General features: G+C 43.3%; 1 protein-coding gene across 1 annotated transcript; it reads right to left on the bottom strand.

Annotated features, from left to right (window-relative positions):
• Positions 1 to 18,202: 18,202 nt before the first annotated feature.
• Positions 18,203 to 61,275, bottom strand: LOC309543383 (photoreceptor outer segment membrane glycoprotein 2-like). The gene is made up of 4 exons (XM_082242857.1): positions 61,154 to 61,275; positions 26,699 to 27,307; positions 22,352 to 22,598; positions 18,203 to 18,488 (listed from the first exon to the last, which is right to left on the bottom strand). The coding sequence occupies exons 2-4, from the start codon at positions 27,277 to 27,279 to the stop codon at positions 18,222 to 18,224; spliced, it is 1,095 nt and encodes a 364-aa protein (XP_082098983.1). The 5' UTR covers positions 27,280 to 27,307; positions 61,154 to 61,275; the 3' UTR covers positions 18,203 to 18,221.
• Between the last annotated feature and the right edge of the window lie 10,814 nt (positions 61,276 to 72,089).

Genomic DNA, 72,089 nt, shown 5'->3' with positions numbered 1-72,089 from the left:
AGTCCGGCCAATCTGGTTCTGCGGCCCACAACAGTGCGGCCTGAAGGGGCGCCCTCACCCAATTCACAGGAAATCGTTCGATCTGGCTACTAGATCGAGTTTCTCTCTCGGCCGGAGAGCAGATTTTTTCCCTCAAGTCTTCTCTTATCCCCGGAGCGTTTGCGGGACCTGCATCTAGCGGTGCAGGACCTGAGGGCTCAGGGAGTGGTGGTCCCGGTGCCTCATCGGGACAGATTTCGAGGGTTCTGTTCCAATCTGCTCACCGTGCCCAGGAAGGAGGGCTAGGTGCGTCCGATTCTGGACTTGAAGGCGCTGAACCGCTTTGTGCGGGTGCGCAAGTTCTGCATGGCATCCCTGCGGTCGGTGGTGGCTGCCCTGGTTCCGGGGGAGTTCATGGCTTCCATCGACTTGAAGGATGCGTATCTTCACATCCCGATTTTCGAGGGTCACCAGAGGTACCTTCGATTCGCCATAGCGGAAGATCATTACCAATTTGTGGCGTTGCCTTTTGGTCTCGCCTCGGCTTCGAGGGTGTTCACCAAAGTGCTGGCACCGGTTCTGGCTTTGTTGAGGGCCCAGGGCATTTCGGTTCTGGGGTATCTGGACGATATTCTGGTTCGGTCTGCGACCAGCCAGAGTCTGGAGAAGGATCTGTCCATCACGTTGCAGACTCTGCAGGAGTTTGGTTGGACGATCAATTTTCCAAAGTCGACATTGTGCCCATCGGTTCGGTTTTCTTACCTGGGTATGATTCTGGACTCTGTCCAGGCGAAGGTCTTCCTGCCGGAAGAAAAACTCGCAGCTCTTCAGGAGGCAGTCAGGTCCCTCAGGGACGTTCCATCTTCGTCCATTAGGACGTGCATGCGGTGTCTGGGATTGATGGTCTCGGCTTTCGAGGCGATTCCCTTCGCCCAGTTTCACACACGGGATCTCCAAGCGGAGATATTGTCCAAGTGGGATGGGCGTCCGCAGTCTCTGGATCTCCAGATGTCATTGAGTTCTCGGACCAGAAGGGCTCTTCTGTGGTGGCTTCAATCCCCCTCTGTATCGGGGGGCGAGTCTTTTCGTCCCCTTTCGTGGACGGTGATCACCACGGACGCCAGCCTGTCGGGCTGGGGTGGTGTTCTGGGCGTTCTGTCCGCCCAGGGTGTTTGGTCGACGGAGGAATCCTCCCTTCCGATCAACGTTCTGGAACTGCGAGCGATACTCCTCTGTCTTCGTCGTTGGACGGACAATCTTCACGGCTACCCGGTTCGGGTGCAGACGGACAATGCCACGGCGGTGGCTTACATCAATCACCAAGGGGGCACCAGGAGTGCCCGGGCGGCTCGAGACGTGGCCGCGATTCTGTCTTGGGCCGAGACGCATGTCCCGGCAATATCGGCAGTTCACATTCCGGGGGAGGAAGTTTGGCAGGCGGATTATCTGAGCCGCCAGACCTTGGACCAGGGGGAATGGTCCCTTCACCCGGCTGTCTTCCAGATGTTGTGCGCGAGGTGGGGTCTTCCGGAGGTAGACCTGTTCGCGTCTCGTCTGAACAACAAAGTACCACGGTTCATGGCAAGGACGCGCGATCCTCGGGCAGACGCGTCGGACGCGTTGGTTGCCCCGTGGCATCAGCACCAACTGATGTATGCGTTCCCACCGATTCAATTGCTGTCCAGGTTCCTTCGCGGAACCGACCACGGTGATTCTTGTGGCACCGGACTGGCCTCGCCGGTCCTGGTACGCAGACCTCGTATATCTGGCAATCGACGCCCCGTGGCGTCTGCCTCTTCGAGAAGATCTTCTGTCGCAAGGACCGATCTTCCATCCTGCTTTACAGTCGCTGGTCTTGACGGCCTGGCTGTTAAATCCGAGGTCCTGAAGAACAGGGGTCTTTCCCCTGAGTTCATTCACACCTTAATAAATGCGAGGAAGTCTTCCTCGGGGAAGGTTTATTACCGTACTTGGAAGGCGTATTTTGCCTGGTGCGAATCCAGGGGTTTCTCTCCTGACACTTATTCGGTGTCTAGGGTGTTGCCCTTCCTTCAGACGGGTGTTGACCAGCGTCTGGCGCTGGCCACGATCAAGGGTCAGGTGTCTGCTTTGGCCGTTCTTTTTCAACGGCCTGTGGCATCTGATTCTTTGGTTGGCACTTTTGTGCGGGGGGTACGTCATCTGATCCCTCCTAGGAGGGACCCTCTTCCCCCTTGGGACTTGAATCTAGTTCTATCAGTATTGCAGCGTGCTCCTTTTGAAAGGTTCAGGGAGATCTCGCTGTCTTTGTTATCCAAGAAGGTCGCCTTTTTGGTGGCTATCACCTCGACTCGTCGAGTGTCGGGGCTGGCAGCCTTGTCCTGCAAGTCTCCGTGTCTGGTTGTGCATTTGGACAAGGTGGTCTTGCGACCTAACCCTTCTTTTCTTCCAAAAAGGGTTTCGGACTTTCATCTCAATGTGGACATTATCAAACCTTCGCTTTGCGCGAAGCCAAAGCTTCCGACGGAGGTGTTGCTTCACTCCTTGGATGTTGTCCGGGCGATTAGAGTCTATCTCAAATCGACTGAGTCTTCTCGCGAGTCGGATGCCTTGTTTGTCCTTCCGGGAGGTCCTCGGAAGGGCATGGCGGCGTCGGCTTCTACAATCGCCAAATGGATCTGACGGACCATTGATCAGGCCTATGCTTTGAGGGGGAAAGTTCCCCCTGTACCTGTGAAGGCGCACTCTACCAGATCTCTGAGTACGTCTTGGGCCTGTCGTCATGGGGCCTCTGTGGCCCAGGTGTGTGAGGCGGTGACTTGTCGACTGTACACACTTTCACGATATTCTACAGAGTAGATGTTCAGGCATCGGCTGATGCTTCCTTTGGCCGCAAGGTTCTTAGTGCGGCAGTTTCCTAGAGCCCTTGTTACGGGTTCTTTGGCTTTTTGGGATTTTTGTTTTTTCCCTGGGTTTTCTTGCTCCTGTTGAGCGAGTGTTTTGTTCTTATGCCCAACTGGTTTCCTTCCTTTGGTAAGGTTCCTTTCTCTGATGGGGAGACGGCGTTGCCTTGGGCGCGGCTGAGTTCTTCCCACCCCTCATATTTACACTGCTTTGGGACATCCCCATTGGTGATGAATATGAAGTGGGCGGCGACTGTCGGAGGACGTAAGAGAAAACGGAATTTTTGTAAAATCTTACCTGTAAAATTCCTTTCTCTGAGTCCTCCGACAGTCGCCGCCCCCGCCCCTCTTTTGGGGTTTTGATGTACTCTCTACTGCTATTCCACTGAAACTGAGTTGGATACAGGAAGTGGAGGGTTATGTACTGAGGGGACCACCCCCTGGGGGTGGGATATGTTAAAAGTCTTTGTACTAACATATTCTATTGCCTAGCTACTCCTACGGAATAAAGGACATAACCCCATTGGTGATGAATATGAAGTGGGCGGCGACTGTCGGAGGACTCAGAGAAAGGAATTTTACAGGTAAGATTTTACAAAAATTCCGTTTTACCCTTGTAAGACCTGCTACGCCTGCAAGCATACTACGGGTAATAGAAAAAAAGAAGAATTTTGTTCCACTGTCACAGGAAGATCCTATAAAATTAAAGATTTTATATCCTCCAGGACAGAAGGGGCTGTATACATGTTGGAATGTCCGTGCAAATTCCAATATGTAGGACGCACAAAGAGACCCCTATGGAAGCGATTGAGAGAACATACCCAAAACATCAAAAAAGGATTTCCCAAGCACAGTGTTTCTAAACACTTCGCTGAAAATCATAATAAAGATCCTAAGCTTCTGAAATTTTGGGGGATTGAGAAATATAAAGCTCATTGGAGGGGTAGCAACAAGATCAGAACCCTTAGTCAAGCTGAATCTAGATGGATATTTGAGATTCAGAGTTTTATCCCGCTAGGTCTCAACGTTGAATTTGATTTAAATTGTTTTATCTCCGATTTTTAATTATACCTTCCTTTTTTTAATAATACCTTCCTTGTTTACATCTCATACTTATGACCATTTCTTACATTGTTTACACATATTTTTATCTTGAAGATATTAGCATTTTAGATATATTTTATTGATATTTTTATCATTTTATTCAGCATTTTTCCATTTTATCTATAATATGTATTTTACTGGTGTTTTATCCATTTTATATACACTGTTCCCCTGCTGATATTTATTCATCATGAATTATCCATTGGCCATTCGCTCCTACTGCACCTAGTAAGATTTTATACATAGTAATTGGATATACAAGTGTCAAATTCTGGCATTAAGTATTAGATTCGATCGAATATTGTCCTCCAATGAGGCATTTACATGGTTAATTTGATCGGATGGAGTGTCAAGATCGGCTCTGAAATAAACAAATGCATTTAACTTATAGCTTTTATTTAATGACGATTTGAACAAGTGTTGGAGATCGGCAGTGCAATGGTGAATAACATCCAGCTGAAGGTTCCTATGGTAACCACTATACATCGGCAGTGAGTCACCCACGCTCCCATCCCTTGATAAAGTCACGTGCGTAGTGACGCTGGGCGACGTCACTTCCGTGTTTACGGTCGTAACCGGAAGTCCTACAGTGTACCGCTCTCAGCGGAGTTTTGCTTGTATCTGTTCTTTTGAGTGTAAGTGCACTACTTTTTGTTTCATTTAAACCTTTTGGAAGTTACTGCACCATGAGCGTCTTGTTTTACATCCCCATGAGGCTAGATTGGTGCCTGTGACATACGTCTACACAGCGGAGGACCCACATTTTGACGGATATTTGAGGAGATTTGCTACCGCTCGCTACAGGGATCCCACCATCCATCCATCCTGAGAGAGTGCTTACAGAGCCTTGTTTGGATCACACATACGCACTCTTTTGTGTGTGTTGAGGTAAGCGGCCATTACACACCACACAACTATCGATATTGGAGCGATATAAAGTTGTTTTGCTTTCACTCTATCAACCACCGATTTTGATACCATATTGAAGATTTTTCCACGCACATAGGTTTTATGTTCCAGCACAAGTTTATTATTTTGTACATTTTTGATCCATTTTTTTTCTGCACATTATATGTATTGATTTGGACTTTATAAGTTTTTATTGCAAGCACCATTGGTTCACATTGTTTTGATCTGAGCAACTTGCAGCCATTTATTCTACTGCTTCACATTGGATTTATATACAGCACCATTGTTATTGAATGATTTTTCAGTTTATGTTTTATTGTGTTTGAATAAGCACTGATTTTGTTTCTCAGCACACTCACCTCACATCTAGTTATTTTTTTCAGATCCTCAGAGTTCTTTGCCACGAGGTGCCATATTGAACTTCCAGTGATCAGTATGAGAGAGTGAGAGCAGATGTGGGCATCCTGGTTTCCTGGTTCAACAAGTTACACCTGTAACAAGGACCAAAAACCACCTAGTTCTAGTGTCAGATGCACTGGAAAATCCATTGACTCCGTACAGCTTTATATATTCTTTTCCTCCAATGTGGATTCTGTCTTGACTGCTCTGAATAATAGTGCAAGAGAAGAATCGATGATTCTCATTGCAATTTCAGAAAGATCTGCTATTATACCCGGAGATCCTTCTTTGCCTGGTGTAAACACAGACATTTTAACCCCAATTGCCTCCCAATTCTTGCTTTTTTACATTAAGGACTAAACCAGAATTTGGTTTTAAATACTGTTAAGGGACAGGTTTTGACCTTGGCAATTTTTTTCCAAAAACCTCTGGCTTCACTTTCCTTTTTGTTGGGCTTTTTGGTACAGTTCCGTTTGCCTAGTTGTTGCCCACCCTTCTAATTCATTGCTTTGAGATGTCCCTGGGTCCAATTTTGACTACTGGTAAATTCCATATCTTGGAGTACAGTACTAAAACAGACCACCCTCCCCTCTGTCTTTGTGTTGCTCTGCTTTGCCAGAGTCCAATCACCTGAAGTTGGCAGCCCATAACCCAGGATATATGCATATCCACCCTGTGTCCTGTGCTGCACTCTAAGGTATGGAATTTACAGAGCTGTCTAAATTATTTTTTATTTATTTATTTTTTTTAGATAAGGTTATACTTTGTATTTTTTATGGTTCTTTGTAAACTGATAATAGTTCTTCAGGAAGGACCTTTTTTTTGTTCTCCAAAGAAAAATCTGTAGAGTGCACTTAAGCATATGCCTATGTGAAGACTGTGTTTGCCCACACAGGGATGCACAGGTGTTCCAAACATCCTCAAACAGTCCCATTCGTGTCAATTGGGACGAAGCCACGGCTCGGACACATTCGCTGTTTCCAATTTGACACCTATGTTGGTATGTGTCCCAGAACATGTCTGTGCAGACACTGCATACCAATTTACATGAATGGAACTGCCTGCATGGGGATGCTCGGCTCACCTGTGCACCCGTGTGGGAAAACGTGGCCCTTGCAAAAACATACGCATAAGTACGCCCATGTGAGCGAGGCACTTTGTAGGTGCTCAGCAACAAACCTATATGGAAAATATTTTCACAAAAATATGATACCAAAAAAACCTGCGCTCAATAAATAATAGTGCAAAGTTGAAAAAGTTAGTAGCAGCCAACACAGGTCAATAGATAAACCTATACATAAATATATACAATAAGTGCAGCGCTAATTAATATAAAGTTCATAAAAAAATTCATAAAAAGTCCATTGAAATGAATCAAATACCTATAATATCCAAAAATGTGTAGAATAAGTAAATAAAACAAACAGATTCCATAAACAGAAGCACTGCAGGTCCTAGAATGCGTGTGAGAAAATGGTATTCACCAATCCTTAAACCTTGGAAAGTTCAACCACCAACATTGAAGTAGAGAAAATATGGCCACTTACCAGAATCAGGTGGCCTCGAAATTAATGGAAAGGCCTAAAACGCTTAATCAGGTAAGTGTCCACGATATGGCAAGCATCAGTAGTATTGATTCAGGCGAATATCCAAGTAATGTGATGTCCGATGTATGTAGGAAAATAAAGGGTCATAGCGTAACCCAGTGGGTGGGACCAGACGTGACGTCAATATGCTTTCCTGCCGGCTTGTTTACATTGGGAACGCTGCAGCCTGTTCGTTCTCTGGATTGTTTTATATGCCGATATGCATACTACGTTTGTAAGTGCACTTTTTTTTATCAATAATGCTTAATTGCTTTTTACTGGATTACGCTATGATGCTTTGTTTTTCTACATACATCGCCATACTGGGGCCTGCGGTGCTTCTGTTTATGGAATCCGTTCGTTTTATTCACTTATTTTACACATTTTTGGACATTGTATGTATTTATTCATTGATTCATTTCTATGGACTTTTTATGAATTTTTTATGCACTTTGCACTTTATGATCATGTTTCCATAATTTATATTAATTATTAGCGCTGCACTTATTGTATTCAAAAATATGGTAGCCTGTAAACTGAAAAAGCACATCCACTTTTTAGGTAATGTTTGCCATAATAAGGGTAGTTTGTTTCTGCAAATTTTTCTTTACGTTTTACGCAGTCGTTTGATGCTGAAATATCACCGTTTAAATTAGATTGTTCTAGTTTAAAATATACAAGTACTGCTACTCAAAGAAACGCTGCTGGAGACTTGTAATAATTTATCCAAGCTGGAGACTTAATATTGAAAAGTGCAGCTTCTACTTAATTCTGATTGCATTAAGAAGGAATGGCCAAGTAGCTAAGTCTTCCTCTTGAGCCTGTCTATTTCTGTCACATGGCAGATGTTAAGTCCTGGTCAACTTGTCTTTTCCTAATAACCTTCATGTCTTAACATTCAACCCACAAAATAACAGCACTAGACCTGGTTTAACCTTTTTTTTTTATTATAATATAAAGATAAATAATAATTAACATATAAGGCAGAGATGTACAATTGTGTTGATTTTAAAGTGTTATAGGGTGAAAATTGTACTGTAAAAAAATAAATATATGTGTTCTGTGTAAGCCAGAGCATGTTACTTAAAAAAAAAATGGAACAATTCACAACAAAAAAAGAAATAAGTATATATATATATATATATATATATATATATATATATATATATATATATATATATATATATATATATATATATATATATATTTTTTTTTTTTTTATTTTTTTTTTTTAACTAGTTAATGGTTAAGATGCTTATGAGACTTTTTACTTTACATCCTGCTCAGAGGAACACCAGGAAGTAAGAAAGAGAAAACCAGGTGTACCTATTTATAGTTTTATTCTGGTGACATCTGTAATATTTTGGAAGAATAATTAAAAACGTCAATCGATTTGGTTGCCATAGAAATTAACTTAGTTGTAGAAACTGGATATCCTTGTAAATATAACAAGGTGGATTTCTTTATTTTGTTCCCTGCAAACTGTTTTATCTGACTTTCTCTGAGAGGCAACATTACATACCTGTAATAAATAAAAAAAAAAAACAAATTACAGATCAATTACTTGTGCTATATACATATTTGAATACAAGATTTTTGAGAACAGTAAAAACCTATAGCAGCAACCAGGCAGGCAGGCTCTAGGCTTTCACCATGGTTGATAAAGTGAAGATAATAGTGTTTGGAAATGCAAATATATATATATATATATATATATATAGAGGTAATCCTGAAGTGGGAGTTAAAATGCTTTTTGGATATATGTGTGAAAGTAACTTTTTTGCGCTGTGTTAAATTTCTATATATAGCTGATTATCTGTAAATGGGGTAGCTGTATTTGAACTGTTAAGTTTTGAAGGCTCTTCTTTCTGTTTAGCAGTTCTGCACAGTTGATGTACCAAAAACAAAGCATACATGTCACTGCAATCTTATATAGCTTTACCAACACTATGTAGCTCAAAAGCCTGCCTAAAAAATCCAGGAGAAGTACAGCCAAAGCTCTTTTGGTAGTACTTCTATGGAACACAGGAGTGCCGTTTGTTTTGCACTCCTGTGTCCTGTTTTCAGCAGACAGCGGGCTAAAGTCCGCTGTCTGCTGACGTCACAGAGGTAGTCCAGGCTCGGGCAAGACTGCGACAATGGAGTCAGGATCTGCCTAGACCGGCACTTGGCTCAGCCTCTCAGCGAGTAAGAGAGCCTAAACTGGTGGCTCCTGCCCCCTTCCAACCCAACGCTCCTGTGAGCGTAGGGGGGGGAGAGCAGACAGCAGTGACTAACAGTCAGCAGCTCTCTGTTTAGGAAGCTGTGAGAATGGAGCGATCTGCAGTGTTGGATCACTCAGTTCTCAGTGTTAGAGCTGGTGGGGGACAGATTCAGCATCGGACTGATGCTGTATCCACCTAGGTAAGTATGAATTGGGAAAAGAAAAAAAAAAAGTCCATACTTGTTTTAAATGTAAATTTCAGTGTCATTATAACAGGTTGTAGCTAAATCTAAGAGGGATTGTACAATTCATATGGTAGTGTATGTCCACTTTTACTGTTCCTCTCAAATAATGAATGTTTACTAGACTTGCTAACTGATCCTACCATGGGCAAAAAACATGAAATTGAAGTCCACAAATACCTCCTCAGCAACAGTCGGACATTCACAAGGTCACTTGTCGGGTACCCACCTATTTCTCCCGGCCTTTTCCAGGTGCCAGTCTTCCGCTGTCTTAATTGGCTAGTGCGGGTTGACGAAACTCCTGCACATTCATAGGAGTTAAAACATTTGTCGCACAGATACCATGCCAGGAATGTAAACTGAGCTGTCCATACACAACTTAGTGTACATTCGCAAAACACTGCAATGAAGCAGGATAACTTATTATTGGACGGACCTAGAAGTAGGCAGGTATAAACGGACACAGGTTTGTTTACATCAGCCTGCCCTTAGAGCAACATATGCAAAAAGCTTTCCAATCAGGTCGGCCAGAAAAACGTACAGGTGGACCTGTTTGGAAAGCCCCTGGGAAAGGGCCCTTATTGTGCTGAGCCCTAGAGGACTCCATCCATCTGTTATGTACAAGCGCATATGGGAAGTAGTCCTGTCCTGTTTGTTATCCTTATAGTGTGTGTTTTTGGACTTAGATATGCTTTAAACTCACTACATACTTTAGTAAATCAGGCCCTGCAGAAGTTCTATAATCACAGCATACACTCTCATTTTAGAACTTCACATTGTAATAGCAAAATAAACCATAGTTATTTCTCTTTCGTTCATCGACGGACAAAGCGCTCCATAAATTTTAACTAGTGAGTTATTTTGCCTCCTCCAGGAGTAGGTCTAGGCAGAACCAAAAACACCTGGCTACACCCATGGGCAATCCTCAGCTGGTATATAACCCTCTTCTCTGCTCTAGGTAATCGGTTTTTTCTGTCTAGTCAGGAGTAAGGACCTAAGCTCCCGACGGATCTCTGGTCCTAGCAATTTTCTCTATCCTTACACCTTATTTTGTTTGTTCTCTTGGGAGATCTACAATCAACTGCCAGCCAGCAAGCGCGTGCAGACTGCACCTATGCGCTAGGCTGGCCTCACGGACAGAGTCTAGCCCGCAAGTTAAATGTCTTGCAGGGTTGCATACAACCAAGCTTGGGTCTGAGTCGCAGCAGTCCCTTGGCCAACAGCTCCTGGGTCTGAGTCACAGCGATCCCTTGGCAGACAGCTGGATGGAGATGGAAAGGGATTCTGTCTGAAGCTTTACCCGCACCACTCATCACCTGGCCAATACCATCCCTACAGTAAAGCATAGTGGTGGCAGCATCATGCTGTGGTGATGTTTTTCAGCGGCAGGAACTGGGAGACTAGTCAGGATTGAGGGAACGATGAATGCAGCAATGTACAGAGACATCCTTGATGAAAACCTGCTCCAGAGTGTTCTGGACCTCAGACAGGGGCAAAGATTCATCTTTCAATAGGACAACCACCCTAAGCACACAGCCAAGATAACAAAGGAGTGGCTATGGGACAACTTTGTAAATGTCCTTAAGTGGCCCAGCCAGAGCCCAGACTTGAACCGGATTATACATCTCTGGAGAGATCTGAAAATGGGTGTGCACTAACGCTCTCCATCGAATCTAATGGAGGCTGAGAGGTTCTGCAAAGAAACATGGGAGAAAGTACCCAAAATTTAGGTGTGCCAAGCTTGTAGCATCACACTCAAAGACTTGAGGCTGTAATTGGTGCCAAAGGTGCTTCAACAAAGTATTGAGCAAAGGCTGTAAAACCTTTTTTTTTTTTTTTTTTAATAAATTTGCAATGATTTAAAACAAACTGCTTTCACATTGTCATTATGGGTTATTGTTGGAAAATTTTTGAGGAAAATAATGAATTTAATCCATTTTGGAATAGAGCTGTATGATAACAAAATGTGAAAAAAGTGAAGTGCTGTGGATACTGTAAAACCCATAGAGCACCTGTGGAGAGATCGCAAAACAGCAGTTTAGAAAAGGAACCCTTCCAATCTGGGAGACCTGGAGTAGTTGGCGAAATAAAGAGTGGTTCAGATTTCCAGTAGAGAGGTGTAAGAAACTTATTAATGGTTACAGGAATAGTTAATGGTATTAATGGTTACAGGAAGTGATTGACTTCAGTTACTTTTTCCAGGGGTGTGCTACCAATTATTAAATTGAGGGTGCAGATAATTTTGTCCAGTTCATTTTTGGAGTTTTGGCTGGAATGTGTCAGATTTGGCTGTTTTTCTCCACTTTTTTTGTGTCCTACCAATACAAACTAAAGAAAAAAAACATGAGAATGCCTAATTATTTGTAATTGCAACAATTATCTAGTGCATGATCTGACAGAAATGCAGGGGTGCCAATGTTCTTGGCCATAACTGTATGTCAAATTACATGTATACACAGATCTTCTATTGTGATCATTTAAAATAACTGTCCTTTGGAGAAAGTTAGAAGTTATTTACTCTAAGACCCACAAAAATAAAGTCTTAATAAAGTCTTGATAAACCTCTATAACTATTTACAATAGATAATTGTTAATAATTCAACACTGATATGCAGATTGTGCTCTGATTAAGTATTCAAAGCCGCCTAAGGAAAATTAATTCACTAATTGGAAAAAACGTGTTTGTGTGCATAATTAGTAGCTAAACAATAAGTGGTACAGATATTAAGCTTGTTAAGGTGTCATACCCAATTACTGCATATAGATGTTTAACCCAGTAAAAGATAGGCTCATTTAATGGAGATCTCCATTTTAAACGATCACTGTTTTTATTGTTTTTAATCTTAGAGTTGTTTAGGTTACTAAACATGACCATTTTCATTTTGTTTCTGAAGCGGAGGAGGCAGCTAATATATAAATAATCGATCCTAAGCCAGATACCTACAATGGCTCAATTTGTGTGTCATATTATTGTAGGTCAGTGGAAGCCATGCTGTGCCATCACCTTAAATTGGAAGTAAACTCTCCTATCGTTTTCAGCCAAGAAAGCTGCCATCTTAGTCTCTGTTTGATCTTCAACTGCCATGATGATGCACATGTGATCAGTTCTGACACCAGCCATTGGATGGTTTTACAGTTTGGTTGAAGCACAACCAATGTGACAGATAGCATTTCCGGCATGCTGGGAATGTAACTGTTTTTTGAAACTATTAAATTGATGGGTTTACTTTTGCTTTAACTACAAGAACAGGAAGGGAAGCCAACTAGTCTGAACTTTAGAAGGCTGGCATCTGCATAGGATTGTTTAGAGGCCAAGCAGTGGATCAGGGAGCCAGGAAGGATAAGGTGATTTGGAGTGCCTGCTTCGCTGCAAGGGTTATGTTACTTTAAGCAACCTAAATACCGGGTCACTAAAAGCAGAACTTCACCTAAAAGGGGAAGTGCTGCTTTTTTGCATCCTTCCTCCCTCCACTGCCACATTTGACACTTTATGGGCACTCCCCCTGCTTTCCCTGCAGTCTTCTGGGACACATCACAGGTCCCAGAAGGCTACGAGACCATTCTCAAGGCATAGCAGAAAACCCGCTGTGAAGCTGCAAGGCTTCACTGCCTGTTTGCCCGACTTAAGATGCCGGCGTCTGCACCCAAAGCTGATTGAAGAATCTGCTCTGGTGAGGGCATTGCTGGATCCCTGGGCAGGTAAGTGTCCTTTAAAAATAAAAGTCAGCAGCTACAGTATTTGTAGCTGCTGACTTTAAAATGTTTGGTAGGAGCCTGGCGCTCCTCTTTAATCTATGTAGAAAAATGCACCAAAAAAACTTAAAAATGCCATATTTTCTTTTTTTTTTTTGGAACGAAGCATGTGCCTGGCAGTGCATTACTGTGTGTTGTGGTGTGTTGCAATGCAAAAGCATTCAATATTGTTCCTAACCCATGCTTGGCAAATTAAGTTAAAAAAAAAAATAGTCCTATAAACCAAATATCAAAGTCCACCAAAAGTGTGCAAAATCTTCATGGAGCTGCTCTGCACCAACCACCAAGTGTTTATAAAGCCGCTTACCAAATCCTTAGATCATAAAATGAAATCAGGTGACAGACACTGCATGAATGGATGGCTCAAGCTCTCTTCCTCTCAAGCCTCGCTCTCGCATGCTACAAAAGTGGTCACTGGATCCCTTGTCATACACTGGTGTCCACAGCAAAAACCACACACCAAGGAAAGAGCAAGGAAATCCAAAGTGAGCAAGTCAAGTACCATTTAAAAAAAAACATTTATTAATAAACCAAGTGGGTACAGATAGTATGACAAGTGTATTGCACAGCACCACCGACTCTCCAGGCGGGCGTGATAACTTCACTGCTAAACTCTGCCCTACACATGTTTCGTCTGACGGGACGTCTTCTAATTGCCAGGAATAGCGCAACAACATGCATTTTTTCATGTTGAGGTAACACAGAAAGAAAGATCACCAAAAGGCCATTGTACAAAAGATCTTTAATAAATGCATGTCACCACAAAAATCAGTGGGTATAGTTTTGTTTTTGGGTGAATGAACAAGATTCTCAATATGTTTATATTCGTTTTGAAGTAAACTTTTTTTTTTAGGCCTTGCAGGCCAAATTAAAAGATTTGTTTAGCTTCCCCCTCCCTCCACATCAGCAGGTACTCACGATTTTGCTCCTTTGCCCTTCTCTTTGGCTGCCAGGAGTAAAGTGAAATACACTTTCAGGTATGATTTAGCATGTGACTCGCTCCCCCTCACCAGTGTGACTGCTTTCAGTGCTTTTTGATTGCCCCAACGCTGTCATTTGGGGCTGGGGAAAGATCCATAGCCCTGTGTGAGTCTGGAGCTTACATAGGGCTTTCTTTCCCCAGTCCCAGCAGCTGAAGGGAAAAGCCAGTATGTGAGGAAAGGTGAATGTACTGCACGGACAGAGAAAATGCTCAGTTTAAGATGTGAACAATCATACAAATTACACACATGTATTTCCTTTACTGGGGAGCGTCAGATTATCTGCCACTGCTGCCTTAGTATAAACATACTGTTTTTTGTTTTCTTATGTAATATAGGTTTTTAAAGTGCTTCTACTGCATACTAATAGGTGCTGAGTTATCCGGTACACAAACACATTACAGGTGGTTTCAGGACAACATAATCATATTTTACATTTTTATCTATTAGATATATAGTAATGGATATAATGCTAGTACTTCCTAAAAGCACATTCTAACTGTTTTTCACACAGGCCTTAAAATCAGCTCAAAATGTTTAGATATGGTATTTTCTAATGTATTCATACAGCCAGAAATGCAACTTACCCACATGTACATACTTTACACAAGTAATCATTAAAATAAATTCTCCCTCTAAAGTAAACCTGTAAAGCCGGTCCCCGAATTACAAACAAGATAGGGTCTGTAGGTTTGTTCTTACGTTGAATTTGTATGCAAGTCGGAACAGGTACATTTTTGTGCAGCTCTTTGTGCAAATACTTTTTAAGTTTTTTGGATAGCATAGGGAGGGGTTAAAATCCCTGTAACATTTGTTTTGCTGTCTGTGGCTCCGTTCAGAAGATTTTACTAAACTTTTTTGAAAATTTTGGGTTGTTGTGGAAACAAGGATTGGTGATACAGCTTTAGTGGAGACACCTTTTTCCCATAGTAGCTCTTACAGGAGTAAATTTCCCTCCCTAGGAGTAGATTTCCTCTCATTTCCTGTCGTCTCCCTTTTTTGTGTTTAAAAGTAGGAGTCGTTTGTAAGTTGGATGTTTGTAATACGGGGACCACCTGTACTCCATTTGTAGTCTTTTTAGTAAAAAGCCTGCCTTAGAGCAGATGCCACAAGATACCTGTTTTAGCTTCTTTTTCACACTGATGCGGTATTGTCTCACTGCACAGCGGGTTTAGTGTACCCACAGATTTGGTGCAAGTCAGCAGCGCTTTGCTATGGAGTTCTATTATGTTCCATGGTTTCGGTTTGCTTCCTGAAAATGCACCAAAAGCCCTGCATGTAGGAGCCATGGCAAATAGGCAACCACAGCTTGCTCTAGGCCCCCCAGCAGCACTCCCCTGAACTTACTCATCTCATTATTTGTGATTACATGTCCCATCTTCCAAGACCCAGCTAAAGTTGTTTTTATATACTTTGCAGGAGGAGGGCTTGCATTGCTAGGTTCAACTTTAGTGTATGTATGTACGGCTATAGTCGCAGCCGAAAGAGTGCACCAGGGGGTGACTTCATACGACCCTGCAAGGGAATGGAGCCACCTTAACAATGGACAGGCGTTGAGGGGCACCATCTGAGGCAAGAGTAAGGAAGCATATAATATATGTGCAAGCCCAATTCCAGTAAGGTTGGGATGCTGAGGTTCTATTCACACATGTGACTTGTAATGCAACTTTGGGCGCAAAGTTGCATGACAAGTCGCAGCTCATGTATTTCAATGGAAGCTGTTCAAATCTATGTGACTTAAAAAAGGTTCCTGTACTACTTTGAGGTGAGACTTTTTTATTGAGTTGGTTCACATATGTGCAGGCCGGCCGCAGTGCGATTTCAAAAAGAGTTTGGTACAATTTCAGCCCAGTTTAGGTGTGGCATCCAATGTCATACACTTTAACAATTCACACATGAACTGGCAGACGGGGCTTGAAATCGCTCTGAAAACCTTTCCTCCGCACATACCGGTGCATATCATAAAATTAGAATCTCACCAAAAAGTTTATTAATTTCAGTAATTCAATTCAAAAAGTGAAACTCATTTTTTTATATAGATGCGTTACACAGATTGATATATTGCAAGCATTTTTTTCTTCTAATGAATATGGCTTGCAGCTAGTGCAAACCCAATGTTCAGTATCCCAGAAAATTAGAATATTACATAAGACCAATAAAAGAAAAAAAAAAAAAAAGGATTTTTAATACAGAAATGTTGGCTTACTGAAAAGTATGTCCATGTACAGTATAATATGCACTTCATACTTGTTTGGGACTCCTTTTCCATTAATTACTGCTGAGATGTTGTGGAAGCATAGGTTTCTTTGATAGTGGCTTTCAGCTCATCTGCATTGTTAGGTATGGTGTGTCTCATCTTCCTCTTGACAATACTCACAGATTTTCTATGGGTTTTAGGTCAGACGAGTTTTCTGGCCAATCAAGCACATTGATACCATAATCATTAAACCAGGTATTGGTACTTTTGACAGGTGCCAAGTCCTGCTGGAAAATTAAATAAGCATCTCCCTAAAGCTGGTCAGCAGAGGGAAGCATGAAGTGATCTAGAATTTCCTGATAGTGGGCTGCGCTGACTTTGTACTTGATAAAACACAGTGGACCAATGCCAGCAGATGACATGGCTCCCCAAATCATCACTGACTATGGAAACTTCACTCTGGACCTCATGCAACTTGGATTCTGTGCCTCTCCTCTTTTCCTCCAGATTCTGGGACCTTGATTTCCAAATGAAATGCAAAATTTTCCACGGTCCGTGATGATTTGGGGGGCCATGTCATCTGCTGGTTTTGGTCCACTGTGTTTCACTTTTTGAATTGAATTACTGAAACAAATGTACTTTTTGATGATTTTCTAATTTTATGAGATGCACCTGTGTATGTATTTTTTTTATATATATATATATATGTGTGTGTGTATACACACCACAATATTACCAAAAGTATTGGGATGCCTGCTTTTACGGCACATGAATTTTAATGGCATCCCAGTTTTAGTTTGTAGCATTAAATATTGAGTTGGCCCACCCTTTGTAGCTATAACAGCTTTAACTCTTCTTGGAAGGCTGTCCACAAGGTTTAGGAGTGTGTCTATGGGAATGTTTGACCTTTGTTCGAGAAGCAAATTTGTGAGGTCAGGCATTGATGTGGATGAAAAGGCCTGGCTCACAGTCTCCGCTCTAAATGATCCCAAAGGTGTTCTTTCGGGTTGAGGTCATGACTCTGTGCAGGCCAGTCAAGTTCCTCCACCCCAAACTCGCTCCTCCATGTCTTTATGAACCTTGTTTGTGCACAGGTGCACAATCATGTTGGAACAGGAAGGGGCCATCCCCAAACTGTTTTCAGAAAATTGGGAGCATTAAATTGTCTAAAATGTTTTGGTATGCTGACGTCTTCAGAGTTCCCTTTACTGGAGCTAAAGGGCCAAGCTCGAACCCTTAAAAGCAACCTCACACCATAATCCCCTCTCCACTAAATGATTTGGACCCGTGCAGGAAGCAAAGTCCATAAAGACATGGATGAGCGAGTTGGGGGTGGAGGAACTTGACTGGCCTGCACAGAGTTCTGACCTCAACTCGATAGAACACCTTTGGGATGAATTAGAGCGGAGACTGCAAGCCAGTAAACCTTGTGGACAGCCTTCTCAGAAGAGTTGAAGCTGTTTTAGCTGCAAAGGGTGGGCAATACCAATATTGAACCCTATGGACTAAGACTTGGATACCATTAAAGTTCATGTGCATGTAAAGGCAGGGGTCCCAATACTTTTAGTAAAATAGTGTGTGTGTATATATAATATATACACACACACACAATTTTAAGCTTTACAATCCTATAATATCAGTCATAGAAAACTTAACTACTAATAATATTTCATTACATGAGTTACAAATTTTTATTTACTTACTGTAAGATTTACATTCATTTCATGTGACTCTTGTAGAGTTCCCCTACAAATTAATTCTAACATCATCCAACAAACCGTCTTACTGTATTACATGAATACATCAGTCTTACAGTTTAAGCTTCAAGAAGCATATCCAATCAAAGTTCCTTAATTTTGTACTTTTGTAAATGTTTTCCAGTCATATTCCGAGACCACAAATGATGTTACAACTTCATTAAAACAGCTGTTGCAGTGCAAAATATAAACAGTTTTATGGGCTGTAGTTAGCATCAGACATACTGGGGTCAGCTTACTGTGGGGATGGAGTTTGGTGGAACGTTATCTGGGCCATAATCCGCTATTGGTATATCCACATTTGGATCAGATTTCCCAGAAAGGGTAGAGATCTGGTTGACTTTACCCAGGTTCTTGATGATTTTAATATTTTGTTTAGCAGTTTCCATACAGCTGTTCTCCAGTAACCATCCATGGGATTCACTTTCAGGGTCTCCCAATATCAGCACATTTTCCATGGCAGTCTGAAGGTAACGTACACCAGTGAGTACTGAGAGCTGTAGAAGACAGAGTCATAGATGTACAGTTGCTAATACTATTGTAATAACAGAAGTCAGGTATATTGGTGCTAAGGCAGAAGTAACATGTAAATATTTAGATATTGCCTAATATATTTATTGAAAAGATTGCAGTTCACAGTCACGATAAGACCTTTCTGGATATTTTCAACTGCAAAATTGAGCTGCTGAAAGCCCTGTTCCCAATCTGACCAAATGTATTCATGATCTGACCAAAGACACCCTCATTTGAACCCTGTCTACTGCCAAGAAATGCCACATTTCCAAACAACTATTTATTGAGATTGCCCCACTCAAATTGGGAAAAGCGCCAAAGAGGGACCCATGAAGAGGAGGATACAGGCTGCCCTGTGCAAACAGAGCAGGTAAGTAGAACTTGTTTGTTATTTACCAAAAAAAAAAAAAAACAAGACTTTACAATCACTTTAATTGAAAAATCATCTTTTGTCAAGCTGGGTGGTGTTGACAGAGCCACTCAGTTTCAATTTAGGCTGATTTAGTAGGAATTCCCTGAAATTCGAGCAGTGTTTTTGGCAGGCTTTACTCTAAATCCTTGGTGCTCAACCTTTGGCCTTTTGGATTTTATGTTCGACCCTTGGAGCCTCTGCAGTAAATAGTTTGTGTTTTGGTGCTTTCTTGTGCCAATTATGGAAAACAATTGTTTAGACAATTGTCTAATTCTAGACAATTCTAGTTGGTAAATGGGTTGTTTTATTTCTTTTATATTATATTCTTTCATTCTGTGCTGTGTTTTTAATTGCTTTTTTTGCTAATATTTTATAATAGACGTTGCTGAGAAAAAAATAAAATTTGTCAAAAGTAAATTTTTAACCTGTTCCCACGTCATTTGAATATATGGGTTTATGACAAACGGCTTTGTGCGCGCAAAGAGCACACTTTGAGTGCACATTTATTGTGTTCTCCCAGCACAGTAACTAAAATGTCACAGGCAGCTCCCGATGCATACTTGTGATTGGGAGTTTTTCCAATATTGTGACAGCTGTGACAGCCAATAACTGAGAGAAATATCAAATGTGTCACAAGTAAATTTCAACTTATTCCTGTTGGCCGTTTGCATATATAGGGGTGCTGGGTGGGTGGGCTTTAACACCAAGCAGCTGCATATATGCGTTTATGGGGAACTGCTTTTCTGTGCTGAGAGCAACATCCCAGCTTAGATACTTAGATGTCACAGGCAGCTCCTAATGCATTCTTGTGATCTGGAGCTTCCAATAATGTGACCTCTGTGACAGCCAATCAAAGCAGTCACAAGATCTGAAAGTCTGCCTCGGCCTCCCAGCATTTAGATCCTCTTAAAGGGCTTGGGGACAACAGCAGCAGTGGGTTAAAGAGACTATATGAAGCACAAATGTGATTTCTATCAGTCTCATATAATGTGTCTGTAGTCTTTTTTTTAAGAAGCATGCCCCCATTCTACAAAAATTGCTATATCATGTTCTCACTCCCTAAACATCTCCTGCAGCATGTCCGCACACCCTGACCACCTCCTATAGTAGAACATGTTTCTTTGACCAGCTATTGTTGAATATATGCAGTCCCTGACAATTTTTCAGTAGCACTACACTCACTTGCATGTACACTTGCAATAATTTGTGAGGCCAGAATTGGATTAACCATTAAGCAAAATAGGGCACCAAGGGAAGGAAGAACTACAGAGTTTTTTTCCCTAGCGATCATTCTCTTAAAAGAAAAGCGAACTTATAATTTTTGCCCCTTTGCCTTTAGCTAACAAAGTATACCTAAAGGTAAAACATTTTTTTTTTTTTATAAAATCTGTTTTTTTTTTTTGCGGTTTGTGCCCACTCCATTTGTCCTGTTTACCGTTATCACTGAAAGTAAAAGAGTATCCCACATTTTGGGTTGTCCCCTGTAAAGTAGTAAAGGGGAAATCTTCCAATGAGGACACTATTTCTAGTGACCTGGGGGGCCCAAAGGGATTCCCTTTATTTGTAGGGATTTCCCTCACTTCCTATTGGCTATGAGACAGGAAGTGAAGGTAAATCTCCATAATAGGGCACAGATGGCAAAAAGACCTGACAGGGATTATAACCCTCCCTTACTCTATCCAAAATGTAAAAAAAAGTTTTGCCTATAATTCTGCTTGAAGTGAAAAAGCTTTGACTTGAATTTTCACAGTCCTTTAATCACAGGAAGAGACCATTATACATAACTATAGGTCTATCAATGCAACAAAAGTGAAGATAACATATGTTGCATAGCCAGCAATGTAAAATATAAAGTTCTTTTAAAACAACAAACTGTTCCCTGGTGTGCAATTTAAATCATATCTTATAATTCAATTCACTCAACAACATACCCATTATAGAGTAGGGAGTAGTACACAGTATAGAGTAGGGATTTTGGCATTTATGGTATTGTTTGAATATGGCAAATGCTGAATTTCCCCTTTAATAAAAAATAAATAGAAACCAATTACCATTACAGTTGCAAGGAATTGGTACCATACATGCAAACCCTAGATGGCGGCTGGAAATATTTGGACCATTGAAAGAACTTTAGCCCTAAAGATTGTTCAACAAGCATGCATGTCTGAATTGGCTGAATATGCATGTTTGTGCCCATGCAAGTGGGAGAGGGAACACTTAGCAGACACTATTGTTGCTGGCCAATCTTCAAGAAAATCATACTGAAGATTCTAACATAACTCAATCTAATCTAGTTACTTTTGCTTGGTCAGAACAAATTAAAGGATTCCTGTGTTTGTAGGCATCATTAGAGCAGCTAATCAGCAGTGGTCCATTCAGTTCAATTCTTCAACATGGTTGTTCTCACATCTACATTCCAACTTCAAAAGATTATTTTTTGCTCTGTGTGTTAAACCATTTAAAGTACACAGAGTACAAGTCTTTGCACAAGACAAGAAAGTGAAAGGAAAGAAAATCTCTCTATTCCCCTATCAACACAATCATGGTCAATGGGGTAATGCCTTCCACAGCGCTGTTGTATTCTACCATTGTTGGACATGCCGGTAGCCTTCCTGGTTAGCAGAATGCAATGATTTCTGCTAGCAGCTGTAGCCCCAGGCAGTAATTGTAAATGTAGATAAATCCAACAGGCTGGTTGTAACCAAGTCAAACAATAATCTACTTGGGTACAATCCGCCTGCCCATACATTGATGGAAATTTGGTGGGTGCCTGCAGAACTGGCCACATTTCCATCCATTTATAGCCAGCTTAAATCCTACCTCTTAAATGTTGGATTTTCTAACACTTTCCGTCTTGATGCATGGTGGTTAATCTACCTAGCAGGGACACAGACTGCAATATTTTTTACATAAGACTAAGGGAAGCCTTTGGGGAAAAAATACATTTAAAAGTAGAAATCTAGGCAAAGCTTTTTTTATTTGGATGGAGCAATGGAAGGTTATAATCACATTTTTTTTTTTGCAGAGATTTTCCTTCACTTCCTGTCCCATATCCAAACAGAAGTAAGAGGAAATCCCTACAAATTAAGAGAATTCCTTGGGGTCCCCCAGGTCAACAGAACTAGTGTCCCATTACAAGATTTCCCCTATACTACTTTTCTGCAGACAACCCAAAATTTGGTATTTTCTTTGACTTTCACTTTCAATAATAATGGTAAACAGGACATATGGATAGGGTGAATCTTCCTAACGGGGGCACAGAAAACAATAAAAACCTGACAAGGGGTATAAGTTTTGCCTCTAGTTATACTTTAAAGAGGAATTCTCATAGTAAATCACTTAGAATGTGTTTATTAATACATTTAAATTCTGCTTTTTTTGTAGTTTGCACCCAAATGAAAATGAAATCTGTTATGGATGACAGAGCAGACTTACTTCAAAGAGCCATACAAGGAGGACAGTGAGGCCGATAGTCTGCATGAGCTGGTCGTAGTAGTCCAGTAGAGCCTCCCTACAGCCGCGAAGCCAGATGTTCAGCTCTTCTGCTAGGTAGTCATAATTGTAGTGAGCAGAATTGTTGGTAATCTGATACTGGATGCAGGGACGGGGAGAACTGGGGTTGCAGCAGCTAAAAGGAACTCCATCTAGTAAATATTTTCCATCCACATTGCTTTTAAAACGACTGGAAAAAGAAAATTGGTCACACATTATAATAGCTATATTATTGCTAAACAAACTAATCAAATCAGTCACTGATTCTTTAATTTGGACATCACACTAAATGTGTGTGCTAAAAATATTTACTCACTAAAATTATAAACTGAACTTTTTGTTTTGTGATTTTTACCTCTTATTTGTTTATGGTTATAAATCAAATACAAATCAGTAGATTTTTCTGTTAGTGGCGAATCAATAATTTTCAGTGTTCCAACAGGCCCCCCCCCCCCCCGTTTCTGTTTAATTAATAGTTCTCCAATGTGACGGGCAGTGTCCTTGACCATGATCATGGCTCATCGTTTAGATTGGATTCACACGGTTTCCTTTGAGTTGCAGTGTTTAGAAATGTACATGTGTAGGCCCATGCTTTTTCCCTTTAAAAATACACCAGACTATCGTGCATAGAAGTAAACCAGCAATGCACGAGAAATGGGCATTCTTCCTTGTAATGCATTTTCAGTATTTTTTATTTGGTTTTTACAAAAACAAGCACAGGTAATTGGGCCATCAAGTAGATTCTTGCATATACTGTTAGTAGGTAGAAACAAGCTAATCTTGAGAGTTTCTATTATATACTGTCTGTAGTTAAAATACGAGGGTTCAGTAAAACGTTTTTGCACTTTTTTTTAACTCTATTAATTATAAAAATGTGCGGAAACTTTTTGAAGATCCCTCGTACAACGAAAGGCTCCTGCACGACAATCTAAACAATTGTCAACTTCAGTTACTATTTGTTGAGCAAGCCTCATAAAGTTAAACTTAAAAAAAAAAAAAAAAAAAAAAAAAAACTTCCTTTACTTTCCCTGACTGAGACAAATCCTTCTTCATTTATGCCTCATATGTTCCTCCTTTCCAAACATTGCAGTTCCTCCTTTGCGAACATTGCAGCTCACAGCGGCAGAGCTTCAAAAGCACGGTCTGTTCTGCCAATCCAGGGGGGTGGGACTAGGTATGGCCAGTTGCTGATTGACAAGTTACAGACTTGTGAATCAACACTGGCAATGCTGATAGCTTACTCTTAGCCCCTTGGAGAGTGGCTAAGTGTAGATGCACTTATTAAGTGATGCAGCATATGTGATTTTTTTTTTTTTTTTCTAATGGTTCTACTTAATGGAGGTGTGAGGTTTCTTTGGAAGCACATTCAATAAGGAAGATAGGAAGTTGTAAAGAGAAATACAGTATGGTTGTTAGCAAGGAAGTTACATAAAGGGGTGTCCTCTAGATATGGGCTTTGCTTATTCTCTATCGGAAACAGTTTGGTTTCATAATAGTTTGGTTTCATGATGTTTGATTCATGATTCCTAATTTTTTTGAGATTTGGGATGTGTGACTTGGCAGCATATTTATCTCTGTGACCTGATTTTATATATATATATATATATATTTATTTTTTCACAAAAGGGATTGTTTGACGGGTTCATACTATGTGACTATTTAATACACTTAACAAGTTCTTTAAGGCATGATATGCCTACTGGCTTATGCCCTGGTGTCTGTAATCCGAATGACATAATGGGAAAGCTACCACGGAGATAACTGAAGAAGTGGTTCTGGATCAAGATGTCGTGCCAAGTCAGGGAATAGAAAACAGACAGATTTCTCAAGCCAAGGTCAGGCCAGAAGGTGAGCAGGGCAAAAGGTGAAAATCAAAACCCTTAAAAAAAGTCAAAATAAGTCAAACGCCACTACAAATTCAAACACAGGGTTCCCAGCTCACATTATACAAAAACGAATGACATTAAATAAATAGCAGATGTTTTACCTTTTCTCTGTATGTCCACCTTAGGGCTAATGTCGCAGTAGCATTTCTGTTGCTGCTGACAAGTCTAAGGAGGACTAAGCGGGAATCTGAAGTATGCACCTCCTTGCATGTGTTGTTTCCTTGCTGGTTGGATGAGTGAGGCGTCCATTTTCTAACCATGCATTTTACACACATATTTAGAGTATAACATAAAATATGGTTGTGGAAATGAGTCTGAGAGTTAAACTCCCTGAAGCACCTGTGTATTTTTTAAATTTGGAGCATCTGTGCTTCGCTCCAGCCACACCACCCGTCATTTGTAGCCAGAGGGACTCTAGTTCTCAATGGAGCACTTGTAGTCCATTGATACTTCCTCAAGCATTGTAACAAAAGGTTTAGATTTGGGCAAGAGGAATAGCCTGCAGGAGCCTGCGCATTATATCCATGATCATATCTAAAGAGACATTTACCTAACATCCTTACAGCTGTTTGTAGCTTGATATGGAAATATTACTACTTTTCCACAGTACAGGACTTGGGGATCAACGTTTCACCAAAATATGGATCAGTATTAAGAAGACATTCTGTACATCACAGTATTCCAGTGGAGTGCTAGTGGGGTCATTTTGGTTCAACTCACAATAACCTTAATGTTTGTAGTGCCCGTTCACTCTTCTCTACTCCATAGATCCATGTTCTGAAACCAATATCCTGCACTGACAAGTGCGAGCATATCTAAAACTGTTGTATGTATATTTATTAAGCACCTTTATTTTACACTACATCTTCTGGTTCTGAAGCCGATGGCTGCAAGCGCTGATTGCTGGTTTTCCAGCATAACCTTTTGACAGAAGCCAATCATTAGACTTTCTTCTGTAGAACAGGCAATGGTACACAAGTACCCAAAGTTATGGACTAACATATGGACTATTCCTGACACTGGAGCGACTGAGCTTGATATGATTATTTTCTACCTTTGTGAGTAGCCATTTTTTATGTTGCATAAATAAAGCCTATTATTGAGGATAATGCGCTAGGTCGGTGCACCCTTTCTTTGTTTCTTTTTGCCTTTAGTACTGTTGGACTACCCCAGTCCTTTTGGGCAGCAAGACTCTAGCCATCCGTGATGCCATATGTGAGTCCCGTGGGGAGTGTGGTCGGGAAGCTTGGATTCTAAGCGCAGGAGAAGGGTGGTATCACCTTATTGTTTTGGAGTATCAATACAGTGTTGCTGCCATACACACCGTTTTTACTTATACATTCATTTGAAAAACAACACACAAATAAAAAGCTCCAATGATTTCAGAAAATGTTTCTTGCTAAGTGTCTTGTGCTAAAAGTGCTCCAAAATATGTCATAAGGTGCTCCAAGCATAAAAAGTGCTTCAGTGCTGCTTCCCAGTGCTGCATGCATTGCTCTGTGCCCAGTGTTACTCACTAGAAGCTTTTGACCTTGTGCCCCTCAACATCAACGTCTCCAAGACTTTGATGCTGGCTGGCAAAATGGTGACGTCATTTCTGGTCAGTGGAACGCATGCTGCGGTGGCGTTTCGTGGTTTTACTGCTAATTTTTACTATTAAACAAGTGAGTGCAATATATTTGTTTTAATGCTTTATTTTAAATAAAAGAGTTGTTATACTATGGGAGCACCCCTTTCTGTTCCTATACATGGTGGGTGTGGCATGAGGAGTTGATGAAAAGGGACTGGAGGAAATTACTAGTGGAGTGGTGATGGATAGGTGCTGTGGATTATCCTGTAAAGACCCAGGAGGGGAATATCCACAAGTCTTGGAGACGTCGATGCTGAGAGGCACAAAGTCAAATGCTTCCGGTCAGTGACACTTGCTTCCAGTGAGTGACACTGGGCACAGAGCAATGCATGCAGCACTGGGAAGCAAGATTAGCAGCATTGAAGCACTTTTTATGTTTGGAGCTCCTTATGATGATATATATTTTGGAGCACTTTAAGCACAAGACACTTTGCAAGAAAAAATTTTCTGAAATCATTGGGACTTTTAATTTGGGTGTTGTTTTTCACATAAATGTATAAGCAATAATGGTGTGTATGGCAGCAACCCTGTGTAATTGATAGCATGATAAAGACAGCACTATGATTAGTGATGTACGATGTCTAGCATATGCCCAAAGCTTAACAGAATTTACAGACAACAACAGGATGAAAACACTTCCTGAATCTGGGTAGACTAAAGATGTAAAAACTTGATGTCTGCATCTGAGGCCTGAACCCTATACGTGTGAATTTGATTAGGAAGATGACAAATGCATAGTGACACTTTAAATTATTTTCAAACCATTCTACTTACTCAATGACCTCCTTGGAGCTCATGTCCAAATAACGAGCAGACATCCACTGGATCTCAAACCAGTCCCTAAATCCATTGTTTCCACAGCACTGGAACTCAATCTGTAGCATGTCAATGGTAGATTTTAGGAAGCAACGGCCGGGGATATCTGTGTCCTTGTAGTATTTTAGAGCATCTTTAAGTCCACGGTACAGAGCAGATTCCAGCTCGTTCCTCATAGTATAACACATGATGGCTCCAGCAAACACGCAGAATGTAAAAAAGAAGGTGCAGATGATATAGGGCAGCATGAACAGCTTCCATCTGGAGAATTTATTGGCATCTGAGCAATCATAGCAGATCTTTCCACCAAAGAAGTTGATGACACAAGCAATTGTGCCCACAGCAATAAGCATGTTGGGAACTGTCTGAAGGTCTCTACTTATCATCAGCTCACTTCGTTTCCTAATTTCAATTTTCAGATAGAGCCCCAAACTGAAAATAATGAGTCCAGTCACAACAGACACCCAGTTTAAAATCCATAGAACTTGAGCTAGTTTTCCCCTCCGTGTCTTGGTGAATTTTACTTTGAGAACTGCCATTTTGTAGTCATAAAAAAATGATGGAATCCTCTCTATGGAAGAAAAACATTGAGACAGAAAATATTTTTAGATTTTACCAAAAACATTTTTATGTTATTATTATCCTTTAAATTTGTAAGGGGATACATTTCAAGTTATTGTTATAAATGTCACTCTATCACTTTTATAAGCTATGTCAGGGTAACTGATAGGGTTGCGCTCAAAGGGTATCTAAAACCAAAAATATATTGCGGCTTACCAGCCGTAGATGTGGTAACTGCATTAGTTGTTGTTTTTTTTTTTTTTTTTTTCCTTTATTTTCATCTGGTCATAAGTGTAAATAGCACATTTCCTATCCTGCCATGGCATGGCATGAAAACTAAGGCAGCCACCACAACTAAGGACTTAAAATACAATTTAAAGCATAACTGTACCACTGTCAATTGGAGCATAGAGTATGAATCCTCCATAGGATAGAATGAAAAGTGGAGTATATACATTGGCCAGGAAAATTTTGACAAGTGGCTGGTGGCTCCAGGAAAGCTGCACAGTCATGATCCCACTGCACAAGGGACCGAGGACTATAAGACGCACAAGGGACCGAGGAGTATAAGACTGACAAGGGGTTGGGGATGTGCAGAACTAAAGGTTACTGTTCATGCCAGCCTGGGCACACTGCTAAATTTAAAGCTGAAATACACATATGTTTACTATTTAACATACCAAAGATTTTTTTTTTTTATTCTGTGCAGCCATTCTTCTGTATCACATACTGTGGCCACACTGGAGAACCAGGAAATGCGTTTTGATACTATCTGGTTCTGCTTTATAGATCTTTGGATCACCTCCTCTGCTAACTGGGTAAAGGGGATGAAACTTGTCCAGTGAGCAGGGTCGGGTAATGGCATATAAATTCAGGAAATAGGGGTTACTTGTATGGCTATTCAGTGTGGTGGACGGGTGTAAATCCCATGTTGGCTTCACGGAATTAGAAGTCGCTGTAATTAAAATACAGTGGGTATAGAAAAGAATAAACCCCCCTTTAAAATAATCACATTTTGTTGCTTTGCAGCCTAAAATGAAGACAGGCACAGTTTTTGTTTTATCCAGCTGTATTTACTCAGTGCAACTTATAACATTCAAGTGAAAGATATAATACCAACACGTCAGAAAAAACTAAAACAAAAATCAAAAACATCACTGATCAGTATTTTGTTGAACCACCTTTTGCTTTAATTACAGTCTTTAGTCTGTTGGGATGTGTCTCTGCTAACTTTGCACATCTAGACTTTGCAATATTCGCCCTCTCTTCTTTCCAGAACTGTTTAAGTTCAGTTCAATTTGATGGTTTGTGGACTTCAGTCTTTAAGCGGAGTTCCACTCAAAAGTGAAACTTCCGCTTATCTGTCTCCTCCCCCCCACCTTGATGCCACATTTGGCACCTTTCTTTCAGGTGGGAGGGGGAGCTGGTATCTGTTTTTGACAGGTACCCTGTCCCCACTTCCAACGTTTCCGCTCCCTCTGCTTCCAGGCCAATTACTGAGCACAGTGCGCTTCGCTCATGCACAGTAGGGACCTGGCCGTGAAGCCTCAAGGCTTCAGTGCTGGTTTCCCTTACCGGCAATGGCGGTGGCACCACCCGACAGCCGATGGAAACATTGGCTGCGGTGCCCACATCGCTGGATTCCAGGACACGTAAGTGTCCTAGTATTAAAAGTCAGCAGCTACATTATGAGCAGCTGCTGATTTTTAATTTTTGGAGGGGGGACGGAACCCCGCTTTAAAGTCATTCCACAGATTTTCGATGGGGTTCAAGTCTGGGCTCTGACTAGGCCATGCAAGGACATTCATCTTTTACTCATTCTGTTTTAATAATTTTATTTGGTTTTAACAAGTAGATAACAAGCAAAAGATCCGCCCAGGCAGGGGCTAGCATTGAGGTTTTAACAGAAGCTCACAAAGAAGAGAAAAATAAACGATACATCGATAACAAAAAAATGTTTTGCCTTCAACCACTGTGTGGTCATTTTTGCTGTGCGCTTTGAGTCATTGTCGTGTTGGAAGGTAACCCTTCCCATTGACAACTGCAGAGGGCAGCAGATTTTTCTAAAGAATTATATATTATATTTTGCCCCATCGATTTTTCCTTCTATCCTGACAAGTGCTCCAGTCCTTGCTGCAGAGAAACACCCCATAACAGGATAATACTACCTCCATGCTTTATTGTAGGAATGTTGTTTTTTGGATGGGATGGTGAGCTGTATTAGATTTCCGCCAGACATGCAGTATCTCACAAAAGTGAGTGCACCCCTCACATTTTTGTAAATATTTTTTTATATCTTTTTATGTGACAACACTGACGAAATGACACTTTGCTACAATGTAAAGTACGACCACTGCCTAATGGTGGCCATACAAAATATTGACACTTTGGGCCCAATTCTGACATTTCCACTTAGGGGTGTACTCACTTTTGTTACCAGCGTTTTAGCCATTAATGGCTGTGTATTGAGTTATTTTGAGGGGACAGCAAATGTACACTTTTATACAAGCTGTACACTCACTACTTTACTTTGTAGCAAAGTGTCATTTCATCAGTGTTGTTGCATGAAAAGATATAATAAGATATTTACAAAAATGTGAGGGGTGTACTCACTTTTGTGAGATACTGTATGATTTGGTGTTAAGGCTAAATAATTCAATTTTAGTCTCATCTCACCAAAACACCTTTTTCCATGTGGCCTCAGAATCTTAAAGGTGCGTTTTTGCTAAAGCTCAGTTGTGACTGCATGTGGCCTCCCATACAAGCCACATTTTTGCAGAATTTGTGATGTTGTTACATGCACACAATGACTACTCTTTGTCATAAATTCCTGCAACTGCTTTAGAGTTGTCGGAGGCCTCTTGGTAGCCTCCCTGGTCAGTTTCCTCCTGGCTTTTTCATCCACTTTGGAGTGACGTCCTGATACTGGGAGGGTCTGTGCAGTAGCAAATGCCTTCCACTTCCTGTTTCAGTTGCACTCCACGAAAGCTAATTTCATGCTGAGCTAATCAAAATGACCACATCTGATCACAGTTGAAAGTCAAATGGCTTTGTGTGTCCTTGAGAAGGTGATTAGCTAAACCTGATTGAGTCATTTTTAGGAGGGGTTTTTTTTTTTTTTTTGACATGTTGGTGTTATATCTTTCACTTGGATGTTATAAGTTGCACTAAGTAAATACAGCTGGAAAAACAAAAACTGTGTCTGTCTTCATTACAGGCTGCAAAGTAATAAAATGTGATTATTTTAAAGGGGGTGATTCTTTTCTATACCCACTGAATATATGTATTTTTTCTCCTTGGTCTTTTAGGACAGCCACCTTAGAGAGAGTCCTTGGTTCCTCCCTTCTCAGGAAACACCGCCTCAGAATCAAGATTTAAGCCACAAAGCCGGGCCCTTCAGTTCTGAGGGTTTCCTACGGCGGGGAGACACCACTAGGGGCCAGGGCCATACAGCTGGGGAGGCTGAGGCCAGTGTGTTCCTTGAAGGGAGAGGCAGATGTCTCTCTTTTTTCACATCTGTCGGCAGCCAAGGGAGGCCAGGGAGCCTGGAGGGTACCTGCTTGCAGCAACAGGCATGCCCCAGCTTCTCTCGGGAAAGGAGGAAGCTCCGGGGCCCATTTCTGTCTGCCGGGGGGGGGGGTGCTTTTTGAGGTGCGCTGGTTCCAACGGCTCTAGTGTGCTAGTGTGGCCAGTGTATGGAGCTCAAGGCTGAGCCGGATGGCGGGTGATGTAAGTTCCGGTGGACCCGTGGCTTTCGGTTTTACCCGTGGAATCTGAAAATGGGCTGATCGCAGGGCTGGTGCAGGCCTTTTCATTGCTGTGGAGACAGCAGGCGGCTCGAGCCCATGGACTACCGATAATCGCCAGGAGATGACGGAGGCAGAGGCATCCCGATCTGCTCCTGGGGACAGCACCCCCAGCCACTCTAAGGTAGGGTGGACCCTGGGGTGGTGTTTCCTTACCAGTTCCCAACAGCTCTCTGGGTATGTCCCCCCTCGGTGGTCAGGGGGGAGGGGGATGTGCTTCTGGAACCGTTGTGGTGGTTGGCCCTGGGGGGGCACTCCCGCTGTTGCCCTGCAGAGAAGCACTGGCAGAGGGGGGGGGGTGTTAGTTCAAGGACAGGCATTCATGGCATCTTCTCTGGGTTTTTTTGTTACACAGCAAAACCAAGTCCCCACACAGCTCCAGGAAGAGATGTCCTTTATGCAGGGCCACGATGGGGGAGTCCTGTACCAAAGTACTGTGTAAGGAGTGTATTGAGGGGATAGTGAAGGAGTACTCAGAGAAGCAGCGTTCAGACCTAACAGTGTCCATCAAAGGAGCTTTCTAGCACCTTTCAGTCTTTTAAGACACTTTTTTCCAGATTCCTCAGCCCCAGGTTAATCCAGCACGTACAGGTCCACTTGGACAACTCCTCCGCGGTTGCTTATATTAACAGGCGGGGGGGGGGGGGCAACAAGAGCAGATCTCTGTGGGTCCTGGCGGAAGCAATCCTCAAGTGGGCTGAAGTCACTGTGCTATCCCTTTCGGCGGTTCATTTGAAAGGGGAGATGAACCAGTTGGCGACTTCCTCAGCAGGAAGATGCTGAAGGAGGGCGACTGGGTCTTAAGTCAGGACATCTACGAGATGGTCACTCAAAGATGGGGGGGGGGTTCCATGTGTGGACCACTTTGCTGCAAGAGAGAATATGAATGCTCCTCTTTTTCTCCCTTAACAGATGTGACGGGGCAATCAGGGCGCTCACTCAGAACTGGAGTTTTGCCAGGAGTTATGCCTTCCCCCTCGCCCGCTCTATTGCCAGCAGTGCCCCCCCCCCCCCGCCTGCTCTATTGCCAGCACTGAGGAAGTTTCAAACAGAAGACACAATGCTTATTCTAATCGCACCACACTGGCCCAGGAGGACCTTCTTTCTCGGGGTCTGATCTGTTGTCCCCAGGTGGAGCAGTGGAATCTGGCAGCCTGGCTACTTAGGAGGGAATGGTGTGGGGTAAGGGGGTTCTCATACTGATTAGTGGTGACCCTCATAGGTTGCAGGAAGAAGGAGATGCGCAGGTTTGGAAATGGTTCAGTCGCTGTTGCGCAGAAAGCTTCTTTGATGTGCAGAGTCTAGCGGCAGTGTTGGAAGTCCTGTAATCTGTGGTGGACAAAGGGTTGTCCCTCAGTATGCTGTAAGGCCAGGTTTCCTCGCCTATTTTTTTTCTTGGAAAAACCTCTAGCAGCAAACCCCTGAATAGTAAGGTTTTTCTAAGTTTTAAACAGAGACCAGTTAGCAACTCCCCCTTCCCTATGTGGGCTCACAGGGGAACCTTTTGAGCCAGTGGAGTCTTGTGCGGTCAAGTTTGTAACCCTCAATTCGTTTTTTTTTAGTGGCGATCACTACCACAAAGAGGGTTAGTGAGCTGGAAGCCCTCTCGATTAGGGCGCCCTTTCTTCAGATTTTTTCGGATCGAGTGGTTTTTAAAACAGGTCTGGCTTTTTTTTTCCAAAAAATGGCATCTAAGTTCCACAGAAACCAGGAAATTGTTTTGCCTACTTTTTGTTCGAGTCCCGTGAGGGAACAGGAGCATATTTTTCATAGGCTAGACGTTAGAAGGTGTGTTTTACAGTACTTGGATAGTACAAAACAGTTTAGGAAGTCTGATTCCTTTTTCGTTTTTTTTTCGAGGGCTAGGTGTACGATAGCAAGATGGCTGAGGTTAACGATCAGTTAGGCATACATAGCTAAAGGGTTGGAGGTTCCGGAGGGCATCAGGGCTCATTCTACTAGAGCTATGGCGGCATCTCAGGCTAAGTGGGCTGGTGCTACACCGGAGCAAATCTGTAGAGCTGCAAAATGGTCCAGCTTTACCACCTTTGTTAGGAACTACAGGTTGGACCTGTTATCTGCTAAGGACCAGGCCTTTGAGTGAAAAGTTCTTCTAGCAGTAGTACTCCCTAGGGAAGTGCTCGCTTATTCTCTCTAAGGTGGCTGTCCTGAAAATTGAAGTTATACTTACCGGTAATGTATTTTCCAGGAGTCTTTCAGGACAGCGCCAATACCCACCTGGTTCGTTACTGGGAGATTCTGATGTATAATCTTCAGGAAAATTAAGGTTAGTATGACATGTTCTTGTGTCCCCCTAGCTGACCGGAGGAGAACCTTGGAGGAGAAGCCTTGGAGAACCGAAGGGCTGGTGGGGCGTTGTGGCTTAAATCTTGATTCTGAGGCGGTGTTTCCTGAGAAGGGAGGAGCCAAGGTCTCTCCCTCTCTCCCTCTCTCTCTCTCTCTGTCTCTCTAAGGTGGCTGTCCTGAAAGACTCCTGGAAAAGATGTTACAAGTAAGTTTAAATTACATTTTTGTATATAGCGCACTCTAACTTCAGACCAGGGGCAGACTGACAACTTTCAGCCCAGGGGGCAAGTACAAACCAGAGGCCCATGGTGCAGCGACTCAGCCCCCCCCCCTCCCACTCTCTTCCCGGCCTCCTTCTGACCCCCATTCCATGCTGAAGCTCAGCTCCAGGTACTCTCTACTCACCGGCTGAATCTGGTTTCCCCACCTGACCAGCAGGGGCGGTTGGGGGGAGCGAGGACAGTTCAGTCGGGGCTGGCTGGAGGAGAAGCGTCTCCAGTGGGGCATGGAAACTAAGCGGCCTCTGCTCAGACACAGTTTATACTATCCATGCTGGGCTCTGTCCTTGTCTTAATCCTGCCCTCAGTAGGTCAGCGGTGGGGACTTTTTACTTCTCATCACCAGGCATCCTTTTGGCATGTCTGTGGCAGAAGCAGTGCAGCCTTTTTATGGGGCATCAGAGTGGCCCGTGTGGCAATTGCCCCCCTGGCCCAGTCCTCCCATGCTTCAGACATTTTTATTTATGCTTTTGAGTATGTAAGAGTTAGAACTTCTGTTTTATTATCTGCCTGCCACCCCTCTGGGATTGTGTACCCGTGAAGCCTATACAGTGGGTGGTGCTGTTGTAACTAAGGCTGGAATGCATGGATGGCAACTAAATAAAAATGTCGGAAGCTAGTCTGTGCTATATACAAAAATACATACATATATTTTAACTACAGAGATTTCTAATTCTGTTTAGCCAATATGATTTATTATTAATATTATTATTACACCTGTCCTCCAAAATACAAAGCCATACAGTTAGTTCCAACGCTTCCTCGCTGTAGTAAATACAATATTTTTTGTAATGTCCTTGTTACAGAGATTTACCACCAATTCTTTCCTGACCGAAATTTAGGGAAAATCTCCCTAATAGAGACACAGTCCACAATAAAAAAAAATATATAGAATTATTCTCTGCGATTTCAAAAATGAATAGAACATTTTGACAGGCATTCCAATTTAAAGCAGAGAAGAACAAATTTGCCCAGCTAAGAGAGAATCTTTTGTTAGATGTTGAGGAGGAGGAATGTTCATACACAGAAGAGGAAATTCAAATATGGTACAGTTGGAAAAAGACACAGGCCCAAAATCATCTCTGTGCATGAGTGCAAGTTTTATGCATTTAAAAAGCTATCCCTACAAACATAGGCCGATTTGTGATATAAAGAAAGATCCCTCCTTTTAATCCTTTTTTCTCTAGCGCTCATTGACAGACGTAGTCCTCGGTGATACACCATCTTCGGGTTATGTTGCCTCCACAGGAGCAGGACTAGACAGGAAATTAAAAAGCTCTGGCCACACCCTAGGGGCAGTCCCAGAGGGTATATCCTCTCTCTCTCTGCCTCAGCAAATCAGTTATTTTCTGTCTAGTTAGGAGTAAGGACCTAGATACCTTGCTGGGATCTTAGGTCCTGGCAAGAATTTTTTCTTAAAGGATTTTTTAGACAGCTTTTTTTCTCCAGTGTTCCTGTGAGATCTTCAAGCAAGAAAGCTGAACTGGGCGACGGGCTGGATGTTGAGATCCGGTGGTCACCCCAGTTCAGCCTACGAGCGCGTGCAGGCCATAGCTCCGCGCTGGGTCGGCCGCGACAAAGTCCCATTAAAGGACTGTCCACGCGAGTTAAACGTCTCGCTAAAACGCCAAAGACCATGAGTCACGGCGTCCGTATCGGTCGACAGCCCTCCCGCCCCGGTAGAGAGGAGTACTGTCAGGAGTTGGTTCCCGCCTGGTTCCGGTATGGTGAGTAGTATGTTCCCCCTTTTCCCCTGACGGGTCTTGTGGTGAACGCGGGCCCCTCTCTGTATGGTAAGATAGAGTCCCTCTCTATCCTATAACATGACACAGATCCTCCTACTTTGAGTGTGATTTTATGTGCAAAAAGCCAGGAGGCTTGGTTTGGGAGCTAACAATCTAATTGTATACATGTTAAAAAGATGTAATCTGTGGCATTCTGGGAATCTTACGGTGTTAAGAATAAGCTACCTACCAGTCAGAAGCCACGGACATGTAGACTGCCTTCCTAATCAGATCTCCAGCTATTAGCAGGCCTCCTCCCGAATGGCCATGCGGTCCGCCAGGGCCGGTACCGCCAACCACGCCATATCCCCATGCAGAGAGAGTGTTGTGTGCCCTGCAGCACACCGCTATTCAGTACAGGCCGCCGCCATTTTTTTTGCTGGATCGCACGAGCCGCCATTTTGGCGTAGCCTCGTGTCTCCAGCATGGGGGCGGCCATGTTTGAGGTGATCCAAACACCTCGTGGAGCTTGGGGGAGGCGCCGGAAGGCGTGCAGAGGGGCGGAGCCGCCTCCTTTCTTCCTGGGCAGCCAGCCAAAAGACTTCCTGTTTGTCAAGACAGCGCTGTAACCTGTTGCAGTTAAACTCTGAGCATCAAGTGGTGAGCCTGGGGGTCTATCTCTCTCTCTCTCTCGATCGATAGGGATCCCTAGCAGGTAACACTAAGGGGCTTTTGTGGCGCTGGGGGTCTGAAAAAAAAAAAAAAAAAGTTTTTTATTTTTGAATTATATTATCCAGGAAGTGACTGGAATTATCATGGACCCTGCCACACATATTCCCCCACCTGTTTCCCTCGAGGGGGCCACGGGACCCGCCGGTGCACAGAGTATAGAGCATTTACAGCAATTTTGGAGTCTATGGTGGCTCGGGTGGAGGCGGCCTGTCAGGGACGGGGGTCAAGGAAGCGACCCCCGCCTACCCCTATACTATCTGACACCTCTGACTCTGATTCAGAGATGGTCACTGCAGTTGCAGGTTCCTCTGCAAGGGCTGTTATCCCAGGTAAAGCCCCCTCAGACAGTGAGGAGGACGCTTCTTCTCCTGCTATAATTCAGGAAGAAGCATTGGTGGACGCACTAGTTGTGGCAGTGCAGGAAACCTTAAAACTTGAGGCTTTACCGGCAGAGGCAACTGAAACAGAGGTTCCTTTTGGTACTAATAAGCCCATCAAAACGGTGAAGGTTTTTCCTGTACCTAAATGTTTCGGTAATCAGATTAAAGGAGAATGGGAGCATTCTAAATGTACCTTTACTATTTCCAAGCGTATTGCTAGACGCTATCCGTTTGAGGAATCCATCATTAAGAAATGGACGGTACCACCAGTGGTGGATCCACCTATTTCCAGGCTGAATAAAGCCACGGTTATTCCAGTGGAGGACACTTCGTCCTTTAAGGATCCGGTGGATCAAAAGATGGAAGCAGAGTCCCGCACCATCTTCTCTCTGATAGGGTCAGCATTTAGACCAGTAATTGTTATTGGTCTAGTTTCCCAGACACTTACGGAATGGGCGAAAATGGTACGCCAAGATCTTAGGGGAAAAGATATTCCCCAGGAGACATCTGATTTGATGGAACAGATTATACAAGGGCTACAGTTTATCTGTGACGCAGCCTTGGACACTACTCCCTTATTAGGGCATGCATCTAAGTCAGCGGTGATCCTCAGACGTGTGCTGTGATTAAAATGCTGGTCAGCTGACCTAGGTTCCAAAAAGACCTTGACAAATCTCCCCTTTCAGGGGAATCGTCTATTTGGGGCCAACCTAGATGAAATCATTAAGGATGCCACTGGGGGCAAGAGCACTTTTTTGCCACAGGCTGCTAAAGCTAAGGGACCTCGCAACAAGCGAGGACCTTTTTTTACCGCCCATAAAGGGCGCCCGGCTGGTACTAGCGGGAGAGGCAAGACTCCTCCAGGAGGGTTCAAGAAGGGCTGGTCGGACAAGCAAAGGACCAACCCAGCCAAACCCGAAGCAAAGGAGTACACAGCCTGAAGGTGCGCCCCCACCCGGTTTCAGGGTGGGGGGACGTTTTCACCGGTATTCAGGACATTAGATCGAGCATCAACCACTACTACCGGTGCGATTCTTCCCTTCCAACATTTAAGTACTACAGGAAGCGGTAGTTACCGTTCCCTGAATAGATCTTTTCCTTTACCTTTTCCTAAGATTAGTCCCGATACCTCACAGGAATCGGATCTGGTTGACCAGATAGGCCAAGTAGCCTCTAGTCGGGTGACTTCGGTCCCTGAGGTTCAACCAGAAAAGATCACCTTTCCTGATAACTATCAGGTATCTGATAAATGTGTGGGAACAGAAAACGACCAGACTTTCTCGGATGGTCGGGGCCAGATACCTCTAGGGACGCCTGGTTCAGATTCTATCAGCGCCAGTGGTCCTAGAAATTCTAGGCTGGCCTCCTCAAGCCGGCCTGGCCGACTTGGACATGTTCGTCGTAGACGTTCCGTGGGAACTTCGTCTCAGGGAGTGTCTGTGGTCTCAAGGACCAATTTACCATCATGCTTTACAGTCGCTGGGTTTAATGGCCTGGCCATTGAGACCCCAATTACTGAAGGACAGAGATTTGTCTACTTCAGTCATTCCTACCCTTATTAAAGCAAGGAAAGCGACTTCCAGCAAAGTCTATTATCACACATGGAAGACTTATATTGCGTGGTGCGAATCTTTAGGATTTCCTCCACGTACCTATTCGGTGACTCGAATATTGGCCTTTTTGCAACAAGGGGTTGAGCAGAAGCTAGCCTTGAGCACCATCAAGGGTCAAGTTTCAGCATTAGCAATCTTCTTTCAGAAGCCTTTAGCTACCAAATCCTTGGTGCGGAATTTCATCCAGGGGGTGCGGCACCTGGCTCCTCCAGTCCGCGCGCCCTTACCGCCCTGGGATCTTAATTTGGTTTTGTCGGTTCTACAGAAACCTCCCTTTGAAAACATCAGGGAGATTCCCTTGCTTACTTTATCCCAGAAGGTGGCCTTCTTGGTGGCTATTACTTCTGCTCGCAGGGTGTCAGAACTGGCTGCATTATCATGCCAGTCCCCTAACCTAGTGATTCATAGGGATAAGGTAGTACTTCATCCTAAGCCATCTTTTCTTCCTAAGGTGGTTTCAGATTTTCATCTGAATGAAGATATTGTACTACCTTCCTTGTGTCCTCAGCCCAAGCATCATCGGGAACATGCGTTGCATTCCTTAGATGTGGTTCGGGCAATCAGGGTATACCTGAAAGCTACGGAATCTTTCCGTAAGACGGATTCACTTTTTGTGATCACGGATGGCCCCAGAAAGGGTTTGCCTGCATCTGCCGCGACCATTGCCAAATGGATTAGACAAACGGTGGTACAGGCTTATTCTATTAAGGGTCAGAGTCCTCCGTTCCCTGTTAGGGCGCACTCCACTCGAGCGCTCAGTACTTCCTGGGCCTTTCGCCATCAGGCGTCAGTGGTCCAGGTATGTAAGGTGGCCACCTGGTCGTCGGTACATACCTTTACAAAATTCTATAAAATTGATGTGACGGCATCGGCGGATGCCTCATTTGGCCGCAAGGTTTTGCAGGCCGCAATTTGAGGAGACCGGTGGTCTACCTCGAGGGTTTTTTTCTGTTTGAAAAAAAAAATTTTTTTCTCTTTTTTGTTGAGTCTCATCATTAAGGATGAGCATTGTAAACTTCTAGTTGGCACCGGTTGGGCCTTCTAGATTGGGATTTGATTTCATTTTCCCACCTCTCAGTTGTGATACTGCTCTGGGACGTCCCGAAGGTGGTGTATCACCGAGGACTACGTCTGTCAATGAGCGCTAGAGAAAAATGGATTTTTGTAAAATCTTACCGTAAAATCCTTTTCTCTTAGCTCATTGACAGACGTAGTCCCCGCCCCTCTGTTTTTTTGAGTTGGGTTAAAATCTCTAAAGACTGCTTTTTCACATAACTGATTTGCTGAGGCAGAGAGAGAGAGGATATACCCTCTGGGACTGCCCCTAGGGTGTGGCCAGAGCTTTTTAATTTCCTGTCTAGTCCTGCTCCTGTGGAGGCAACATAACCCGAAGGTGGTGTATCACCGAGGACTACGTCTGTCAATGAGCTAAGAGAAAAGGATTTTACGGTAAGATTTTACAAAAATCCATTTTTTCTGTTGAAAATTCTTATAGCCCTGTAAATTATATTGACTGTGGAAGATATCTAAAAGTTTTTTTCTTATATAATTTATCCACACTCTCAGCTAATACTACTTCCTGTAGAAGAGATTTACACATTTCACAGTTCTAACATTACAGAACCCCTTTCTCAATTCACGATTAGACCTCTTTTCATTAAAGTTTATAATTGTGTCCACTTGTCTCTTTAAGGGATCTCACGGTAAACATTATATAATCACCTTTATTATATTTATACATTGTAGTCATATCCCCCTTAAAACAATGATACAGTAAAACTGGTGCTGAATGCATATCTTAATTGTACAGTAAGGTGACACAGGGTTGTATTTCTTGGACCATGGTTACATTGCATTGAAAAGGTATTCATACCCCTTGAAATTTTCACAATTTTGTCATGTTACAACCAAAAACGTAAATGTATTTTATTGGGATTTTATGTGATAGACCATCACAATGTGGCACATAATTGTGAAGTGGATGGAAAATGATACATGGTTTATAATTTGTTTTACAAATATGTGAAAAGTGTTGCGTGCATTTGTATTCAGCCCCCCTAAATCAATACTTTGTAGAACCACCTTTTCGCTGCTATTACAGGTACAAGTATTTTTGGGTAAGTCTCTACCAGCTTTGCACATCTAGAGAGTGACATTTTTGCCCATTCTTCTTTGCAAAATAGCTCAAGCTCTGTCAAATTGGATGGATAACATCTATGAACAGCAATTTTCAAGTCTTGCCACAGATTCTTAATTGGATTTAGGTCTGGATTTTGACTGGGCCATTCTAACAAATGAATATGCTTTGATCTAAACCATTCCATTGTTGCTCTGGCTGTATGTTTAGGGGTGTTGTCCTGCTGGAAGGTGAACCTCTGCCCGTCTCATGTATTTAGCATGTTTTCTTGTAAGATTGCCCTGCATTTGGCACCATCCATCTTCCCATCAACTCTGACCAGCTTCTGACCAAGAAAAGCATCCCTACAACATGATGCTGCCACCACCATGTTTCACGGTGGGGATGGTGTGTTCAGGGTGATGTGCAGTGTTAGTTTTCCACCACACAAAGCATTTTGCTTTTAGGCCAAAAAGTTCAATTTTGGTCACATCTGACCAAAGCACATTCTTCTACATGTTTGCTGTGTCCCTCACATGGCTTCTTGCAAACTGCAAATGGCACTTCTTATGGCTTTTTTCCAACAAGGGGCTTTCTTCTTGCCACTCTTCCATAAAGGCCAGATTGGTGGAGTGCACGACTAATAGTTGCCCTGTGGAGAGATTCTTCCACTTGAGCTGTGGATCACTGCAGCTTCTCTAGGTTACCATGGGCCTCTTGGCTGCTTCTCTGATTAATGCTCTCCTTGCCCGGCCTGTCCATTTAGGTAGACGGCCATGTCTTGGTAGGTTTGCAGTTGTGCCATACTCTTTCTATTTTCGGATGATGGATTAAACAGTGCTATGTGAGATGTTTAAAGCTTGGGATGTTTTTTTTAAACCTAACACTGCTTTAAACTTCTCCACAACTGTATCCCTGAACTGTCTGGTGTGTTCTTTGGTCTTCATGACACTGTTTGTTCCCTAAGGCTCTCAAACAAACCTCGGAGGGCTTCACAGAACAGTTTGTTTATACTGAGATTAAATTACAAACAGGTTGACTCTATTTACTAATTACGTGACTACTGAAGGCAATTGGTTCCACTAGATTTTTGTTGGGGGTATCAGAGTAAAGGGGTCTGAATACAAATGCATGCCATATTTTTTAGATATGTATTTGTTAAATATTTTGAAAACCATTTATCATTTTTTTCACTTCACAATTCTGTGCCATATTGTGATGGTCTGTCACATAAAATCCCAATAAAATACATATACATATTTGCATATTTGGTTGTAACATGACAAAATGTGGGAAATTTCAAGAGGTATGAATACTTTTTCAAGGCACTGTATATCAGGCTACTTTTTTATATACAGTATTTTATTTATTTTGAAATTGCAGAAACACAACATTCTTCTGTACTTAAAGTGGTATGATATAAAGAAACAATGGCTGCAGACCCATATTGATATATGAAAACATCTATTAATTTTGTTTGACATCAAATAACAAGTAACTCTTTAACACAAATAATGCCACAAGCGTATTTAGGTGTATCTTTTAAAATATACTATTCCAACATCCTATATCGGGCTACTTTCAGGTCATTGGACACTGGAAAAATACGTGCTAAGGCCGCCCCTAAAGTGCACACATATACAGTAACCCGGTCCACTCCAGTTTTTTGCTAGTGTTCTTAGGTGGTGCTCCTGTTCAATTCAAGCTGTCCTTAAGGAAACAAGTCAGCTACTCTCCTGGGCAGGAATTTAAATGCCAACTCTTTTAGCCATCCACATCCCTGAAATGGACAATTGACAGACAGCCTCCCTAAGCTTCCAATGCCTAGACCCGTGAGAGTAGTCTCTGCAAACCCAGATTTTTCAAAATCAAAAAAGTGGGGGAATACTAGATGTGGACATGCTGGCCTTCAGCTTCAACAAGCTTAACAAATATGTAGCCAAGACCTTTGCAGTAGATTCCCAGTTTATTACTTGGATTCAGTTAAAACTGCTAAATGCCTTTCCTCTTATGAAGAGTCTTTCTCAATTACTGGGAAAAAAAGAGGAGGAAAAGGTTTTGATCACCTTTTTCACACCAATCGGGCCGGACGAACCGACATGGTACATAGACGGACTTTTCATGTACGAATCTTAGCGTCTTCCAAACAGACTTAGTATAGTCTAATTGGAAGGCCCCCTTGTTCCATCCTGCCTATCATTCCCTGGCTTTAATGGTAGACTGTTAAAACTCAAATCCTAAAGGATAGGGGTATTACTGAAGAAATTCCAACTCACACATGATTTACCATTGCACATGGAACTTTACTTTTCCTGGTGCGAATATAAATGGCTGAACCCAAGGGAATAATTTGTCACTTGTATTTTGACCTTTCTTCAGTCTGGTTTTGACCAGTAATTGGCCCTGAGTACCCTCAATAGATCAGTTTCTGCCTTATTCATTCTCTTCAGAATCCTTTTGCCTCCTTATCAACTTCAGGGAGTTGGTCATATAATTCCCCCAATTGAACTTCCTATGTCAACTTCAGATCTCAACCTGGTGCTCTCTGTCCTTCAGAGACCCTCTTTTCAAACTCATTTGTAAGGTTTCCTTCCTGAGGGCCATTAAAAACGTTTTACCTAGGGTGGTCTCTTTCTACCTTATTAGGGCTTGTCCTCCCTTCCCTCTGTCCTGACATGACTAGGAAATTGCCTTACAATGCTTGGATGCAGTCAGGGTCTACTTGGCAGCCACAGTTTCTACTCACAAGACCATTTCTTTTTTGTCTGGAGCTCCTCATAGAGGACTTCCTGTTTCCCGATCCACTATTGCCACATGAATCAGACAACTTATTTCCAAGGTTTACACACTTTAGGAAAGGGTTCCCAATTTCCCTATCAGAGCACATTCCACCAGATCTGTTGGTGTCTCTTGGGCTTTTCAGCATCAAGCATCTATGCCAGATTTCCAAAACTGCCACTTAGTCCACTGTTCACACTCTGTTCTATCAGGTGGAAAATCAGGGTTTGGCTGATGCGCGCTTCGGCCTAAAAGTGCTTCAAGCTGCTTTTTTGGGTTCTTTAATTTTTTTTTTCTGTGGGTCGGTTGGAAGTTGTTTTCTATGTATTTTTCCTCCCCTCAGTTCTTGCTTGAGGATGTTCCATGCTCTACGAATACCAGTCGTGTGTCCTATACTGTATGACATATAATAATTTTGACCTACCTGCATTGGCGTGTGCAGCCTATTGCATTAGGGTGTGCACCCCATAGCACAATTACACATTTGTGTATATCATTAGAGCAGTGGACAGTGTCGTAGTTTTTATTTTTATTTTTTTTTTCCATTTTGTTTTTTGATTATTTTTTACAATATTTATTTTTATTTTTTTTCTTTACAATTTTATTTGGTGAAATATCGGGGGTCTAAACAGACCCCTGATGTCTCACTTTTGAGACAGAGAAAGGGACTGATAACAGAACTGAGAGGCTTCTTGTTCATTCACAAACTGCACCATACTAAACCTAGTTTACTATGCTTCAGTTGAGAATGATCACAGAAGTGACCGGTACAGATCACTCACTGTGTTTGTTCAGAAAAGGAAGGGGCCAGTAATATAAGTTTTTACCTGCCCCTTCTTCCGCTCTCCATCCTGAAACATCCCCCGCAGCAGCTGGCGGGAGAGGAGGGATGCTTGCAGCACTGCAGGGGGGAAATCGGCACTGCACTGGGTGATTAGGGTTTGCACACCTGGCACACCTTTTGTGCACGCCTATGCCTACCTGTAAATGCCTTATCTTGGAGTAAATTATAAGACACAGGTCCGACCCCCCCCCCCCCGTGTCTTGATCACTCTTTATTGAACTCCTAAAACTCCTTGAAACTGGAGTCTCATAGAGTGAGTGGGGTTTAAAGAGTGAACTCTAGGGGTGGCCCTAGCAAATTTCCAAATCATCCAAAGGTAGCCTGCATATAACTATGGTCTTTTGAATATCAGTCCTGTACTGTACTCGAAGCTTAGGAATCTTGACTTACCTGCAAATTCCCATTTACCCTACATAATTTGGTATTGTCAGGAGACTCTGAAATGTAACTCTTAATTCCAACCGCAATGTCCTTAATAAACAAGTTAAACAGCATTGGACCAAGTCAGAGCTCTGGCGTGCACTACTCCCAGACCTAGTCCATTAAGGATGAGTCATTTATCACTACTTTGTGAATACATTACTGTAAACAGTTTTCTATCCATGTACATATCATTTCTACACCAACAGATCTTATTTGCAAATGAAATGTTTGAGGTACAATTGTTAAATGCCTTCATAAAGTTCAGATATACTGCATTCCTGGACTTTCTCTGTCTTTCTATTCACTCCCTCATGAAATGTAACAGGTTTTTCTGACAAGAATGGTTTAATACATTTTATAAATCGATGCTGGTTGTTACATTATATACCATTATTATACTATTATTGCTAACAAATTCTCAAATATGGTCCCTTACTAGTTCCTCAAATATTCGAATACTATTGATGTTAAGCTGACTCATCTGTCGTTTTCTGGCATCCATTTTGAGCCTTTTTTTAATATATTATTTTGTTAGAAAAAACTTAATTATGTTCATACAAACATACATGTTGCAGAACTAGACAGATATCCAACTACCACCGTTGCATATAATTACAGCAATACAAAATGCTCTACCAGTATTCCATTCCAGTCTACAATGAATAAGGTTGTTACCCACCAATCCAATTTCCATGCCACCTCCAAATAAAGTAACCAACTACAAAAATTGGCATTCAAAATTCTATTGACTTGGTTTACACACGCAGTTCGACAAATAATGTGCAGAAACAAGCAACACGTTATCCCAGAAATCTATTCATGACCAGTTCCATGGGAGCCAGTCCAGGAATATCTAACCACCCACCCTATACTTTTTCAAACCTAAATGGGCATCCCCTATGTTGGTAGGTAACCTGGTCATATCTGAGGGTGGTACCCATATGTGTTAGCCTTTTTTGAATATTGGTGCCACATTTACTTTACTCCAATCAGTTGGTACCATTCCAGTCAGGAGGTGTCTTTATAAACCAGAAAAATATGGGAACATCACTTTATGACCGAAAAGGTAATAATATTCTAAAATGGCATAGGGATATGTTGTTTGGTTGTTTTAAACAAATCATTTTCTGGCGGAGTGCCACAGCTTTTTTTTGTATGTTATTGCTTTCAAAATTAATATTTGTATTATTAATAAAGGGATAGTCTGGTCTTAAAAAAAAAAAAAAAAATAACCATGCATTGAAAAAAATTGTCTATCTAGATTAGGCTAAAAAATAAATGCATTAAAGACAGCCTATGTTGAGAGAATTATGTGAACTCCCATGTGTAATCAATCTTACAGGAATTGTCAGCTGTCATGCTCATCCAGTGGTTACTTACCTGGAACAAGTATGCAGATTAGAAGTGCTAATTTCAGTCTCTGATTTTATGGCAGTCCTCACAATTGTCTCATTACAGGTTGTCCTTAAAGTATATGTTTAGTAAAAACCTTTTTGTTTTATTTTTGGTTAGCATAAGTAAGATTTAAAACCACTTTTATTTTTTGCTCTCTGTGTTCCATTGGGGAGGTTTCTACTCACATTCTGTCTTGGAAATCCAACAGGAAATCTCTACAAAAAGAGTAAAAGCCTCCTCCTAAACAATTGCCACTGAGACAAATTCACATTTTAAACTCTTGTTTTGGTGACAGCTGTACAAATTTTGATTTCCCATCATGTACTGTCCCAGCGACAATGGTCCCTAGAGCAAATAAAGAATATGAATCTACATAGAGGGGAAGAATACAAAAATAAACATTTGACCAGGTTCTAATCTTTCCGTATTCTATAAAAACAAAAAAGAGTGTTGGGCTTAGGTTTAAAATATTTCTGATTCTAATTCAGATGCAGGTTAGGTTCTCTGCTGTGATTTTGACAGCGGAGAGCCAAAAAAGCTTAGAGCCCATGGAAATGCAAAGAGCTGAAGAGGTTAACTAATGGGAGGTTAATTAAGAGGTGAAATTCCCCTCACTTTGAGATTTTGCCCAGGTTCACACTAAGGCCGTTTTGAAATCATGCAAGTTCAGCTGAACTGGCAAAATTTCAAGCCAGCATTTCAGTCCGACTTCGGGGGGCGATTTCACAGACATCTGTGCGGGTTCCTCCATATATAGAATCCTGTATACCCGCAGTTGATACGGAGGAAGGCAAAAAAACCTTGTCAAGCATGGCCTAATTTGCTCCAGCAGGGAAAATGTAATTTCTTTCTTGACCCCCAGTAGGAAATCAGATATTCCCTGGATCAACAATCTCTGGTGTTATTACCAAAAAATGTTGACATCCAGTTATTTTTTTGTGCATTTAGGAATGCGTCCAGCCTTTCAATATTTTCATTTTTTTTTCATTCTTTAATTAGGAGACGCAGAAGTACAAAAATAATAAAAATACAAGTATACAAGAAGTATCCAACTGTAACAAGCAATACTATAGTAATACATTAGTAATAGGACCACTGAAATGACAAAATGTTGCCAGTTTCAGAGATTGGCAGTGCAATAACAAGAATCACCTGGTCTGCTCAAGGTAACTTCATTCTGTCAACAGGCATGTGACTACCAATTCTCAACCACTTTTTTTTTTTCTTTCTATGGTTGTTATGGTCAAGTTTCATCCAGCCTTCTTTTGAAACAGTCTTGGGGTACATCACTGAGACCTTAGACCATTTAAAGTAGATCTTATCACTAATGCAGGACATACATGGGTCGAATTCCGTAAAAAAAATATTTTGAAAAACAGAAATTTAGTGCATTTTGTAATCCAATGGTGTCACCGCTGATTTAGAAATTAAACCAACCAAGCCTTCAATTTCAACTAATGTTGCTACAAAAAAGAAATTTTGTGGCCGGGAATCTCCTTTTCTTTCCAGGTCACAACCCATGCGCATTTCTTTTTCACTTATATTCCTCGCATGATTCTCCTATCATTGATTAGACATTTGTTTGCTTTGCAAAAAATTTCCAACATGCCCGAATACTCTAATCAGATGGCTGCTCGAAAGTCAGCTGTTGCTGGGGCCCACTAATGGTTCAAAGTTCAAACTAAAATTCTTAAATACGATTTTCAAAAGAAAATTTGTTTGGATTTCGACCCATGTATGGCCAGCTTAACTCTCTGTGTGTGGTCTTTTAGCCAGTTTTCTGTACAGTTACAAAGTGAATGTTCTAAGCCTTTAGACATTATCTTACATCTAACATTAGCAGTTTGTGAAGAATGGTGTCAAAAGCTTTTTTAAGGCCGGGTTTACTATACCCACAGTTTGTTCGGCCAGGGCCGCTGATAGGGCAGTATAACGAGTCCTGTTGTAGTAGGCCCGGCACCATCAGCTCCACAGGGGGGCCGGGGCAGCATTACAGTCCATTAGTGCATTAAATAAAATAAGCTTGGTAAACTTTCCCCCCCGTTCCTACTTGTTTATGAGGGGGGGGGGGTTGTAATTAAATTTTCCTGGGCCCAGGAGGTGAGTGCAGTTGGAGGGACTATTTCTTCATTTTCAGGGCGCATGTACATCACGCCACGCCCTCTACTCAATTAGTCCCACCCGACTAAGTGATACTATGATTCTCTGCCCAGATCCCGCCTCCCTTTCTCAGCTGCTGAGGTGCAAAGCTCCAGGCGGCTGACAAAGGGCAGGAGGGGAGGACGTGGCTGCAATGGACACAGTGAATGGAGAATAGAGCATAGAATACTCACTGTGTCCTATAGAAGTTACAGCACAGTAGGTTATCATCAGCATTATCAGCCCCTACTTTGTCTACAGCCCCGTACACACAGGCTGGTTGAAAAAAACAAAACAATCAGCCCGTGTGTATGGTTGGCTTCTGTCGGACGAGCATACTGGAAAACCAGCAGCCAACCTGCTCCTGATCGGAGTGTTCTGACAGGAGGGCAGTCCCCCAGTCAGAACACAACAGCTCAGCGGGTGAGATCGCTGTACTGAAATTAGATAGTTAGTGTAGCAATATTTCCAGGCCTGAGGTGGGTCTGCCATCAGTACCGGTAACACTTACAACGCATTTAAGTTGTGAACCCAGGTGTGAGAACTGAGACAATGACCATTCCAGCATCTTTGGTTTGTTTTGTTTTATTGTATTTAGAGGATGGGAGAAGGGAATGAATGGGATACTCCTCTGACTCTTCTAGGCTTAACTGGGACTTTGTACAAAGATGCTCACTAACGCTGTCTTGGTGCCAGCTGAATGCCGAACAGCGCTTCCTGATGCTTCAAATGCTGCTTGACTGAATTAGTGCTGGAACCTCAACTTTAACTTGTTTGTTAGCTCAGACACTCCAGGACTTTAAGACTCTTGACTCCTGATACTCGATTTAGCTCAAAAGTCACTGGACAGCTCCCTCTAACCCTTCACTGGCTGAGGTAGCTCCTTGTCACTGCTTGTGCTGCTGCAAATCTCAACTCTGTACACTGACTCTTCAGGGTCCAAATTGCAGGTACCCCCTCTAATACTTCAGGGTCCTCTGACTAGGCACCCCCCCCCCCTTTTACAGTTAGCTGACTCCTGGATCCCTAGAACCTTCTCCGGAGTGGTCCCCTCTGACACTAGGCAGATGCCCAGGGACAGTCCTCAGTACTCACAACCTTTTGTAGGCTTTCCTGGAACTGGACCCCTCTCTCTCTCTGCTGGTTCTCGGCACACCGAATCCCCTCTGCAGCTCAGGAAACCCGCTTCCTCTGGCAGGAGGAGAGACAGCCGTACTCTCCCTCCTGGGACTCTGCTTCCCACCAAAGATGCTGCGTCATGCGTTCCTTCAGAACTTTTACCCACTCCCAGGATCCTATGCGGCAGAATCTGCCTTCTGGGGTAGATACAGGCCTGAGTGTGTCTCTGATTGGGTTTCCTCCACTGTCCAATGAGTATCCTCTCATGGAGCCAGTGGGGAGACTCCCCTCTCAGCAGACACCCCTGGGAGACATGACAGCCAGCTGGAATCATGGCCCTGCTGTTAGGCAGCCAAGGCCCACTATACTTTACCTAGCACCTACCTGTAGGGCTACATCAGTACAGCGGCTCCGATCTCAGCTGACAACCCCCTGGGTTGAACGAAAAAAAAAAAACGCATTGTGTGTACCAGGCTTAAGTTTTTGCTTATTTATAGAAAGAAAGCAGATTTTTTTTTTTTACACTTTCAGACCTTTGTGAATCCATGCTATTTCTCAAAATTGCTTAACTAACACAAAAATTGTATTCATTTACATTAGTGTTTGTTTTAAAAACCCTTTCTTTGTGTGTGCAGGGGCAGACTGGCCAGTAAGGGGCCCCATGACAGGTTTTACTGTGCTCTACCCATTAATCACAGCTACCTGACGGGTAGATCAGCTCCCTTCCTCCATGCTAAGCGGCCGTAATTAGACCACTCGTGGCATGCTTCTTCCTGCCACCCCCTCCCTCTCTCTTGTTCACCCTAGGTGCTTGTATTTGACATCACCTAGGACGAACAAGAAGAGAGGAGGAGCTGGGGGGAAGGGGGGAGAGCGCACCACGAGTGGTCTAATTACAGCTGCTTCCCGCACTACTCTGTATGTAAAGCTGCTTGTATCCTGCAGTATGCCCTGTTCCCCGCTGTGTGCCCAATGTCCCGCTGTGTGCCCCGTGCCCCACTATGTGCCCAATGTCCCGCTGTGTGCCCTGTGCCCAGCTGTGTGCCCCATGTCCCACCGTGTGCCAAATGTCCCACTGTGTGCCCCTTGTCCCACTGCACTGTGTGCCCCATGTCCCGCCATGTGTCCCCTGTCCCGCTGTGTGCCCTGCTGTGTGCCCAATGTCCTGCTGTGTGCCCCAAGTCCTGATGTGTTCCCAATGTCCTGCTGTGTGCACCCATGCCCCGCTGTTTGCCTCATGCCCAGCTGTTTGCCCTGTGTTCCGTTGTGTGCCAAATGTCCCGATGTGTGTCCCAAGCTGCGCTGTGTGCCTCATGTCCTGATTAGTGCCAAATGTCCCGCTGTGTGCCCCAAGCCCTGCCATGTGCCTCATGTCCTGCTGTATGCCCAATGTCCCGCTGTGTGCCTCATGTCCTGATTAGTTCCACATGTCCCGCTGTGTGCCCCAAGCCCTGCCATGTGCCTCATGTCCTGCTGTGTGCCCAATGTCCCGCTGTTTGCCCCAAGCCCTGTTGTGTGCCTCATGAGGTGCCCTGTGCCCTGTTGTGTACCCCATGATGTGCCCTATTCCCTACTGTGTGCCCCATGCCATGCTGTGTGCCGCGTACCCCACTGTGTGCCCCATACCCTGCTGTGTGCCCCACACCCTGATGTGCTCCCCATGATGTGCCCTGTTGTGCCCCCCATGATGTGCCCTGCTGTGCTCCCCATGATGTGCCCTGCTGTGTGGCCCATGGTGTTTCCTGTGCCCTGTTGTGTACTCCATGATGTGCCCAATCTGTGTGCCCTATGATCTACTCTGCTGTGTCCCCCGTAATGTGTCCTGTGCACCCTGAGATGTGCCCTATGCCCTACTGTCTGCTCCATGATGTGCCTTACTGTTACATAGTTAGTGAGGTTGAAAAAAGACACAAGTCCATCCAGTTCAACCCATGATGCGTGTGTGTGTTTGCTTTTAACTGTACATTGTGTACCCCTGTATGTTGTGGTCTTTAAGGTGTACATCTAATAGTTTTTTGAAACTATCAATGCTCCCCGCTGATACGACTGCTTGTGGAAGAGAATTCCACATCCTTACCGCTCTTACAGTGAAGAACCCCTTACGCACTTTAAGGTTAAACCGCCTTTCCTCAAGTTTTAGTGAGTGGCCACGTGTCTTATTGTATCTCCTTTCTCTGAATAGTTTGTTCCTTATGCTAGGGTCGCCAGTACAGTATTTGTACATTGATATCATATCCCCCCTCAATCGTCTCTTCTCCAGAGAGAATAGGTTCAGTGCTTGTAGTCTTTCCTCATAGCCGATGTCCTCCATTCCCCTAATTATTTTTGTTGCCCTCCTCTGGACTTTCTCCAGTTCCAGCACATCCTTCCTGCGGACCGGTGCCCAGAACTGGACAGCCTACTCCAGATGTGGCCGGACCAGAGTCTTGTAGAGCGGGAGAATAATCTCTTTATTTCTGGAGTGAATCCCCTTTTTTATACATCCCAGTATTCTGTTGGCTTTGCTTGCGGCGGCTTGGCATTGCATGCCACTGCCAAGCCTGTTGTCTACCAGTACCCCCAAGTCCTTTTCCATCCTAGACTCACCCAGAGGTTCACCCCCTAGTGAATAGCTTGATTTCTGGTTTCTGGCACCCAAGTGCATTACTTTACATTTTTCTACATTAAACCTCATCTGCCATGTGGTTGCCCACCCCGTTATTTTGTTCAGGTCCGCTTGCAAGGTTTCCACATCCTGCATAGAAGATATTGGCATGCCTAATTTAGTATCATCTGCAAATACTGAGATTGTACTAGATATCCCCTCCTCTAGATCATTTATGAATAAATTAAACAGGATTGGTCCCAGGACAGAACCCTGGGGGACCCCACTTTCCACACCCGCCCAATCCGAGTACTCCCCATTAATCACCACCCTCTGTACTCTCCCCTGGAGCCAGGTCTCTATCCAGGTACTCACCTTATGATCCATACCTACCTTCCTTAGTTTGTACAGTAAGCGTTTGTGAGGAACGGTGTCAAAGGCCTTTGCGAAGTCCAGATACACCACATCCACAGGCTTACCTTTATCTAGGTGGCAGCTCACTTCATCGTAGAAGGTTAACAGATTGGTTTGGCACGAACGATTTTTCATGAATCCATGCTGATTTCTACTTATAATACCATTTTCATTACTAAAGTCTTGTATGTGGTCCCTTATCATCCCCTCCAAAATTTTGCAGACTACTGATGTTAGGCTGACCGGCCTATAGTTACCCGGGATATATCTCGGCCCCTTTTTAAATATTGGTACCACGTTGGCTTTTTTCCAATCAGCTGGCACCATACCCGTCTGTAAACTATCCTTAAAGATCAAGAATAATGGTCTGGCAATCACCTGGCTGAGCTCTTTAAGAACCCTCGGGTGCAAGCCATCCGGTCCCGGGGATTTATTTATGTTAAGTTTCTCTAGTTTAGCTCTAAGTCTATCCTCTGTTAGCCATGGCGGCACTTCCTGAGGTGTATTATTTAGTTCGGCCTTACAAGCGGGTTTCGTGTAGCCCCCCGATTCCTTTGTGAAGACTGAAGAAAAGAAATTATTTAACACTTCCGCCTTTTCTCTGTCCTCAGTGGCCATTTTTCCTTTATCATCTTTTATGGGGCCAATGTGCTCTGGCCTGGCTTTCTTACTGTTTATATACTTAAAGAACTTCTTGGGGTTCTTTTTGCTCTCCTCCGCTATATGTCTCTCGTGTTCTATTTTAGCCGCCCTGATTTCATCTTTACATTTCTTATTACACTCTTTGTAGTGCTTAAATGCTGCCAATGACCCCTCAGTCTTGTATTTTTTGAAGGCCTTTTCTTTAGCTCTAATATACATTTTAATGTTGGAGTTTAGCCACCCAGGGTTTAGTTTTGCTCTTTTAAATTTATTTCCCTGTGGAATGCACTGGCCCACTCCCTTGTTAAGTATGCTCTTGAAGCACTCCCATTTTTCCTCCGTGTTCTTTGTTCCCAGGGTTCTATCCCATTTGATATTTTCTAGCAGCGAGCGCAGTTTAGGGAAATTGGCTCTTGTGAAATTCAGCGTCCTTATATTACCCTTGTGTTTCCTATTACTGTAATTAATACTGAAACCAATTGACCTATGGTCACTGCTCCCTAAGTTTTCCCGTATTTCTATATCCGTGAGCAGGTCTGTATTGTTGGTAATCAGTAGGTCAAGTACCGCATTGCTTCTTGTCGGTGCATTCACCATCTGACCCATGAAATTGTCCTGCAAAACATTTAGGAACTGCCGAGCCTTGGCTGAGTGTGCGGTTCCTTCTGCCCAGTCTATATCTGGATAATTAAAGTCCCCCATTATAATGACATTTCCCATCCTTGCTGCCAATCCTATCTGTAACATGAGGTCCGCCTCACCCTCCTCCCTCTGGTTGGGGGGCCTATAGCATACGCCCAATATTACCTTCCCCGCCGTGCCTTCCCTTTGAAGCTCTACCCATAGGGATTCTGCCTCGTCCATAGCTCCATTATTAATATCATCCCTCATATTTACCTGTATACTGTTCTTAATATACAAACATACCCCTCCCCCTTTTTTACTTTCTCTATCTCTGCGATAAAGGGAATACCCCTGAATGGACGCCATCCAGTCATGAGAGCTGTCAAACCAAGTCTCTGTTATCCCCACAAAATCTAAGTCCTCCTCAAACATCAGCAGCTCCAGCTCTCCCATCTTGTTGGCCAGGCTTCTGGCATTGGTATACAAACCTCGTAATTTTGATCGGTTATATTTATCCTCTTTTGATGTTTTTAGGCTGCTCTCTTGATTTTTCCCCGTACCCACCCTGGGTATAGGAGCTCCGCACACCCTACCGCTAATGCCCCCATTTCTGACCTCTGAAACTTGCTTTCCACTGGCTAATTCTACATCTGTACCCTCCCCCCCATTCCCTAGTTTAAAAGCCCCTCTAACTCTTTGGCCATCCTCGCACCCAGTACGGCTGCACCCACCCCATTTAGGTGCAATCCGTCCCAACCAAAGAGCCGGTGACCGACTGAGAAGTCGGCCCAGTTCTCCAGGAACCCGAAACCCTCCTTACTACACCAGCTCCTCAGCCACTCGTTAACTTCCCTAATCTCCCGCTGCCTCTCTGGTGTGGCTCGAGGTACAGGTAGTATTTCGGAAAATATTACCTTGGAGGTCCTAGTCCTCAACTTAGCGCCTAAGTCCCTGAAATCGTTTAGGACTCTCCGTCTTCCTCTGCCTATGTCATTGGTACCCACGTGTACCATGACAGCTGGGTCTTCCCCAGCCCCACCCAATAATCTGTCCACCCGATCCGCTATGTGCCGAACCCGAGCGCCCGGCAAACAACAGACTGTTCGGCGCACACGGTCTATGTCACAGATTACACTGTCTGCCCTTCTAATAATTGAGTCCCCTACCACCAGCACCTGTCTTTCCTTTCCCTTTCTCCCAGCCTCACTGGAGGAGTTCTTCCCCTGGCAGCTAGGGGCGTCGCTCTGCTCCAGCAATGCTGGTCCCTGACTGGTTTCCCCAACATCACACAACGGGGCGTATCTATTGGGGTGCTCCAGCCCAGGATCAGCCTCCTTGCCTTGTCCCCTTCTACCCCTCCTAACTGTCACCCCTCTACTCTGCTCTGATGCCTGCACCTCCGATACTCCGCCCACCTCTGTGCAGACCCCTGCCTGCACCTGATTGGTACAATCCTGGCTCTCCTCCGGCATGGACATTCGTCTCAGTGTTGCCAGCTGCTTCCCTAGATTCAGGACCTGAGCTTCCAGGGAAGCAACGTGCTCACATTTTGCACATTTGTATTCGCCTTCGATCACATGACCGAGGAACGCATACATATCACAAGATGTACACCGAGTCGCATCTCCACACCCGCCGGGCATTGTACCTACTATCTAATCTAATGGGGATTCAGCAATTTAAGCCTATCCTATGTGGCTATTTCCTGGCTTCCTAACTCTACCTTCTCACCCTCTGGTATTCCGCTACACTCACTTGACACTCAGTTGCACAACACTCACAATCTCACAGCCAGGTCAGACGCACAACACTGAGTCGCACCGCCCGGTCAGACGCACAACCCTCAGTCGCACAGCCCGGTCAGACGCACAACACTAAGTCGCACAGCCCAGTCAGACGCACAACACTAAGTCGCACAGCCCGGTCAGACGCACAACACTAAGTCGCACAGCCCGGTCAGACGCACAACACTAAGTCGCACAGCCCGGTCAGACGCACAACACTAAGTCGCACAGCCCGGTCAGACGCACAACACCGAGTCGCACAGCCCGGTCAGACGCACAACGCTGAGTCGCACAGCCTGGTCAGACGCACAACACCAAGTCGCACAGCCCGGTCAGACGCACAACACTGAGTCGCACAGCCCGGTCAGACGCACCACGCTGAGTCGCACAGCCCGGTCAGACGCACAATGCTGAGTCGCACAGCCCGGTCAGACGCACAACACCGAGTCGCACAGCCCGGTCAGACGCACAACCCCGAGTCGCACAGCCCGGTCAGACGCACAACACTGAGTCGCACAGCCCGGTCAGACGCACAACACTGAGTCGCACAGCCCGGTCAGACGCACAACCCCGATCGCACAGCCCGGTCAGACGCACAACCCCGAGTCGCACAGCCCGGTCAGACGCACAACCCCGAGTCGCACAGCCCGGTCAGACGCACAACGCTCAGGTAGTAACAGGTACTCCCAGATACTCAGGTACTCACAGATACTCAGGTACTCACAGATACTCAGGTACTCACAGATACTCAGGTACTCCCAGATACTCAGGTACTCACAGGTACTCCCAGATACTCAGGTACTCACAGGTACTCCCAGATACTCAGGTACTCACAGGTACTCAGGTACTCAGGTACTCACAGGTACTCAGGTACTCACAGGTACTCACAGATACTCAGGTACTCACAGATACTCGGTACTCACAGATACTCAGGTACTCACAGATACTCACAGATACTCAGGTACTCACAGATACTCACAGGTACTCAGGTACTGTGTTCCCTGTGTTGTGCCTAATGCCGTACTGTGTGCCCCATGATGTGCCCCATGCCCAGCTGTGTGCCCCATGATGTGCTCTGTGCCCCATGAAGTGCCTTACTGTGTGCCCCATGATGTGCCCTGCTGTGCACCCCCATGATGTGCACTACTAATGTTTAGAAAATTGATTGTTTAGGCTCAAAAAATCCGGCATGATGGTTTGTTTTTTTGCCATAAAACTTTGCATTTCAATAATCTAAATTATCAAGAAAAAATGTAAACCACTGAACTGCAAAGAAAATAAGTATGGGAAAGCTGCAAACATACCATGCGATATTAACATAGTCCAATAAGTGATAATACAACATCTTGCGGTAGCCCTAAATTCATGAGAATATATAACAAAACTGATACCGACTGAAGAAAGTCCCAATTGTGGCAAATATGTGAATACAGATCCAACAAAGACCGTGAAGTGACAGTTTTCCACTCAAGTAGCAGATAGGTGGTAAAAGTGGCTTGAAGGCAAAATATGGAATCCACCACTCAATGGTATCTAAAAAGGCTTACCAAACAGCCATGACCCTCTTATGATAGGAAGGTCAGAAAACGCCTCAGCCCCAAAAGGGCTAATTGGAACTCCTTTGAACTTGGATCCATCTGGTATGGCGAGTAGCACAATCCCCAAACCAGAACTATCCAAGCTGATCTGTCTGCTGATCCCTGCTGATCAAGCAGGTGACAGGTCCGTGTCCGCTCCACTATGCAGAGTGGACACGGACACAGCCCGCTCTTCTCTTTGGGGCAGTCAAATGGAAACTGACTGCCTGTCTGTTTTCATCCGACTGTCATCCGATTCGAACTGCCAGACAGATGGTGAATGGTTCCCCATCCGTCTGTTTTTAGCAGACCGGATCGGATGCCGCCGCTCCATAGAGAGCTATGGATGGTCCGATCTGGTTTGGCTGAAAAGCTGACAGACGGACCCAATCAGTATGAAATGGGCCTAAGGTAAGGGATTCTTCCTACTGACCTTAAGTGTATGAAACATTCTTCCACTTGACCGTCACTAGTGATGCTGTAGATATAGTAGTTAGTGGCAGGGGTTCCCTGTGATCAAAAGGGTATTTCAAGTTAAAAAGTTTTAGAAAGACTATTTTAGAGCAAAACTCGTATAAGTTTAGAAACAGAGAGCAGAATTTTGAAGCACTCCGCAACAAATTGTTTTTAAAATAGCGACACAGCATAACCCTTTGCCATTTCAGGAAATCATACCCTTTTCTTGGGCAGTGCAGGGCTTGTGATACAATTTGAATTTAATTTGAATGGTCACTTTTGCATCCTCTGGTGCTCACACAATATTTTCATAATGTGGAAGGAAAACAGGTGTGAAGGGAACCTGACACAAATCATGCCCTTATTTTCCTCTTGAAGAAATGTAAATCCCTTCTCACTGGTACAGGAACAGGGAAGACATAAAGGCTGGGCTGGCCTTAGGAAGGCTGTGTAGCTGAAACACTCTAACAGTCCGATTTTTAAAAAGTACAATATAATACACTGGGGGCATACTGATAGCTTGTTGCAGGGACACTTTTTGTTAATTAAGTGAAGTTTTTATTAAAACGAAGAATGGCATGTCATTTATTTTTTAACATTACAGTTTTGAAACTTCTCCATCTTCAGAGGAACTAGACAGAGATGTCTCCTCTCCCCTTTGCATTAATGCATTATGTGCATTATTATAATGCAATCTCCCCTATGCATTAAACCATTGATCTTATTATTCAGGCAAGCTCCAGCCATTACAGGTTTAGATGTTGCAGGTTACTATGATAAACTGTGTGTTTGTAGATTTCTGGTAACATACCTACCAATTAATCTACACTCTTCTGAACATACCTATCCAAAAGAACCTTGTGAAAGCACTTAAAAAAAAAAAAAAAAGAAAAAGAAACCAATGGATTATACCTCTGCCTACTTACTCATGTCTCTGCTGCTACAAAGCAGACGATTGCCAGAGCCTGGAAAAAAAAGACTATTCCTTTAAAAGAACAAATCCCATGTTAACCTCTGCATGACTTTTGGGAATATGTCTACCACTCTTGGTGACCAGCTGCCCAAACTCTTTATAATCTGGGAAAACTGGATCACTTCGACTACTCCCTCCTAGCCAGGGCTTTTTTTCCTCAGAAAATAGGTGCAGGAACTCAACTACGGCCCCCCAAAAACTCCACTCCCCCCCCCCCCCCCCCCCCACATCCTTCAAACCGCATCAAATAGTGGGTTTTGTCAAATTTCACTAACAATGGAAGAGTCTTAAAGAGGTAATAAATACCAGGAATGCATTACATACAGAGTGAAGAGTTTGGGAGCGTTACACATAGTGTACAGATTTCAGGGGTGCGCTGCATACAGAGTGCAAATTTCAGGGGTGCGCTGCATGCAGAGTGCAAAGTTCAGGGGTCCGCTGCTCATAGAGTGCCAAGTTCAGCCACCTTCCACAGCTGTTTACCTTTGCATCCCCTATTCTCATCTGACTTTCATCCCTCTTCAGCTATGACCTCTGCATGCAACTCTTCTCTCCACTGCCCCCATCTTCTTCCTCCCTTCTTAAAAGCTCCACATCTTCTACATATCTTACTTGTGTGGCTGTGTTAAGCTGAAGCACCCAGCCGTCTCTAGTACCTCCCTGCACACAGATGGCTCTGCCGGTCTCATTGCAGGGAGATCATTCATCTCCCTTGTCCCCATCCTTCACTCAGAGGCTCAGGAGATTAGATCTGTGGGAGCCATTGGGAGGGAGGCTGTCACATGTAAACACAGAAGCCATAGTTCTGTGTTTACAAGTAATAGTGGTGAGCAGGGAGCAGAAAGCCTGAGCCAGAGGTGGTGGGACATAGTTCCACCAAGTTCCAGCTGAAAAAACCCTGCTCCTAGAAATTGGAAACCTCAATTTCTTGAGCTACAACATCTTGGACCAATTGCAGTGTACTTTCCCCTTAAAATGTTACTAAACACAGGACCCTGCATTCATTGTATCTGGTCTTCCACAGTAATCGGAACATGGAACTGCAATTATTTTAGTAAATATAAACTGCCAAATACGTTTTCTCATCAGCAGTATATAGAAGTCTTGTGACTTCTAACAGTGTCTGGTTAAAGCTTATAGGAGGAGTTTTCATTCTCCTCTGACTGTCCTCTATGAGGCTGCAAGACCCCTGACCCTCTGTCAGGACAGTACTGATTGGCCCTGTGCTGATCACATGCACCCTCACAAGAAAAAAAAAACCTCTTTAGCAATACACCCCAAATTGAGCATGTGCAGAGTGACTTCAAAGGCTCTGTACTATGAGGAGATGGTTTGGGGACAGTGGAAGAAGAGGAGGACTAGAGAAGACAGAATCAAACAACCTTTTTACACAATGCGGATGATGGTTTGGGGACAGTGGAAGAAGAGGAGGACTAGAGAAGACAGAATCAAACAGCCTTTTTACAAAATGCGGATTATAAACCCCTTAGGTTCCACAGTAAGTATAGCATGCATGCTTTTCTGCATATACAGACTGATTTTACTGTTGTGGGTTTAGTAATACTTTACGTTCTTGCCCTCATTGTTGCCACATTCTCCCTTTCCCATTTTTATTTATTTTTTCTCTCTTCTCTTCCCTTCTTATTTTCACTCTATCCTTCTGCCTCTTTCCCTTCCTCCTTATCTTATATCCCACTACACCAAAAATCATATCTATTATTTAGCTCCCCACTAATCCATTAACATCCATTCCCCTTTCTCCCTAGACTAGATGTCCTGAGGAACATTGATTTCTATGAATATTCTATTACTAGTAATATTATTATTACCTCAAAACAGATTACCTCCTACATACTACCGAGCTAGTCATATGATTTGTTTTGCTAGTTATAGTAAACTGTATATAAATAATGCTGTAGAAAATTAAAAAGAAGAAAAAAAGCATAATGATTGTGAAATCGTATTTGAGCATTACTAGAGTTGTTATTAAAACTAATAATTCAGAAAGACCTTTTACAATATATTCTCTGCAAAACTTTCACTTAAGACATGGTCATATTTATATTAGTTAGTCCATTTAATACACTCTTGTGCCACTGTAGACCCTAAGATGCCAACATTTTTCAAAGTTTCTTCAAATACAGATAAAGTTCAAATCCTCACTCAAGACAGCCAAAGGGTGGATCATGGAGGTCCTCTGTGCACCCCACTTCCCCACACACACACCTCTTATAAACTATCACCTTGAATCTAATGGTGGACTGGTGGATGCCATTGTGTCCAAAAGCAACCTTAATCATCCTGCTTTGGTTTTTGAGAACCTCATATCAAAGTAGACTTATAATACCATGCCCAGTATACGGAACATAGCTCTGAATAACAGAAATCAATCTGATACTTGTAGCTAAAGCTTAAATCTACATGCTAGCCTTTCCAAATATCGGTATTCCAGGATAAATTGGGAAAAAACCTGCTTCCTCTGTGCTCTCTGAATGCCCTATCACTAGCCCAAAGCACTGCCACTTAAAAGCTGGACATGGTGTCTAAACATAGGCATATCTAGCTTGTTTGATATCCTTATCATAAATAACAGAAAGATTAAGGCCGGGTTCACACATGCGGGTCACAGCAGGGGGTCCGGTGCGTCCCTATTCGACGATTCATGTGTAAATCAGGTCCGAATTTCTGCCTGAATTTGCACCTGATTTGGAGCCAAAGATGCACAGGACCCTTTCCAAATGTGGAAGGTGGCCACCCCAGTGGTGTGTGGCCCTGCTCCATTGAGACCCGGTCACACTCCCGTGTCATGCGGATTGGATGCGGGGAAACCCACATCCAATTCACATAAGTATGAGCCCAACCTAATGGTATTATCACCTCTAAAATCATGCATCAAAGTTGAAGATTTGACACTTCAGCAAAACAAAGTGTAAACTGCCTAAAGAATGATCACCAGTAGTATCAACCATGAAAACATTTAAAGGAGAAAAGTAGAACAATAAACAAGAGATCAAAAGAAAGAAAACTGACTGAATAAAGTAAAATAGTTAAAATGAAAGGTGGTCCTTATTATGGGGTATGTGATGTGTAGCAAGAATTTTGCTACACGTAGGATCAAGGTATGCAAGTATTAGAAGAAATTACCTTTATCTCTCCCTATTTGGCTTGCCTCCCTTTTTCACATCACAGGTAGGACAGCTGCATTGGTATTCCGGGGAGTAACTGTGATTTAGGGAGCTGATTTTGATCTTCCTTTTGGCTGTAGAAGACACAAAGCAGAGGATTTGTTGAGTGAACAGTCTGAGAGTCTTGCTGTACTAATCCCTGCTGGTCTAATTATGGCTTACAGATTTAATTGTGCCCCTTATGTTAGATGCTGCAAAGCACTTTGCTAAATAGGATATATGTTGGGCTGTGACGATGTGCCTGCTTCACTGAAGGCCAAAAGAAGAAAGAAACTTAAGCCTGGTAAACACATGAGAAAATCAGACGAAGGATCATTCGAATTTCTTTGCATGCTATTCTCGTATTGAATGCGGGAGTGCTACTATTTTTACGAAAATTCTCATAAAATTCTATACAACTTCCCATGTGCGTAGCTACAGCACGTAGCAGCAGGGAATCAGAAGTGATGTAATGTATGCATGACCCCCCTGCTTGCCACGCCATAAAAGTTCAGAGTGTCGCCGCATTTTCGTAGATCCTTCTGCCTTCACAAGTAGCTTCTTTCATATCCAATGTTCAAATCTTTAAAATGTATTTATTATAGGTACTTAAAAAGCACCGTAAATGTATGCAGCGCTTTACACATATATAATTGTACATTCACAACAGTCCCTTACCCTCAAGGAGCTCACAATCTAAGGTGCCTAACCCACATTCATACTCGCATACTAAGGCCATTTTAGACAGGAGCCCAATTAACCTACAAGCATGTCTTTTGAGTGTGGAAGGAAACCGAAGTACCCGGAGGAAACCCATGCAGGCGCAGGGAGAACATGCAGACTCTAGGCAGGTAGTGTCGTGGTTGGGATTTGAACCAACGACCTTAGTGCTGCTGGCACAGGTACTAGCGACTAAATGGCGTTCTTTACAGAAGACATGCAAGAGTCCACAGTGCCAATTGCTATCCTTGGAGTTTTGGCCATCGGGAATGTCCTGCAAAAGAAAAGGATGAAGCGAAGGACAATGGTGCAAGCAATGGCTAATCATGAGTTACAGGAAAACAACCCTGATGATTTTAGAAACTGCGTATGAATGAAGACTGCTTCCAGGAATTATCTCGGGCCATTTAATGGTATACACAAAGACAAAACCTTTTCTTTAAAGTAAGTGATGAAAAGGATGTGCTAACCCAAAAGCAAGTAGGCAGCAACTAGAACTCCTTGAACATTAGGAGAAAAATGAAAGTGTGAAAATAAACTAGTGGGCTCAAAGTATATATATTGTATATACGATTGTGATAAATAGGAAAATCATAATCCAAACCTATATAAAAATATGTTCTAAAATAGCTATCAATAAATCACAAACTTATGAAAAAGTAAACAATAAATGGTGCCAAAAAAGTGACATGCAAAAAGATAAAAATATATAAAAGTCTCTAGTGAGCAATGTGATATAAATGAAGTCCTCAATGTGAAGTTCAACAGGCAATTCCTTCCCATTAGGTGAATTCACATGATCTTGCAACCCCACGTAAACAAAATCAGAAATTGGGTGGCTGCTTACCAGAAAGGAATTGTCAGAACGCCTGTACCAATCCTGCACTAGTGATTAGACTGGCTCCAACGGGTAATGGATTGCCTTTCACTGACGGCCATCCATGGATCAGGGAGCTTCATCCAAGGTTATCCAGTACTCAAAAGAAGAGTTTGGAGCAGAAGTTAGCGGTCTCCAGGAGGTTTGGCTTCCCTTCCTTGTGCTCCATGCAGTGGCGTAGCGTGGGGGGTGCAGGGGGGGCCAGCCGCACCGGGTGCAACATCTGGGGGGGCGCATCCACAGTGTCACTCTGTCTGTCTGACTCTGACATACACAGTTCACACACTGTCTGCGCCTGCCTCCATCTTTAGGCTGGGAGATGTCCAGTGCGGCCGCCCTATGGCTGAAAATGGCGGGTGGGGCGGGGCTGGACTGTGCCTCACCTGTCCATTGGTGTAGGGTGTGGTGGCGTTGCAAGCCAAGCCCCGCCTATGCTGCCTCTCCTCACTGCTCAGTCAGTTTAGCAGCGAGTGAGTCAGCAGCATGGCGCTGTCACAGAGTGGGTTTTTTTTTTTAATCACCTGATTAGAGCCAGAGGCTCTAATAGGCCTCAAAAAAGTGTGGACCCGGGGCGCAGAGCAGTGCGCCCCGAGCCCACCCATTGTGTGACAATAGCGAATGAAAATTTGCTATTGTCACATGGATCCTCCTCCTGATTGGCCGAAAGGCGAATGCATGCCATTGGCCGAGGAGGGGGTGGGAGGACTCGAGGAGACGTGGGGAACTGAGGAGAAGCGGCCACTGCAGGTAAGTCTATCTGCATTGAAAGGGGGCACGCTGGTTATTCTGCATTGAAAGGGGGCACGCTGGTCATTCTGCATTGAAAGGGGGCACGCTGGTCATTCTGCATTGAAAGGGGGCACGCTGGTCTCTCTGCTTTGAAAAGGGGCACGCTGGTCATTCTGCATTGAAAGGGGGCACACTGGTCATTCTGCATTGAAAGGGGGCATGCTGGTCACTCTGCATTGGAAGGGGGCACGCTGGTCACTCTGCATTGGAAGGGGGCACGCTGGTCTCTCTGCATTGAATGGGGGCACACTTGTCACGATGCATTGAAAGGGGGCACGCTGGTCTCTCTACATTGAATGGGAGCATGTTGGTCTCTCTGCATTGAAAGGGGGCACGCTGGTCATTCTGCATTGAAAGGGGGCACGCTGGTCATTCTGCATTGAAAGGGGGCATGCTGGTCACTCTGCATTGAAAGGGGGCACGATAATCTCTCTGCATTGAAAGGGGCACGATGATCTCTCTGCTTTGAAAGGGGGCACGCTGGTCTCTCTGCTTTGAAAGGGTGCACGCTGGTCATTCTGCATTGAAAGGGGGCACGCTGGTCACTCTGCATTGGAAGGGGGCACGCTGGTCACTCTGCATTGAAAGGGGGCACGCTGGTCTCTCTGCATTGAATGGGGGCACACTTGTCACTCTGCATTGAAAGGGGGCACACTGGTCTCTCTGCATTGAATGGGAGCACGTTGGTCTCTCTGCATTGAAAGGGGCACGCTGGTCATTCTGCATTGAAAGGGGGCACGCTGGTCATTCTGCATTGAAAGGGGGCACGCTGGTCATTCTGCATTGAAAGGGGTAATGCTGGTCTCTCTGCATTGAAAGGGGGCACGCTGGTCATTCTGCAGTGAAAGGGGGCACGCTGGACATTCCGCATTGAAAGGGGGCACGCTGGTCATTCTGCATTGAAAGGGGGCACGCTGGTCACTCTGCATTGAAAGGGGGCACGCTGGTCACTCTGCATTGAATGGGGGCACGCTGGTCTCTCTGCATTGAAAGGGGGCTTGCTGGTCATTCTGCATTGAAAGAGGGCACGCTGGTCTCTCTGCATTGAAAGGGGGCATGCTGGTCATTCTGCATTGAAAGGGGGCACGCTGGTCATTCAAACTTGTATTTAGATGCATTTTACTTTAATTACATCAGTATTTTCATAACAAACAATACATGTGCTTAGGGGGTAAGGGTTTCTTTAACTAATCTAGTGGAAGAGACTCGAGTGCTAAAATCCCGCGGGTTAGGGGGCGCAAATGACTTGCCTTGCCCCGGGTGCTGACAACCCACGCTACGCCACTGGCTCCATGTCATCACAACATCCCTGTGGTCACCAGGACAGCCCCGGATTGGAGGACTGAACAAAGTGCACACTGCAGCACTATGCTAAACCTGCCGCTTCTAATACCCAGCCTGGCTCCAAGCAGCACACTGCCACACAACATCACAAAACTTTTTCTTTAATGAGGGGTTAGAACTTCTGTACAGTTTTTTATTACTGCGTTCCTGTTTGGGGGGTAATTCACTCTAATTGTGCTGATTGCCTATGTCATAGGGGCATTTTATTTTACTGTGCCCTAACAGGGTTCATTTACTAAAGATACATAGGCTATTCACATTGTAGGGGAATTTTCCCTTAGTTTAGTGAATGAGGTGAAAATATATTTTGCAAAGAATACCCAACCATGTGCAAAGAAAATAATAAGTACTCTAGTTGTATTTATAAATAGATTTAAAGTATAACTATATAAGACAAAACATTCTTTTGGGATTTGGATAGAGTGGTGTTAGAACCACTGGCAGGATTTTATTGACACCTGGGAATAAAATTGAGGGCAAGTACAAAATTTTGAGTTGCCACCAGTGTGCACCTGTTTTTGTAATAACTGTGTAAGGGCTCATTTACACTAAAACTTTAACACACATTTAAGTACCTACCGCTTAAATATGCTTTTTTGATGCTTCTTTGAAGCTTTAATTTAGTTTGGCAAATGTCCTGTGTGTGTATTGATTTTCTATTTGTTTAAAAGGGGCAAAGTAGAACCCCCAGCTCAGTAGTGCCCCTATGCAGCAGATCCTCAGTTCATTAGTACCCCTGTTCAGCAGATTCTTAGCTTATTGCTATCCCCGTTCAGCAGATCCCCTGCTCAGTAGTACCCCCAGCTCTGCCGATGCCCCACTCAGCAGTAACCCCCAGCTCTGCTGATCCCCTGCTCAGCAGTAACCCCCAGCTTTGCTGATCCCCCCCACTCAGTAGTAACCCCCAGCTCTGCTGATCCCCCGCTCAGCAGTAATCCCCAGCTTTGCTGATCCCCCCACTCAGCAGTAACCCCCAGCTCTGCTGATCCCCCGCTCAGCAGTAACCCCCAGCTTTGCTGATCCCCCCCCACTCAGTAGTAACCCCCAGCTCTGCTGATCCCCCGCTCAGCAGTAACCCCCAGCTTTGCTGATCCCCCCACTCAATAGTAACCCCCAGCTCTGCTGATCCCCCACTTAGTAGTAACCCCCAGCTCTGCTGATCCCCTGGCTTTCTGATCCCCCTCTCTCTCTGGTCGCCGCTCACCTCCTGCTATATTGCTCCCATGCTGCGCTAGTTTCCCTTGCTCCGGTCCCCCAGCTCTGCTGATCCTTTGCCGCTCATTCCTACTCTCCAGTCCCATTCACCCTCCACTATAGCGTTTCTATGTATTACCAAATGTGCCGCCTGATAGCTTCTCCGCTTCAGTCCAAACCCTGCTCACCTTCCTGCTGCTCCACGAATGTATTGACCAATTTGATGCTACTTACCCTTTTATCAATACTGTTTAGGAAATCAAATCACTCCATTGATTTACCACTGAAGAAAGTTGTTTGTGCCTGAAACGCGTCTGGTTGGAGGATTTCCACATGCTCACAATATACTGGTGACCCACACCGTATACCATTTCACATTTTTTTGTGGTTTTATGATTGTAATCTAGGTTTTATACCTATGTATTTTCTTGTATGTCTTGTATTTCAATATGACTTTCTTGGTCGCTATCTTTTGTATATGTCGACCCAATGACCTGTTTTATATGTAATTAATAAACATACAATTTTTTACCTAATTTGGAAGTGTGGCTGCCTACATAGTCCCATCCCCAGGGGGATTCCGTTGTTTTTTTTTTTTCTACATCCTGCTGCTCCACGCTGCATACCAGATGTGATGTCTTCACCAGAAACTGCCAGAATATAAACGCATGATTCGAAAGTGACTGCTGATGATGTCTTTCTGGTTTCCTTGTTGGTTTCCCAGTGCATCCTGGGATATCTCATACCTCCAATACCTCCATAACAAAGCGAAGCTAAAGCTGAATAAAAGCCCCTCAAAAACTTCAGGTGCTGTAAGTGAGCATTGTCAAAGACTTCTTAGGAGGCTTTGGAGACGCTTCACCAAGAAAGTGACATGGGGTATTATTTTTGAAGCAGAGTGAAGCAAAGCAAACACAACATGTGAACAAGACTGTAAGCTCACTATTTTATTTGGTGACAGGCGCTTTGAATGGCATTCAGAGTGTTTTTTTTAAAAAAAAAGCTTCTAATGCCCTATAATGAAGCTAGTGTAAATGAGCCCTAAGTTTCACATGGGCTCCTGCTTGTATAGGAACAGTGTGAACAACAAGCTTTGACAAAGCATTTGCAAAGCTTTCAGCAAGCTTTGTTGAAGCTTATAAAGTACCATTCAGCTCAAGTTTTTAAACATTGAACACAGATCCTAATGGGAGTGTTGATTGCCACTTTAAGCAAGCTGCTAGCTGGCTTTCAACAAGCTTCAAGAAGTTCTGAAGCCTGCTAGTATCTTGTTTAACTACTTCCAGACCGCCCACCGCATATATACTGTACCGCGGCATGGCTGCGCAGAATCACGTATTGGTATGTGATTTAGATACAGCGGGAGCCAATAAGTGGGTCCGGCTGCGGCGATAGCCACCCGCGATTGTGCAGGAGAATGACAGAACGGCCGTCTGACTGTGTAAACAAGGTAGACCGCTGTTCTGTCAGAGGAAGAGCGAGATCTTGTGTTTCAGCTAAACTGAAACCGAGATCTTTCCTTTCCTCTAGTATATCCATCCTCCACACAGTTAGAAAGCATTCCATAGGAGCACACTTAACCCCTTGATCACCCCTAATGCTAACCCCTTCCCTGCCAGTGTTATTTTTACAGTAACAGTGCAGTTTTTTTTTTTAGTACTGATCACTGTATTGGTGTCACTGGTCCCCCAAAAAAAAAAAAAAGTCCATAAATGTATCCCATAGTTTGTAGACGCTATAACTTTTGCGCAAACCAATCAAAATACACTTATTAGGATTTTTTTTTAACCAAAAGTATGTAGTGGAATACATATTGGCCTAAATTGATGAAAAAATTTGATTTTTTTAACTTTTTTTTGGGAATGTTTTATAGCAGAAAGTAAAAAAAATATATATATTCTTTTTGAATTGTCAATATTTTTTTTGTTTATAGCGCAAAAAATAAGAACCGCAGAGCTGATCAAATACCATCAAAAGAAAGCTCTATTTGTGGGGAAAAAAGACATTCATTTTATTTGGGTACAGCATCGCAAGACTGCACAATTGTCCGTTAAAGCAACGCGGTGCCGAATCGCAAAAAATGGCCTGGTCATTACAAGGGTAAAACTTTCTGGAACTGGTTAAAGTGGCAATCAACACTCCTTTAGGATTCAACATTTACAAATTGAAGCTGAATGGTACTTTAAAAGCTAAGTTCATCTTTTATAAGAAAAATAAAAGAAATAATAAATGCACATCTTTTAGCAGGTAAAATGTATTTATTTTGCATTTATTATTATTTTTTTTTTATTCTGGAGCCTGTAAAGCATTGTCTGCTGATGCCAGGCTCCTGCAGACCCTCAGTACACTGTCTGCCCATACCTCCGAAACCTGCAGGCAGTTATTGAATTACCGGAAGAATCAATGAACTACTAGGATGCGCTACAGCCCCCTCGCAGTTCATTGAGAACTACAAGCAGTCACCGATGGTAGTTCATTCATTCACAGGTCGCTACGAATGAATGACGTAGCCATGTGGGTGGAGTCCTTTATGGCTGCGCAGTTTTTAAATTGTGACAGCGGGGAGAGGATCCCCTGGTCGCTGTCACAGGGAGGGGGATAGGGAGGAGAGGATTTCAAGGGATGGAACATGTTACATGTTCCGTCCTTAATACGGGAGGAACATGTAACTTTTTCTAAAGGTGAACTTAGCTTTTAACCTTCCTAGCGGTATTCCCGAGCGTGACTCGGGGTTAGATTTTAGAGCCAAAAGCGGTAACCCCGAGCCACACTCGGGGTACCGCTAGGAAGATCGCTGGATCCTGGTAGAGGTTTTACTTACCTTTTCTCCGGGATCCAGCGAAGAATGCGGGCGGAATGCGGCGGCGGAGCTTCCTACCCGATCGTCTGCGAGCCCCGGCTTCCGTCACCGGCGACGTGACGTTCGCAGGGGGGTGGAACTGGCGGCAAATTCAAATGCAAAACACACCAAACACACTGATACCATTCAAAATAAAAAAAAAATCACATTACATTGCCCCCCAGTGCCCTTTCCTGCAGTTTTACTGTACTTTTTATGTAAATACATATATATATATATACAGTGTGTATATATATATATATATATATATATATATATATATATATATACACAGTGTATGTATGTATATATATATATACGTAATTCTTGTGAATAAGCAGCCCAAACCAACTGTATACATTATAGATATAGATATATACGTATATATGTATATATATAATATATATAATAAATGTATACAGTTGGTTTGGGCTGCTCATTCACAAGAATTACATGCAAAATAATGGTACCGCTTTCAGCACCTAAAATCCAAAAGAATCATACCGCCAGGGAGGTTAAAAGCTTACTAAAAGCTCTGCAAATGCTTTGTCAAAGATCGTTCTTCACATTGCTCTTATACAAGCTGAAACCTGTGTGAAACTGACCTGAGAGGGCATTTTTCCCACGTTGGAAAAATATCCTATTATTTGCCATTGAGTCTACACAACAAAAAAGTGAAGGGAAAGCTCCCAATAAATCACAGATAGTAAAATAAAAAGGTGACAGCAGTTTTAACTCTCTCCTACTTTTTTATTATTATTATTGAATATACAGATATAGTAAATAGTCATCTTTTAGTATCTACAGTTTTTAAAGCCTAAGTTTACCTAAAATCAAAAATTATAAAAAAAAAAAAAAAAAAAAGTTAAAATCCGCACATTGGAAATAACGTATATTTATTATGATGTCTCCCTTGTGCTGATTCTTTCTTTAGGGGAAATCTTCCTCCATCCCCCTCCCCCCCCCCCCCCCACACACACACACACACAATCTTCTGATGCAGGGCAGGGGTTAATACAATTAAAGGGTTGTCAGGAGCTCTCTTCAAGGGAGCTCGACTATTCCCTTCTTTTCCTGTTGGCGGTGGGGGGGGGGGGGGGGAGTGTAGAACGGGGGGAAGATTTTTCCTAAAAGAAGAATCAGAACAAGGGATATATCGTACTTGCTGTAAGTTATGCTACTTGTTTGTTGTTGATTTGTAGGTTTTTGATTTTAACTAAACTTGGTCCTAATGTACTGCTAAATGAGTTTAGGTATTGTTTTGAAGAGAATGATATGAAAAGAGACATAAGGATCTGCTGTTTTAATATGTTACCGTATGTTTTGTGTTAGTCTTATATCTGACACTTTCTTAACGCGTGGGTGAACAAAAATCTGATCTCAGCACATACAATCTACGTCTAATATATACCACCCCCAACACAAATGTTCTAAGTTGTCAGTAACGGTTTTCTTAGATTCCAAATAATTTATTTATGTTTTTTTTTCTTCATGCACAAGGACATAGGAAACCTGGGTTATAATGCCCATTTCATATTGTGACCTTTTTTCCCTTACATGTGTATAAAGTATAGATTTTTATTTTTATTTTTTTAATTCTTTATGTATGCAAAACAAGATGTGTACACGACCAGTATAGAGAACAGAAGAACACGTTCCTCAATACATAGAACAGTAAGCAGACAATCAAGCCAAGCAGGTATGCATAACACACAATGTAAAATACAGTAGATGCAATGATGCGTCGTGTACCATTGGCCTACAGTGTGTACAGACCATGTAAACTAGATGGTGGAACAATCTGTCCACTACAGGTCTGCACCTCCCCTGTTTTGTTCAACTAGAAAAATGGGAGAAAAATAGAACCAACAATGGAAGAAGGGAAAATGTATGCATTGACATAAAAAGCATATCCCGATAGCGCCCAAGAGCTCCCAGGACAAAAAAAAATATTTTTTTTTTTTATTACTGCATTAAAATGTACAATACATATGTTTTACGTGGCTTTTAGTACAGGTTATGTACCCCATCTCCCTTAAAAACGTACTCAATACATTAAAATTTGCATTTTTTTTCTTCTTCACTGAGGAGAGAAAGGGGGGGGGGGTTTAGATGAAGAGATTTGGGAGGAGGAGAGGCTCGGCAAAAGTATCCAACCTTTCTCCTATTCCGCTCCTGGAGGGAAAAAATTCCTGACCTTTCGGAGGAGGAATGGGACGTGGGCTTACAACAATACATACCTACGGTGATTTCTTCTAGAGATAGATTATTTATCCAACTCAAATTCCTGCATAGAGCATATTACACGCCACAGAGGTTGGCTAGAATATTTCCTACACAATCAGCAACATGTCCTAAATGTCAGCAGGCCGTGGGGACGTATTGCCATGTTATTTGGGAATGTTCGATCATCCAGGACTTTTGGAAGGCAGTGGGGAGGGACATTAGTGAGGTCGCGAATCTTTGTGTGCCATTGGATCCCAAGGTGCTCCTCTTGGGTATCGGTGACTCAGTTACACAGGCTACACATACGAGGCTACTAATATTTTTTTATGTTTTTTATGATAGGAAAGTTATTCTGCAAAATTGGAAACTGACTGCTCCCCCTACGGTCGCACAGTGGCGCCAGTTGGTGGACTCTGTCCTTCCTTTATATAAGCTAACGTATATGGGATGCAAATATCCTCAGAAATTTGGGAAAATCTGGAATGGGTGAGTGGTGGCTAGATCACTGCACCTCTAACCTACTCTCAATGTAAGACCCTGGGATTGGGGAGTCTTGGTTAGGATGTAAAGGGTTCTGTGGTTCGGATGGATGATCTGGGGGTTCACGGTGGATAATATCTGCATTCTGACTAGACCGCTTTTGAGTTTCTTACTTTACCCCCTCTGGTGCAGTACATTCTGTGTTATGTATGATGCTAAATACCTTTATGTTTGTAAACTGTTTTCCTGTACACCTTTTTTCATTAATAAAACTTTTCTGTTAAAAAAAAAAAAAAAAAGTATCCATCCTTTAACCACTTTCGGCGCTGTGCGACTTTAAATGACAATTGCACAGTCGAGCAACGCCGTACCCAAACAAAATTTACGTACTTTTTTCCCCACAAACAGAGCTTTCTTTTGGTGGTATTTGATCACCTGTGCGATTTT

The sequence above is a fragment of the Pelophylax lessonae genome (assembly GCF_965119305.1).
Source record: "Pelophylax lessonae genome assembly, chromosome: 13".
NCBI lineage: Eukaryota > Metazoa > Chordata > Amphibia > Anura > Ranidae > Pelophylax > Pelophylax lessonae.
Note: the sequence above shows the minus strand (reverse complement) of the source record. Positions and strands in the feature narration are given on the sequence as shown.

Excerpts from the sequence above, each read along its gene's own strand:
- LOC309543383 (XM_082242857.1), bottom strand. The coding sequence starts at position 27,279 with ATGGCAGTTCTCAAAGTAAAATTCACCAAGACACGGAGGGGAAAACTA. Across the intron at positions 22,599-26,698 it reads AGCTCCAAGGAGGTCATTGA|TCGTTTTAAAAGCAATGTGG; the intron begins GTAAGTAGAATG and ends TTCTTTTTCCAG. Across the intron at positions 18,489-22,351 it reads TCCTTGTATGGCTCTTTGAA|CTCTCAGTACTCACTGGTGT; the intron begins GTAAGTCTGCTC and ends TGTCTTCTACAG.